Here is a 68,377-nt window from a genome sequence, read left to right as displayed (position 1 = left end):
GGTGTTAAGGTTGAGGGAGAAATGAGGGTTGGGTCAACTGTAGAAGGTTGTTGCAGGGAGGGTGGGGGGCACATGCCTGTTAAACGGAATGTCGCTCTGTTCAACAATTCTTGGGGTTGTGATCAGGAAACACAATCATGCATCCCAAACTCTCCCTTTCTTTTCTTTATAATTCATTCCCATTTAATTATTATTTACTCAATTACTATTATAATTTATTTATATCTATAATTCCTTAATTATATCCCAATCTCATCTACCCCCACTTTCAATTATGATACAAATTTATCTGCTAATTGCCATGAGAACATGTATGTAATCTTCATTTTTGTGCTACCTTGTCTCCACCCAAATGGAAATTAATTCTCACCCGTCCAATGTTATCATTCACTGATTAAAGTCGAATGTTATCACACCTATGATGATGGGGTCGAAACCTTATTAAAGCGTTTAGTTGTCCTGACTTACTTGTTGTCTTCTTTGTGATTAAATTTTGATTTTGATGATAATAGTTAAATACTTGGACTCTGGCCGAAGCACATGATATAGGATTGAACAATTTATTATACACAAGGGGTCCATGGAGTGCCACCCCTGCTTTTCTCATGTTTGTAATCAAATAAGAATTAATTGATTTTTAGATGTTTTGTTTTATTTAGGACGGAAGATTATATCTGTATTGTCACAATCGACCATTAAGAGGGCGATTAGATAGTCTTATAAGTTTCTTAAAATATTTTATTAAGTATTGACAGTTTATAAAAAGAAATATTTAATATTGAGTGAATTTTTAAAATGATGTGTTCACAAACTCTGGATGCTAGCTAGGATAGACATCTTGGATTCCTTTAGGAAAAATGAAGTAGTTTTAACTTATTTATAAAGTTGTAGTAAATTTTTTGGTTTTGTTTTGTTAATTATAAAATTAATCTTGTATTAAAGGTATGGTCTGTTTTACAATTTTACTAGTAACGAGACCTAATTTAATTAGTGAAGCTGAGTTATTATAAGAATGTAGATTTGAATCGCATGGCCGACTTTTATAATAATTAATATTTATTAGATATAAATATTTGATATTAATTTTTACTTTTTCCTAACTCATTTGCTCTCAACTTTTAGAATTGACAAAAGATATCATGCCAGCTACTCAGATTATTTTTTGAAGTATCTTTACATTATCAAAATTTCCGCAGAATTTCACAAATTGCTTCTCACTATATATTGTTTGTATTTCAAAATTCTGATGAAATGATCACCGAATATTTACAGTATCAAAATCAAGTCTAAGCGTACGGAAACCAGAGAAAATTTCAGAACATTTACGAGGGAATACAATAAAGACTGTAAATTTACACTAGAAAAAAGTTGATATTTCCCCCAAAATTACGATTTACTATGGTTTTAAAACTATGATTAATTAATATTATCTATTATGGTCAAAAAAAATTATTGCAAAAAAATTACTCTCGACCATTGTTGAGTGTTAATCAACATTTATTATAGTTGTAACCAGAACATTTGCCATTAATTTTGGCTACATATAACCTTTTTGGGATGGACTTTGTGATGAAATTTGGGACAGATGGTCAACCCTTTTTATATTTTAGATGGATTTTGAACAGAAAATCAACCGACTCAAAAAGTCGAATCGGAAAACATTACGTCTAATGTTTTCACTTTATTTGCAAAAACACCACTTAATAGTCGTTGTATAATCATGATTAATTTATATTTGTCACAATTTCGTATAAATTAACCATAACAAAAATCATATCTCTTTTAGTGTTGCATTCTATTTAATAAATCTAAAATTTTTCAGGAATGTAATGATCGTTTAATACATATAGCAACCAAGTGCAAACATCTACCTACGCGTCCATACCCACGTAGTTTATATTTATACTATTCAGTTTATATTAAGAGAAAAATCTCCAGAGTAACAAAACATTATTGGCATAATTGTGTATGGATTAAAATATTCTCAAATATATAAAATAAACCAGCCTTCATCCAATTGGCTTTGTCAATAATTTTTTATTTATACATATTTATAGTTATTATTTTATTAATTTTGATCAATTATTATATATATATATTTTTCTTAATTTATAGTATATATACAAAGTAGATCGAGTGTGCTCCAATAACTAGCTGGGTTGGGTGTGTAGTAAATATTTATGGAGGTCCAACAACTTAGACATGATGATATTTCCATTTTTAAGGAAGAATTTATATATATACATTGGTTGAGAAAAAGAGGTAGGAATTGATATAATGATGAAGTTGTATATATATAGAGGAGCATGAATAAATAGGGAAGTAGGCATGGGCTTCTTGATTTGGTCAGAGTGCATGGAATGACTTAAGCTTGGAATAAAAGCATCAAAAGTTGTATCTCTCTCTCTCTCTCTCTCATGATGGGGATATTTTTCTACCACCATACAATTCCTTCTTAAGATTCCCAAAAGTGGAATGAGATCATATATATGTATTGTTGTGAGTTCCACTCTTATAAATTTAAAATTTATCTATTTTATTCTAGTTTATTATTTTTGTTTGAATGTAGAGATTTTTTTTTATTTAAATTAGGTTTGATAAAATTGGACTAGTCATATATATATATGATACATCTCACTTTAAAAAATAACGACTAATAATTGTCATGCAATATAATATCCATCATAATTTTTTTATTTTTAATCATAATAATTAGCTTGTTTCGTTAATAAAAACGGGAGACATTGACATAGAAGTAGGTGCTGAATAAATATTACCCTCACCCGCAAACAAAATAAAAACCTGCATCATCATAGTCATCATCATCATCATACACATAAAGGGAACTAAGAAGCAAACTCGAGAGCACGTATGGGTGCGTATACGTAATCATCATGCATGGGATGCTTTGCTTTCATGTATGCATAGTGACGATGCCATCATCACTTTTGTTGTATGTATGCATTCAATTCAATTTAATTCAAATATGATGGCTGATGATGGCATTCTCAATTCAACTTTTTTTATTTAATTTATTTTTCAAAACATGCATGTGTTTGAATTTTATTCATATAAATAGGAGAAAGTGGTTCCTAGTCTTTTTACATGGTAGAAGATAAAAAAGGGAGGCTTCTTTAATGTGTCGTCATGATAGCATCATGAGTGCCATCATCATCATCAACACACATATATATACATATATATATATATATATATCTTCTCCATTTTTTACATCATAAAAAGGCCAACATAGTGCGATCCCAACACAAACTTTCTCTTCCTATGCATGTACTGTTATTCATCATGCCTTACTATTCTTTGTTTTTTATTCCTCTTTTTTCTGGTGGGGTGACCCCGTTGAGGGGGTGGGGGTGGGGGTGGGGGATAATTTTAATGCATAATATGGGAAGATTTCTCATTAGAAAAAAAAAATTAATATGTATTTGATTCAGTATAAATTGTTGGTTTTAAAAATTAAATTGATATCATATTATGTAATACAAGAAATCTTTCTAAAAGGAAAAGGAAAAAAAAGGAGAAATTATTTTTTTCAGTCCTTTAACTTTACATGTCATGACTTTTAGTCCTGTAAATATATATTTTTTATTAAGTCCTGTAATTTTAAAATTAATGAGAAATAGTCCGAATTAGAGTTTTCTACATTATTTTTCTGCGAGATTTTTGAAAATAAGTCGGAAATTGCCCACATGGCCGGCAATGTGTTGAATTTATGATCATTTATACACGTGTACAGCCACACGTGTATGACACATGGTCATTAATGCGGCTGACTGGCCATTATTTAAATATCAAAATTTTGAAAAAAATATATATAAAATCTTAATTTTATAATTTAAATTTAAAAATTAAATTACAATTACAATATAAAAAATAAATATATTTTAAAAATTATATTATTTACTATAAATAATAGTAATTATATTTCATATTATTTATAAATTAAAAAATAAATATTTTTTCTTAATTTTTTTAAATATCTTTTTAATTTTCGTTTAAAAACTTATTTTGTTATATATCGTCATCTACCATGTAAAGGACGACAATCGTGCCATCCTCACCTCTGGGCGACGGATTTATTTGTCTGGTGACCTCCACATGTCTATCGATGATGAACTTCATCGGGCTTCACCTAGATGGGGGGGTGGGGGGTCATCGTCACCCCTTGTGCGGTGGACGTTGGGGGAGTGGGGAGGAAGATTGGCGAGGGGTGGGGGCAAGGGCAGCAGGGTGGGGAGGGGTGAGGGAGGTGATTTTTTTTAAATAATAATTTTATTTTTATCTGTTGTAATGATACATGTAATATAATTTAAAATTGATTAATTTTTATTCCTTTTAAAATATGTCTAATATGTATTTCCAACTCATATCTAAAGCCACATAGGATTAAAAATCCTAAAAAATTATCCAATTCAACTGTCATGTCATCTTTCCAGCAAAAATTAAAATTTCGACAATCGAAGGACTATTTGTTATCATTTTTATAAATTACAGGACTAAATAAACAAAAGGCATACTTATAGGACTAAAACTAATAGGGATAAAATTAAAGAACGAGAAAAATAATTTTTTCAATAAGGTAACACAGTCTCCTGATGTACAAGAAAGTGAGTTTTGAGAAGATATCAACAATGAGGTCCTGAAAGGACAATAATAGTGGTTTGGCGACATCCAGAACGGGAAGCATGATAGAAAGGAGAGCAATGAACGAGGAGAGAGTGAAGGACTCAGGTAGCAGCCTAATCACTTTGTAAATCGACTCTACCTGTCCATGAAATATGAGAGCTTTCCTCTACTCTGATTCACCACCAAAATAGGTATGGGGAGAGAATCACTAGTTCCAAGCCATAAGGGGACGAACATCAGCCCTTTTTCTCCTCCGCCTCTATCCGTCTATCAAGTATGGAGTCATCGTCGCGTTAGTCAACCTGACCTTGTGCTCATTAAAAGTTCAGGGACCACAATGTCATTTTCTTTTCTTATTTTTTATTAGTTGAGAAAAATTTCATGCTTGTAAAAGTTTCCATAGGAGTAAATGCAGTTAACTCTTTTTGAGCATCACAAGCGACTCCGAATACTCTTTTTTTTTTTTTTTTTGGCCCTATATATGCTACATTTGTATGTCTCATGATACACTTGTTGATTTTTTTCTTGGCAAACTTAAAGTTAATGCAGTACGTACCTATCATATGCAATAAAAAAAAACCGAAACACGAGGAATATAGCATAGCTGAATTGAATTTTAGGTTGAAATGAATAATTTCAAAAGAGAGTGTAAGTTTTAAATATTAAGGAATTGATTAAAGAACACTATGTACGTAGGTGTTAGGGGATGGATTATAAGTAGCTTTGTAGTTATTAGGAGAGTATATATCGGGGAAGGAGTTAAGGGAACGAGGTGAAAATAAATAATTTGCATGCTGACATGTGCTCTAATCAATGCTTGTGACAGTGCCTGCATGTGAATCATCAGTACATCCAACACAAAAACTCATATTTAGACCAATTATGTGTCTGTTATATAATATTTTAATTGAAAAGATATAAATTATCTGTTTGTGATATGAATAATGTGTAAAATATTTTATTGTAAAATAAAAAATATCAAATTCTATCCTTGTGTGAAATGCACTCGCCCCCTTGTTCGAGTGGGCATGATTTTTTTATGGCTATATATTCTTCAGTAAAATCTAGAACCAGACAAGAGATATGGCAGCAACAAACCATAAGAGCAGTAATGATAGGTGCAAAACAAACCAGTGAAATGGTAGACAAAGATTATATATCTAAGATTTTGGGCCAAAATGATAGGTGTCATACATAATTCAGTGAGATTCTATTTAAAAAATATATTTTAATGAAAACAACCTCAACTAAACATCTATCATTACAATAATTTTTAGACTAAATTAGGCATTGAAGAGTTTTAGTTGGACTTATTAAGCAAGTTTACGATTTCACATTTAGGTCTAAATCCAAAATCATAGACCCGTAATGTATCTTCTAGTGGTTATCACAAGTACCAACTCAATTTAAATGATCTAAGATCGAATCTATATCAATCACAAATGTCTCTATGAACACAATAAATAGATCAATTTCACATATAAAATTGTAAGATCTCAGAGAAATTGTATCTTATGTCCCACAAGTTAGTTCCTGTTAATTTTGATCTCATTGTTTCTTAATTCACCACTTTGCGTTTCATATCTCCAAAATAATTAAAATCTCAGTCCAAAGCCTTAATTTCATTAAATTTTTAATTGAAGCAGCACATGCATGGCATAAGCTCCATTAAGTCTTTGAAGGGAATTGGAGTTGTTTCCATCAGAAATTCAATGGAATTAAAACTTGTAAGTAAAATTATAATTTCTTTTAAATTATGGAATGCGATGTGATAAGTTAAAAGATATTATGACCAAATTAAATCACAAAAAAGCTAACTCATATGGAATGTAAAATATAATTTTTTTTAGGGATAATTACACTCTCCTCCCCTGAGATTTGGTCTAATTACATGTAGACTCTCTGTGGTTTGATAAATTACATCCATCACCCTTGAGGTTTGTTTTATCTAATTAATAAGCCCATTATTAGTAAAAAAATTCACCGAATTTGCTGATATTATCAAAATAATTTTTAAAAAAATCTATATTTACCTCTAATTGGCTTATTACTACATATTGCAAATCAAATAATTTTTTTATGGTCAAATTACCCTCATACATCTTCACGTTTTAATGCATGTGTTGAGGTATATCTTCACAATTATACGGGTAGCTTAGTTAGAAAAAAAAATTTTGACCTGTAATAAGTTAGTAATAAGTCAATCAAGGGTAAATATCAATTTTCATTCAGTTTTTCTATTAATACCAATAAATTTGGTAAATATTGACAAATTGAGGGACTTATTTGTTAAACGAAAGCAAACCTTAGGGGTGTTAGATATATTTTTTAAAAGTCACAGAAAATTTACATATAATTACACCAAATTCCAAGTGAAGGGAGTGCAGTTATCCCTTTTTCTTAAGATCACCAATCTAATTAATGTCCATGCAACCAACCAATTCAACCCGATCAGGTTGTTCTCTGAGCACATGAGTTGACAGGCATGTACAATTTTATCATCAATGTAAATATAAAATTTTCTTTATCTTAATATCAAAGTATATATACGTCGGTGGGTCGGTCGGTCGACTAGCTCAGAAACAAGGAAGCTACTGAATTCCCGCCAAATTCCAAGCAACAGACATGCACAAACTATAAACATTCCATATGCACAGCTTCTTTTTCAAAAACCGACAACTCTTGAAGAGAAAGATAGATAAAGATGGAGATATCGATTTGTCGACATTAATTATTCTTGGTGGTGGGGATATACATATATATATATAGAGAGAGAGAGAGAGTAATTGAAATTTGAATATATATATATATATATGGATATATATACAGAAAAGTTGAAGGCTTTTGTAGTGTTATTGGACAGTATTTTGTCATGAGGGTCTGTTTGTAGATATATATGTTGTAGTGGGATCAAAATCATTCGGAAGTTGCAAGAAAAAGAGGTCCAACTTTCCATAAGTCCCCCACTCTTTTTGGGGTTGCACTTTTGCATTGCATGAACAAGAATGCCTCTCACGTCCAACCATTTCCATTTCCATTTCCAATTTACATTTAAAACTTTTTTCTTGGAGATCAGACCCCTCCCATCCCATTTCTGTCTGTGGCCCCCAAACCCTAACACCACCACTTTATCTCACTCAAATACCTGTCTCACATCATTTCAATATTTGGAAATGCCTTTCATATTCCATCTCTTTGATTGCTCTTTTTTTTTTTTTTATCTTTTCACCGCAACAAATATAATTTTTTACTATAATTAATTACTAAATTTAAAAAAAATTATGGTGAATATAAATTAATCACAACTCCGCAAGGCCATTAATCGTTGTTTTTATAAGTAAGATCAAAATATTTACCACGTTGTGGCCATAGCAAATATTAATTAACTGTGGTAAAATAAGTTCGACAGTGATTTTGTTTGACCTTGAGTATTGTAATAATTGATTTACTATAGTTTGTAACTTGCAGTCATTTATAGGGTAGCAAAACAAAAAAATAGTGTTTTTTGGATTTATGTTATTTATTACTAACCGTTGTAGCGCGTAGTTCCTATATATGAGTATATAACAAATATTTTTTTATATTTTAAAATATATTATAAATAACAGTAAAATACCGATATATTACATTATATAAAAGAAAAGAAAGTTAGCTATCTTATTAGTTGAATGACATTTTTTGCTTCACAAAAAATTCGTACAACGATGTCATTAACCTTCGTTTGTTAGTGGAGAGTTTCTCAGTATAGATTTTGATCCCATTATTTTAGCACTCATCAGATTTAATCTCATAAATCAGAAAAACTTACAATTTTAGTCCCAATCGCAAATTTGATTAAATGTATAATCGAGCATATGAAAAAAAATTGTTCTCTGCGTTAAATATCAACGGTGAATTACTTAACATAGTATGTACAGATCACGTGCTCCCTCCATTAGATACATAACGTAATTTGTGATTGGGACTAAAATGTGTAAGTTTTTTTGATTTATAGGATTAAATCTAGTGAGTGCTAAGAGAATGGGAGTGAAATAACGAAGAGGGTAAGTTGTGGAGCATAAAATTTTCTTTTGAATATATATATATATATATATATTTAATTATTTGGTACAAATGATCAGTTTGATCTTACTGAAGTAATTGTTTATGGACAGATAAGTGAGTCTACACTTGTTAAACTTATCAAAATATCTAATGTAATAATTCAGAAGTTTCATCAAACAATCTCATAATTACAACATCAATTAAGCGAAAAGATTCCATTATAGTTGTGGCTGTAAGTGATCTACTGGTTCAAATTAATTTCTTGAACTAGTCCAATCTTGGAATCATGTTAGAAAAAATAATTCATCTCTTAAAGTTTTAAAGTACCTAGATTAATTAGGGCAATATCGTACTACATAACGTCTATAGATATCTAATTAGTAATATGGGAAAATTGCATTTTTTTCGTTCAACTCAATACATTTTTAAACCTACTCATAAAATTCTTAGAAAAATAGTCTCATAATTATAAAAAATTCTCACTTTCAGTTCTCTACCAACTCCTGTTAAAAAATCAACAAAAAAACAACGTGCAAGTTATGTTGTCGTTTTCCTCCATTTTGAAAAGATAACAACCACACAGTTTGTACTTGTTTTGCCCCATTAATCTTCTACCAAAAGATCAACAAGAGGACTAAAGATAAGACTTTTCACAAATTATAGGACTATTTTCAAAATTTTGGTAACCTAAAATTATACTTAACTTAAATTATGGGACAAAAAAAGAACTTCCCTACTAATTTTAATAATGTTGTTTCACAAACCGTTGTCGACCATTCTAAAGAGTACACATGAACATGAGATTCACTAATCCAAATATATATATATATATATATAGTATGTTTACAAGTCATGTAATTAGATATAAAGTACACACAGAAACCCATGCGTGTGTGTGTTTATTTGTTTGATACATAGAGATAGAGGTAGGTAGTGTTGACCAGTTGGTGAAATTGGGAAAGACAAATGTGTAGGGTTCAGGTCATGCATTGCCGAAAGCGCAGGCACGCTTCTTTCACTGAAACTGAAATATATTGAAATATGCATTTCGAATTTAGAGATAAAAAGACTATATTAATAATAATATAAAATAAAAAATGGTATGGAAGGGAAGAGAATTGTTTGTACTTAAATTGTTGCATGTCACAAACCCCTAAATATTCCATTCTTTTCTATGCCTTTTATTATTTCTTCTTTCATTTGCTGACACATTTCATCATTACCACAAACCCACCCCCTTATTCCTGACACCACCCAATCACATTGCCCTACATATATATATATATATATATATATATATATATATTTAAAAATATTTTTTTTACTGTAATTAATTATTATAATTAGCAGAGAGTAAAAATCAAGTAGAATATAGATTAAGAATGGCTCCGCAACATGTATTAGCCATTATTTTAGGAAGTGAGACAAAACATGTATTAGCCATTAAAATTGTGATAAATGTCTTGACTATAAAAAAATATGACAAATATTAATTACCAGTAGTAAAAATTTAAATTTTGAATTGATTTTATTTAACCATAATTAATAATATTATGATTTTTAAGTTGTGGTTATTTTTTAAAAAATTAAGTTTTTTTATAATAATATATAATTTCACTCCTTAAATATAAAATTTTATTTTTTTTAATTTTTTTACGTTATTATTTTGTTCAAAGTACCAATATGAATCGAATAATTCATTCTTTAACCATTATTTTAGGCCAATGTTCCGATTAAAATACCATTTTCAATTTTTGTCTTAATAAAATTTAACAAAAGACAATATTGCTGATAAAATATTAAGTGTTAATTTTAAAATTATAAGTAAAGATATATACTAAGTGTAGTCGTTTTGATCTTATCACAATACAATTATCAATAAAGAAAATTATTATTATAAATAATTAGTTACACGTTTATAATAACATCATAGTTATCTCCAAGGTGCATAATTTGATTTTACCTCTTTTAACTAAACATTCAAATAACTCTTTTACTTCCTAATTAATAATTGTTTGCATTTATTAATCAATAGGAATTAGCAATTAAAGCTACTATTTTTTATTAAAGAAGTGGCACATTTAGGATAAATTTCACTTAAAATCGTACAACTTGCCGAAAATCAATTTTTAATTTGGGAATTCTTTTAGTTCCCCATAAAGAAATGTTGATGTAACCTTTTGAAAATTCAAATAGAATAATTTTATAGTTTGTCCACTTATATATATTCCACATAGACATGAAGTGTCCTATCTTTAATATTTACAAGTTCATGTCAGCATTTTTGGCTGAAAAATTCAAATCCCGAATCAAAAATCAATTTCCAGAGTGTTGCAAATTTCTAGTTAATTTTGTGCTCAACGTGAAATTTTTCATTAATTAGTGTCCTTAATTGCTAATTTCTGTTTTCACAGGACAAAATTTACAATTTCAACTTCCTAGATCCATATTATTAACCTACTTGAAAAATTGTGATTTTAATTCTGTAATTTAAGAAATATAATATTTTTGGTCCATTATTTCATGATTTAATCCTATAATTTTATAATTTAAAAAATTTTAGTCTTTTTTCGGGCAACTTAACAGAAAAATTGTATGTGAATTGCACATAATACAATTAAACTGCAATTTTATTCTATAAATTAATTCATACAGGACCAAAAATGTCATTTTTTCTAAGTTACAGGATTAAAAATACCAAATTCACTAAGTTATAGGACTAAGATTATAATTTGTTGGATCATGTGCAAATTACATACAATCTTTTGGCGAAATTGATCGAAAAAAGGTAAAAATTACCAAAAAAAAAATTAAAACTATAGAATTAAATTACAAACATGAATGCGTGTAAAATTAAAAATACCATCCCACAAGTTGTAGGACAATTTTGGTTTAACGTACCCTATTGCAAAGAAAAACAGTTAAAAATTTACCTGAAAATTGACTTGGGAAATCGTCTTTTTGCCTTTTACTCTTTCTTTTGAGTCCACTTGATTATTTCCCCATGCACAAACATAGTCCATGCATGCTCGAGGGTAGAATGGTCCCAAAAAGGTCTAGTGTGGAGTAACCTGGACTTTGAACTGCATGTCCATAACAAGACAAATTAACCAGATAAGGTTGCAAAAATTTAATTTGCATGCTCATGTTTTATATATTTTTTATACCCCATGTTTTATTCTCTATTTTGAATTACTACTTTTAGTATGAGTGAATTTCAACAAAATAAGCACATCAAATAAATTAATGCGGGCAGTAGAATACATTCCAACCTTATGTGTTTCTTGTACGACTTGAATTACGAATACAACAAACCATGAATGGATCGGACATCCTCTTTCTAGTGCATGATCCTTTGTTCGCAAGAGAAGACAACCAATATCTTTTTCAACGTCCACACTCTAAATTTCCGAAATTATCTGGTGATTCTCCCACTACGTAGTTTCATATTTTGAGGTGTAAGATCTTTGGTAGTTCCGACTAAAAGAAGGTATTAGTTCCCGTGGTATCTGAGTTTATTAATTCTCTATTTATAGTGGAGTCATAGAGATTTATAACCCACTTTAAACTCTTTTGTGACTCGATCATCTTATCAGTAAGATACACTTTGTCAAATTCCATCTCATCAGTTAATAAGATGACGAACTCAATCACATAATTATGCATAACTGTGAATATATAAACATTCAACATATACAATACAGGAAATAATCTCTTTTTTTTTAGTACGTATGTGGCGTCAAATCAGAATTTCTTCTTTTAGGTTAGGATGATAATAATTACATGTTTGCACCATCAATGTGTGTTTACTCTTCTTTTGTTGACAATCTTAGGAATTTCTTCAACCCTACACATACATGAAACGTAATGGGTCCCTTTGAAATTATGTAGGAAGACAAATAATTTCACTCATATTCAAAATAATATCATAAATCAAATTGTAATATAATGATTCCAACAAACATCATTTGCTATATAGTCATGCAAAATATAACTCATTATTAACACCAAACCTAAATCTCATGCAAGTCCCATTAATCTTAAAGCAAAACTCATAGAGGTCATGAATTTGGTCAAAGTTATGTTAATTTAATTGTTCAAGCTTCTTTCTTTTACACGTCGGATTAATAATATTTAGTGTAGATTACAATGGCAATTTCCTAAAATTTGTTTTAATTATAAATATTTCTCGTTGTTTGAAAAATTACAAATACTTTTTAGATCAATTGTCTAATAAACACAATCCTATAATGGGCTGTCACGAGGGTATTTGTTAGACGTTCATTAATTTTATGGGGTATTTATAATTTTTCAAACAATAATGAGATATTTATAATTATGACAAATTTCATGAGAGGCTATTGTAATTTAACTTATTAGTTATACCCAAATCAATATAGGTTTAAGTTAGGGTGTCCAAATAATACTTCTTCCTTTTAAATTCCCCTCCTAAAAGCAAAAATGTAATTTCAATTACTGCTTTTGAAAGTGATAATTAATGTAATGTGATATATATTGGACTCAAATTTATTATTTTTGTGTTTCTTTTTCTTATCATTCCGAAATGGGGTTCATGTTTTTTTCTTCAAAAATTATCCTCTCACTTCACGGAAATATATTATATGACTACCTCTCAATATACTACATGAAATATGTCTTTTTATTATTACTTTTAGAGTTAATTATATTTAAATTCTTAATAAAAGTTGAAATTTTACTTTTTCTCAAAAATTTTAAAATTACACTTGCACTTCCTTCAAAAATTCATCGTTCATAATATTTTTTTTTTAGAATTTGAATAAAAAAATACCAACACCAACAAAAAATACTATGTAGATTTTTAATTTTATATCTCATTTAATATTACGTATAATTTAAGATAAATTCAAATGAGTTCTCCTAAAATTTATCATAATTATAAATACTTTTTGTTATTTAAAAAATTATAATTATTCTTCTATATTTTAACGGTTATCTAACAAATACCTCCTTAATGAGCTGTCACTAAAAATGTGATTAATTTTATAAATAATGAAAGATATTATAATAATTGGATAAATCTTAAAAAAGCTCATCATAATTTATAATAATAATAATAAGAAAAAGAAAAAAAGAAAAGGAAAGAAAGAAACAAGGGTTGGCCCGTTACCTCGTGAAAAGGGAGTGAAAGAGTCATGCGGGGGAATATAAATAACGGCGTACAAACAAACAACCCCTAACACCCTTACCTCGAACTTCCCGACATAGCAGCGTTGGGGGCCATAAAATTCCACGCCTGCATGGACGTGCTGACTGCTGAGCTGGACTTTTATGTGGGCCCCAGACCACCTGACAACGCGTGCTAAAACCCCCCGCCCTTGTGGCCCCCATTAATGCTCTATCAAAATCCCCACGTACCAATTTAAATATATTCTCTTTCTTTTTCTTTTTTTCTTTTATATTCTAATTAATCATCATTACATTCTTTTACTAAATTATGATTAATTACCATAAATAATAATAATAATCTTAATTATCAACGCTTTAATCATAGTTTTTGCTGGACCTCTTCCCAATTATTATTTTAGTCTATCTTTTTACGTGGGTCGTACAGAATTTTTGGTGGCTGATTTAATTGAGAGCTAATTATTATTTTTATTATTATTTTACTTTTCTTTTGTTTCTTTATGGGGTTTGTATTGTGGGGTATGGGGAAATAGGTCGGTCTGGTAATTATTATTGTTGCCAAGTGATTTCACTCACTTTTTTAACTGCACAAAGGTGAAGAGATTGGGAAAAGGATGATAAAAAGGTCGGTCAATGTCTAATTTCTTTTTTTTTCATCCTTAATTTTCAGTAAATATTTTTGGTATTAACTTCATATATGTTGAATATATATTTAAATTAATTGGTGAGATTACATTTTGTTTTTGCTGTTACCCGTATTAAATCAATGTATATTTTATTTGAATATCTTATTTTTATTCCAAATTACTAGTGATCCCATATCAACTTTTTTGATGTATTATGAGAAACATATTATTAATTTATTAAGTTAAAAAAAATAAACTTATATATGTATCCATATATATAGATAGGACAACAGCGAACACGTTTTCAATGAGAGAGTATATGTAAATAAACATATCTTTACTCCGACCACAATTTGAAAATTGAAAATTGAGAACGAAAATAAAACCTAATATTTTAATTTTCAATAAAAACGCAAGAAATGAGGTTACCAACTCTAAGAGGTAATGGGTTAACGGGTGTGGCATAGGCTGAAATATGTACTTGTGATTTCAATTCACATATCTACATAATGCTTCAAAAGTAGTGATGGTGCCAAGTAAAAAGTCTGGATGAATCCATTAGTATTTCTTTCAATGTTTTCCAGTTACTCAGGTCATCCCATGTCTTTTCAGGAGCACGATTACCATGGGATCGCAGAACCAACGAGCGTTGGGGCTATGGTGGGTTGACAGAATGATTGTAACCAACGTCCAATTCTGTTCACCACATCGTTACAAAGAAGGAGAACAGTACCTCTGTGAAAGACTGATAGTCACATGCATATACATGGTGCTTTTGTTTCAATCAGCTCTACTTTTTACATTCATCTGCAGAATATCATTCCAACACTCTTTGTACAACAGCAAACATGAAAGGATTTAAGGGCCCAGCCTCACCCAGATTAAAAGGAGACCAACTATATCACTTTTCCAGATATCAATCTTTCAGGAATAAAGAAGTGGGCTACTGCCCGTTTCGTTTAGTCTTATATGTCTCCAGGCAAGCTCTGCAATAGAAGTGGAGAGATGGACCTGATTTGGTACCCCACAAGCTTCCTAGTGCAGGAACGATAGTACACTTGCCAGTGGAGGCTTGATAGTGTTTGCAAACTAAATTTCAAAAAGTACATCCTGTAAAGAATTTGATAGTGTGCTTTAACTAATCAATGCATCGAAGCTACAACCAGTAAGTGCCGACTGCTTCTGTTGCATCCATATGCTGAAGCAAAGCATAAGATCAATCTACAGTTAGAGCAGGACAATTGAGTGAATTTCTATAGTTTTTCACTGCATGTAAGAACTATTGAATTACCTCCATCCCTTGTTAGATCCAACAGAGTTGGATGCTTTCAGATCTTCCTCCACAAGATGATCAGGTATGCGCCGTGAACAGGAAATGACCTATGACAGAACAAGGGACGTTTATGAACAAAGCCTTTTGGGTAGGGAATTTGCACATGTAGAAGAATAAGAAAAGAGTAGAAGCTTGCTCACTAATTTCATTTTGATGAATTCTAATGTTATCTTAAGTGTTGCGAATGAAGCAAGAAGGTAAAGAGACCAGTTACTCCACACACATTGATTGTTAAATGGTTGGGACATGAGATACAGTAATGTTATTGGAGAATGCAATCCAAGGCAATCCTCTTGCAACACCCGAGGCACTTCTCAATGTGTCCAAGCCACGGGAGGCTTGATGCTGCAAGTTTCCTATCTTCTCAGATAACCCTATATTCGAGAGTCAATCATAATTAATAAATGATACAGCTTTGAACGATAACACAAACTATGAATAGATGCTACACAATGACAAATGCGAAGAGCACAAAAGATATTATCTACTGACTACCGGAAGCTTGGAAGAAAATATAAACCTTCTAGAGGAAAAAGGGTCTAATTCAAGCGATATTTTAATGCATATTATCCCAGACCTTATAGATCATAGACAAATGATCAGTTTGTTACTATATTTGTCATAGATTATAAAAGCAATCTACATATTGAATTTGATTATCTGGGCTCAAAGATATTACTCAGAGAACACTATCTCCTTAACCTGCTCAGAGTGTGTTTGCTACTGATACTGGGATATCAAGAAATGTTCTACCAGTCAATCTCAAGTTCTTTTTTTTTTTTTTCCTTTCTTCCTTTCCCCAATTTTTTTCCCTCAATCAACTTTCTCAAATATGAACATAAAAAATAGAAAATCCTAATCATAGTCTTACACGGAAGAGACAATATTTTTACATTGTCAACACTCAACAATGATGATGATTCCTCCAAACTTCAGTTAACATTTCAAAATATTGAAAATGGTTAAACTCGTCATCTCTAATGGCCAACAAGACCAGGCCTGTCTAAACCCAAAGTTCCCCTTCACCCCTTGCTGTCACTAGTAAAAGAAGATCAGAAAGAAAGAAAGAAAAAAAGCAGCAGCAACCTATTCCCTGAACTTATGTTGCAATGATGATCTAAAATCTTTAGTTTAGCTCCTAAATGGACACACCAAAAATTCTACAGTGCCGCTATTCCCTGAACTTCAACTGCGATATCTGTGGTTTAGCTCTTCAACGGCACACCAACAAGTTAATATCGGTAGAGTATTAAACAAACAAAATTAATCTACCTTAGTTTTATCCATCTTCAGTTAAATAAATAATGGAAAACAATTTCTTCTGCCAGTGAAAACTGACAATTTTAAATTTCACACATGAAGGACATCTTCATTTAACATACTTTATAAAAAAAATTGTATTGACTTATGTTCAGATTAGCATCCTATTATGGTATTGATGGTCTAGCTAAAGAATTTCTAGTTGGTCTTTCAAATCTCTTCTGCAGCATGATTATAACAATAAACCATATTGTAAGATAAGCCATTGCTTTCCTTGGAACAAAGATGCATCAGATATTAAATATGTTAATGTTGTACACTGGCAAGATATCAAATCATACGACGCCACAAAATGCACGAAACTCAAACCAAACAGAAAACTATGAAGCAACGGAACAGTAGGATGGAGGCAGGTTAGAGGGAAGATGAAATTTTGCTAGGTCAAGGAAACACAATCATGTTCCGTCCACTAAATCCTATATATTTCCTAATACTTGATAAGGTGTTTCTTCGTGAGTCAACAAGTGAAAATTGATCAACCGAATAAAAGTATCAGTAGTAATCAACATTGATAGCCGGATCAGTCTCCCTGTGAAGTAAAATCCATTATAAGCTTCAGGAATCTTGGTTTTTACTTTGAGTAGAAGCACTTTAACATTTCAACTCTTGATGATTAATATCATTATACACCAAAAGGAGTGAGTGGTTTGGCATTTAATTAGAGCGCATGAGATGTGATGGTAAACTAGTCAATTATACATAATACTTATATTGCAATGAAGATTAAGAGATAAGGACAGGCTACCTGTGAAGCACTATCACAGTATAATTAGAGTCTTCGTTTAAAGTTTTCCATTTTGCCCCATAATTAGTCATAAAACCAGCAATCCAAATTAGGAAAACAATAAGCTTGACATAATAGAAAAATGTTTTCCCGTGCACATATTTAACAATATCTTCAGCTATAAGAAGGCATAGGAGCTGAGCCTATGTCTCGTTTTGTTTTCATTCACAACTTTCAGTTTTTAATGAGAAACTTGAGCTTTCAATTTGTATAGCTTCTCTTGCAAAAATGAAAATACGTTTGGATTATTTATGATATTTATTTAACATTGTTAGTGATGTTGAATCAAACACAGTTTTTTATTTGAATGAAATTGATAGTTTTATTCTTATTGTTAGTGATGTGATGTCAATGCATTAACAAAAAAGTATATTATTAATATATTAAGTTGTAGATTGAAAAAATTGTATATGTATATATATACGTATAAAAATGTTATCATTGAGATGAGAATATTGGTAAGCAAGCATTTCCAATGAAAATACGTATAAACAAACATGTGTTTAATTGCATTGTTGCTGTTTTAAAAACTGAAACCAAACAAGAGCTGAGAATGTTAAAGTTAACAATCATTTGTTGCTCGAAAACAAAAAAGATTCTCCAAAATGGTTGATATATTTGAATGGAAAAGGTCTTCAACAACTACAGCCTTCAAGTTCAGGTGCATTGGAAAATGAAACTACTTGCAATTGTTTGCACATTTGAAAAAGGTTTTGCAACCAAAGCAGAAACTGGATTCTTCACCCAGATCTACTTCATTTATTTTAGAAGATACTATGGCAAACAGATCAAAATAAGAGATGAAGATCAACTAGATATAAGTTTAAATTTTATTAGTGTGTTTGTGCATATTGGTACTCGAGCAAATTTTTTAAACCCTTCTGTTGAAAAAGAAACAAATAAGCAAGGAAGTGAAAAAGTGTAGGTCTCAAGGGGTAAAAAGCAGATGAAGAGTAAAGCAAAAGAAAGAGAATTCTGGTGTCCCCTTCACAGTTTGTCATTTTGGAAAAGAAAATTGTTTACCATTTCAATCAAAAGCAGACCAATTAAGTTCTGCTATATTTTGTTTTCACCAAAGGGCTCTCTATTAGGCTTCTTGATCTATTGAGCAAGTTTTCTTCCTTTTCTTTTTGTTAAATATTTCTTTCCATTATATCATTAGAGCACCTTTATACCTCCTTCCATGATCTCTCAACCTATCATAGAGTCACCCTAAGTCCAAATAGAAAACAAAGGCATACCTAACAACTGGCCTCATATATTGGACACAGATCAAGGAGGAAAGTTGTTTTCTGAATATTCACCTTTTGCATGTCCTGAACACCACTCGTCCCAAGTCATATAGCATAAAGAAATGATGGAACAATTAGTTTCATTAAATAAAACTTTGATATACTTATTACTTTTTATGTTAATATCTAAGGGTAAAATGGTAATTACATAAATAAATAATAGAAAACATAAATAAAAACATCAATTTGGTATCAAAGTGATATTAATGATGAAATTCGAGTATCAATTGAGTCATTTGTAATTACTCAAGTATCAAAGTTACATTAATAACAAAACTCGGGTACCAAAATAAATTTTACCAAAACTTTAAGTTTGGAAAAGGCTAACTTCATAACATAGAAATGTTTTGATCACATTAAGATTATACTGGGGGCTCTGAAATGGATGGATCATTGGTTTCCCTGCATGGGACTAAATCAGCATAACAAAATTCACAAGACATCTATTAAATCAATGACTCGATTTAGAATATGTCATCCAAAGTTTCAGTTCTAGCAGGCTTTCAATTTTTACGGCCATATCTGTAATTTTCCACCGTGATGAAACTAGATATGATGTGACAGAGAGGCACTCCTACATATTTCCCAGGATTAAGCACTTGTGTTTGCAAGGCCTGCACATTTATGGATATGAGAGTTTTCGAAGAAGTCAGACACGTTCATAGACCCATTGTGGTGTCAAACAAATTTTAAATGAAGGCTGAAAACTTTGGAAGATTAACACAACATTAAACTATAGCATGTTAATAAAACTACATAGCAGACAAGAAAGAAGAACTAACAGAAAAGAGATATATGAACTACAAGGACATTACACCTTGTATACTTGGTACGTGATGTTGTTAACTAAGATAACCAACCTGTTGTAGGGGGTGGATCCTCTTTTTGAAATGACTCGTCCAATCACTGTTACTGCTGAAACTTCTGTCCACTGAGGAAAAAAAGGAGTAATTTGAAACCTTCCACATGGATTAACCATACAAGACCATAGGTATTACAAGTAATATCATTTACTGAATAGTAGTGTTAATCTTCAACAATCCAATCAATCTCCCCCAAAATACGTATCAAGTAATATTGCTGCAAGCATAAGAACTTCAGCTGTCAAGTTGAATCAGAAATTATAATGCCAATGAAAATTTAAAATGGATACACATTAGAATGAAACCTGTTCTTTTTACCTGCAGAAGACCATTCAACAGGAAGTTTTTGAAAGTAGCTTGCCAACAAAGGGACAATGGAGTTCAAAAATGGCAATTGTGTTGAAGAACTCTGCACAACTTGTTAAGGTATCACCAGTAATCATTGCAAGAGCAAACACCATCTTCGAAGTGATGAAACCGGTTTATATCTCTAATAACAATTTCTCTCCGTACCAACTTTGATACAACCTTAATTGCAACATGACAGTCGGCACATACACGGAGATTTTTAATTATGAGGATGGGGCTTCCAATAGGCATTCTAAGAAGAGCAAAAGCTAAAGCTATTCTTTCACTGTGTAGCCACAAGAGACGTGCCTTTTCATCCTCTTCCACATCAAGCAAAACAGCATCATGATTAGGAGCATAACCTAACATTCTGCTTCTGAAGTTCAACCATTCCAGCATCCCATGAATTAATTTGTTATCTGGGTGTGAATCGTCTCCAACAGCAAAATAGTGCACCATTCCCTGGTTTTCAATCCAACTAAGTCCTGGTTCCTTCTTTACTCGTTTCTTCCGCATGCTTTTCCTAACAAATGCAACATTATCCCAATTTTTTGCGGTTGCATATATGTTTGATAATAGCACATAAGTTGATTCATCTTGAGGTTCCATTTCAAGCACATGCTCAGCAGCAAATCTTCCAAGCTCAATGTTTTTGTGCGCAACGCAAGCCCCAAGTAAAGCACGCCATACCATAACACTAGGCTCATCTGGAATTTCGTCTATCATCTTTACAGCCCTGTCAAGATGACCTAATCTCCCCAGAAGTGACACCATACAAGTATAGTGCTCCATGCAAGGTTCAATACCATAGTCCTCTTGCATGGTAGTGAAATAAGATTGCCCTTGGTCTAATGATCCTGTGTTGCTGCATGCTGAAAGCACAGCAACAAATGTCAGTTGATTAGGTGTGATTTCAGTTTCCCGCATACTCTCAAAGATTTTCAGAGCCTCAGCACCAAGACCATGCATTGAGTATGCTGAGATCATCGAGTTCCAGGAAACAACATCTCGCTCATTCATTGTCTCAAAAACCAAACGAGCATCCCTAATTCGTCCACACTTCGCATACATATCAATTAGAGCATTGCTGACAGCATCATCTCCATCATACAGAGTTTTGATAGTCATTGTATGTATCTGAATGCCAGCCTCCAAAGCTGCCAAACTGGCAGAAGCACGAAGCAAGCTGGAGTATGTTACCTCAGTTGCTTGCACTTGCTCCTCACACATATTTATGAACAGTAAGAAGGCCTTCTCTGCATCTCCTATTTGAACATGCCCAACTATCATTGTATTCCATGACACCTCATTTTTGTTTTTTGATTCCACAAACAAATTCATTGAAGCCTCCATCTTTCCACATTTAGCATACACATCCATGAGGGCATTCAAAACATATATATTCAGATCAAGACCAACCTTGAGCACATGGCAGTGGATCTGCATTCCCAATACCAGGCACCCTATTGTAGCACAAGCTTGAAGGACACTAGCCAAAGTGAATTGGTTAGGACATACCCATGCTTTCCTCATTTGGAGAAACATATCCAGGGCCTCCTCACAATAGTCACTCTGTGAGTACCGAGCAATCATGAAACTCCATGGGACAACATCATCTTTAGGTACCTCCTCAAAAACTTGCCTAGCATCCTCAATGTCCCCCGACCTAGTGTACAGGTCAAGCAATGAAACACCCACATAGGGATCCATCTCATAACAAGTCTTTAAGTCCAAGACAAGCCTTAATGACACTTGCAAAAGTAAAATTATTTGGCAGTAGAGCTTCCATCCTCATCAGATTAAAGAGATCTAATGCCTCCTCAAAACAATCATTCTCAGCATAACAAGCCACCATCCCAGTCCAACAAACCATATCCTTTTCAACAATCCCCTTGAACACTTCCTTAGCGGCATTCACAAACCCACAAACTGAATAAGCATCAATAAGAGCTGTCCCAACAAAGGCATTAGTATCATGGCCAAGCTTATGAATATAAGCATGAATGCACCATCCCAATTCTACCCAATCCATGCTTACAAGCAACTTCAAAATCGTGGTGAAGACAAATGGATTAAGCTCATGACCCTCCTTACGCAACCTGAAAAACAAGTCAACTGCTTTATCATATTCTTCTAATAGTGCAAAGCCCTGAAGCATAGTAGCAAAGGAAACAACATTTCTGTCAGGCATTTCATCAAACAACGTAACTCCATCTGACAAAAGCCCCGTTTTCAAGTACAAATTTAACAAAATGTTGCGAGCAAATAAGTCTAAACAGTTTCCTCTCTTCAGGGCGTGGCAGTGAAGGATTTTTCCTTTCGCAGGCTCGTTACTTTTTATGCATTGCTGGAGCATCCCGGCATATAAATGAGAATCGAACTCTGCATCCAAGGACGGGAATATCTCCTTGCTCATGGGCTCGTCTCGACATACTTGAGCACCCAACGATGAGAAACAATGCTGTAAAAATGAAAATATATAAGGTGGCCGATGCTCTGCGAAGTATCTCCATTGGTGCAGTACTTTGTAGCATTTGAATAAGATCATGCGGAGAGTTGTAACGAGAGAGACGATTTGAAGGTCTCTTAGAATAAATTTCGACGTGTGAAAATAACTCCTTCGCTAGTTCCAGTAATCTATGATGAATACAATGGCTACAAAGTCAATTTGAGAACATCATTTGAGCTAATGAAAACTAAGGCAGGAAACCACTAACCTTTATCAGTTCAGGTTTACGCCCATTCAGGAGAAGCAACATCAACAATGCTCCAGGAAAAGATCCAACAACTATCAGAACAGCTGAAGCCAAAATCCGGTTTACAGAAAGCAGGGACTACCAAAGTGGTAAAGCATTCAAGAAAGTAATATAGGAGGGACAGAAAAATTATTAAAATAATTATTTACAATACAAGTCAGATGTGTTAGGAAAAAATGTGTTTTATTTTGATTAATCATGGATTTCTCCCATTTATTTAATTCATATAAGATAACTAGAGTCCGCAAGTTTAAGACGTTATAAGCAATTCAGTAAATACTATCATTCATACTTCTCATTGTTTGCATGTTTAAACTGTAACAAAGGGAATATCATATAAAGAAAAATAAGGGGGAGACTCAATTCCTTCATAAGCAGTTTAAATTCCAAAGTCCATCAATAGGAACATGCAAAGGTGTCTTCACAATTACTGAAGCTATAGATGAAGTTACCTAGTGAAGCTTAATCTAGTGTCAGGCTGTCAGCACTAACTAGCAACTTACAATCTCAATGTTACACCTCCATAACTGACGTACGAGGAGGCAAGGGATGAGGTTCAGTCCATTTGAGGCATATCACAGAATACGACAATTGCCACACCACAGGCATATGAAATCAATGCCATTGTTAATAACTACATTTTGGTCATACGAGAAATGTCTTACTCACATCACTTTGTCCAGAAATCTTACATCAGATAAGTGATGATAACTTCACCAGTAATTTTATCTCAATGATAACTAACCACTTAATCTCATGTCAACTTAAAAATCATGAATTGCAGTATCTCTAGCATCTCATTTGTCTGGTAAACAGTAATAACATTAGTCATTCTAGAGCACCTATGTTCTTAGGAGCTTATGGGGAACTGAAGCACCATTCTCGGATTGCTTTTAAGCTGAACAATAAACAAAGTTATCGAACCTAATGTGAACTTTATCACAAGTTTATCAGGAAAGTCCACAAAGCCATCTATAGGGTCATAATGGTCAAGTATCAGCACAACAATTCAAAGTGAGTTGCATCATGCATGAAATGTAAGATGGACATATCTCGCATGATGTAATAGTAGAGAAGTACAAGAAATTGTCAAGAAGCACGGTCAACTCTGTGCATCCAGGTTATTGTGGCGTTGACATATGTCTATTCGAAGATTTCAATCATCATATTTTTCTCCTTAACTGGAAAATTGATATATTTTATGTCCGTATAAGTTTAAAATCCCTCCCTTTAAGAACATTGTAGTTGTCACCAGCTTGTTCTACTCCATGGTGACTGGTCATTGACAATCTCTAGAAAGTTATTTCGCAAACTAACGGGACAGTTTATCAGAAAGTTCTTACACAAACAGGATATAAAAGAAACAGCAAGCGCACCACCACATGGGTTCCATTACAGAGGTGGCTTAAACCTTACTGTTTGTTGTTTGCAGACAAGGTGGATATCAGAATATTTTCCATTTTATCCACTATCAGAGAGAAGCACATAATACCAACCACTATCAGGTCCTACTAAGGCGAATGATGCAGGAGAATTCCAGCCATTTTCAGTTCTAATAAAGCTCTATAGTAGGAGAACTCCAATTTCCAACCATGTGAACCCTCCTTTCTTTTCGAAATAGAAACACGGGAATCGCTGAACTATCTCTTTGATTGAAAGAGTATGATTCATATCATAGATTATTCGAAATTCAGAGGTTTTTATTTAAATAGTTCAAAACGTGTTAGAGAACAATTTATGTCTCATATCTTAATTTTAGATAATAATGAAATATGTTATATTTATGTATGTTATCAAATATCTATCCAAAAATAAGTTTAGTTAACAATTTAGTTGTTTGATAATTTTATTTTGTAAATAATTATTTAATACAATCCATTTAAATTTTATTGTTATATTTTATAATATCAATCTGTAACTCTTATATTTTTGTAAATACTAGTTCGAACAATTAACTTATAATATTTTATACTTATGAGTGTATATTTGGACCAAGATATATTACATGTAATATTTTTTACTTTACTACTTGCAAAATAATGTTGAAATTTGGTGATTCTCATGAATTAATCTAATGAAAAAAACAAAAATTATGGTTAAAAAAATTTATTTTATTGGCATTACATTATATATATATATATAATAAGATCATCACTGCTTAGTTTAAACTTTGTTCTTAGAATTGAAAGATATAAAATTTAAATTGCCATCATTATATTTTAAAAATGTATTTTCATGACCATTCACATTAATTTTACTTTTAGAAAATTTCTTATGTTTATCTATTTTATTAAAATTAATATATTATACAATTCAACTATTATAAAAAATTATTTTGGACAAATATATTTCGAAACGCATACTATAGATATTATTGAATTCTTTTAAGAATTTATCAAATATTTTTTAATTTGGTATATATATATAACTATATAAAATTATGTGTAAGTATTTAGAGAATTTGATGTATATTTTCTATACTTTCACTAATTATGTTACTATTAAACTAATATTAGGTATATAGCAAAAATATTATTAAGTCACATATTCGAAAAGGAAAATGTATTTTATAGTTTAATAATAAACTATTATAGTTAAATAAAAATAAAATTGGTATTGATATTATATTTACTACTAAAAAAATATAAAATTCAAGGACTAGAAATAGCCATTTCATTAACAAATATTAATTATATATTTATATTAATATGCGAATTGCATGAATGTATATATAAATTATTTTTATTCAAAAGTTTAGGCAATAATTCGTCATTGTTTTGTTATTTTAAAAAGATTATCTTTATTTGAAATTAAACTAATATATACTATTTATAAAAGCGTGTAAAAATGTTTAAAACAAAATATATCAAGAAATAACAACTTATTTGATTCTAATGGTATACATGCCCATTTTAGTCATTTTACCAATTAAAGACCTTATTATGCCAAACAACCTATCATCTTATAAGATGTTTACACATCTTATAAGCTTTAATACTTTATTTTATCCAAACGCTTTAGGAGCTTATTTTTAAAATAAGATCCAACATCTTATAAGCTCCTAAAACATCTTATAAGATGTAGGAGCTTATAAGATATTTTAAAAAAGCTTAGCCAAACACCCTCTAAGTTAAGTTTGAACAAGTTTTCATGAACAAGTCCAAGCATCATCAAGTAGATTTTTGTTACGTTTATGAGTTTATTGTAATTTATTTTATTATTTTTAGTTATATTGATGTATTAATCGAATCGATGTATTATTTAATTTATTGAGATTTTAATGTAATCATATAACAAAAGAAAGGTTGGTAACATGAGGAAATACTTTGACTTACAACATCAAGCGTTAAAATGAATATTAAGCAATACAACAGTGCTGAGAAGAAAATTAAACTATACACCCATCATTCTCCAAAAAATAGGCTCGGGCTCGAGCTCACGGACGAGCTCGCTAGCTGAATGAGCTCGTGCTCGACTATGAGCTCGCGAACGAGTGGAAGAGGCTCATAAGGATCCATTGGTTTCTATAATCAGAGAGGAAAGAACAAAAGATCATCTTTAAATTAAAAGGGTTGTGTAAAAAACATAGATAATCACAAAGTAACAAAATCCAGCCAAAGTCCAAGCACAACCAAACAAAGTCAATAAACATTCAATCGGGCATTTCATCAAGCACCTTGAAAGCAAAACTTACTCAAAGAATTTCTTCTACAAACAGTAAAATAAATGAACCAAAAACAAAAATCACCTGTTAATGGTGGTGTCGGAGCGCATGTGTGCCGTGTGCTGGATTCGTGGACGCGAGGCTAGAGTTGTGGAGTTCTGCAAATTTTTTCTTCACTCCGCGCGACAGAGAGAGTGAGAGAGAGAAAGAGTTCACTTCCCAATAGTGAATGGGCAATTCTCAACTTCTCACATTACGTATTTACTACCTTTTAGCTTTTCTTTTTGTATTTCTAATTTTAATTTTAATGATGACTTGATTGATTTATTTATTTAATAAATATAGAGATAACTAATATATTTATTTATATACATTAAATAAATATAGGATTAAAAAAATTAATAACAAATGTAGTTTGTTGTAGTGAATATTAAATATAACAATAAAATTCATATATATTATATTAAATATTTATTTACAAACAATTATTAAGATGTATTAAATTATTGATTAAGTTTGTTTTTAAATAATACAAATCAAAATGCTGTATTTTAATATCATATGAAAGTAAAATATGATATATTGACTAACAGTTCTAATTAATGGTGAATATTAAATACAATATTTTGTTTTAGTGGATATTGAAATTATAACGATAAAATTCATATGCATTATATTAAATATTTATTTATAAAAAATATCAATATATTAAATTATTGATTAAGCTTGTTTTAGATAATATAAACTAACATACCATATTTTATTATCATCTAAAACTAAAATATGAGATATGGACTAATAATTCTAATATATAATAATTAAATGTTTTTTATTGCGATGGATTGAAATTGTAATGATAAAATTCATATGCATTATATTAAATATTTATATACAAAAAAAGTTATCAAAATATATTAAATTATTGATTAAGCTTGTTTTTATATAGTATAAATCCAAATACTATGTCTTAATATCATCTAAAATTAATATATGATATATTGATTAACAATTATAATATATGGTGAATTAAGAAATAAATGCATTTTATTTGTAGTGGATACTGAAACTATAACGATAAAACTCAAATGTATTATATTAAATATATATTTATATAAAAATTATAAAAATATACTAAATCGTTGATTAAGACTGGTTTTTTAGATAATATAAACTAAAATACCATATTTAATATCTTCTAAAACTAAAATATGAGATATTAACTAATAATTCTAATTTATCGTGAATTTTAAATATTTTATTTACAAAAAAAATATCAAAACTTATTAAATTGTTGCTTAAGCTTGTTTTTAAATAATATAAATAAAAAATCATATTTTATTATTATGAAAAATTAGAATAAGTGAGATGTTGATTAATAATTCTAATATATGTTGAATTTTGAATATAAACTTAATATAATATTAAATATATACTTAAATAATATTTAAAAAGAAAAAAAAAATGAGCTCGCAAGTCAACTTGGCTCATTTTACACTTCTACTCAAAGCATTGAAATTAGACATTTGGACTCAACACATTTGGGCCTTGTTTACATTCATAAATTGGACTATATATTTGGCCCAATTAGGCATATTAATAGGTTAGGTCTTATTCTACTCAAGCACAAATTTAAAAAAAATCCAAACAAATTAACTTAGATTCAGACCCTACTCAATCTATTAAACCCCACTCTAGATCCGGCCTAACCTAGTATTTAGATCCTATTAGATCCAGACCGAGACCCAATTTTTTTTTGGATACATTTTTTTTGCAAATACTATAAAATTTCTTTTTTTTTTTATTTTCAATTTTTACCCATAATTATCAATAAATTCAAAATTATTGAGATCAATTTACAAATAGCTTATTTTTTTAATAATTTTTTTTACATAATATAAAATTTATTATACCGTTTACAAGATAATCTTATGAAAATATTACATAGTAAATAATGTTATGATGTCTTAAATTTTTTGAATTTGTTCGCTTAAAGTTAAATCGATTAATAAATAATAATCAAATTGAATAGTGAAGAAAAATAATATATTTTTTGGGTCTAAATTGGGTATATTAACCCATTAATATTAATGGGTAGAGACCCGACCCAAACCCAATTTATATTTTTCTAATGGGTTTGGGTCTAATAATATTCCATATGAATTTGCGTCTTAAATTAATCGGGTAGGTCTTATCCTACCCATTGACATCCCTAATGAGGTAATTAATTTTTAATAAAATAACTACAGCCTATGTATTCATAGTTTTATTTAATTATATAAGTACAAAGTATAGATAAAGTTCAAAACAAACCTTATTTTTATACCTCGTTTGATTCGATGAGGGAAAAAAGAAAGTAAAAATGTGTGGGTTTTTCTTTAAAAGAAAAAATACTATAATTGAAAGGAAAATACATCTCAAATATTTGTGGCCCTTATTTGATACGAGAAAAATAAATTTAGAAGAAATGACTAATTTTCATAATTTTATTGATTAACTATTTCTCTTCATTTTGTACTAAATAATAAAAAATAATATTATATTAAAATTATTTTAATTTACTAAAAAATTAAAATACGCATCAATCAAGAACAATGATATTTATTAGAGATAAATACACTTTGCTAAGGGACAATTAGCAACGTGCTTTCAAGTTTTGTGGTATGGTCCATTTCTTTATGTAAAGGGTCAACCAAACCTAATTATTTTCCACCTACTCGTTTACCAGCAATTATTTTAGGTCACCACCCTCCAATAGGGTATGCTACATTTGGCTTCCTTTTGATTGGTGGACTCGCCATACACTACACGTAATAACTATTATATAACCCTACATTTTTATCCGTGTAAATTATGTTGACATCGTTTGAAATTAACTCAAAATGCAAAAATACTTTTCATTTTTTGTAGAATTAAAGGTATATTTTCTGAGAAGTATTAGTGTAATATTTTTCAAGAGGTATTAGTGCATATTTTGTCTCTAAATAGGAATGTAGTTGTAATTACAACTATAACCTTAAGGGATGTAGCTGTAATTTTGAACCATAGATTTGAAAATAATTGTTAGTCACGATAAATTCATACATATTAAAGTTTTGATAGATATCGGGGCTGAGTTGGAACGATCCAAAATATATTTTTCGAATCCAAAGCCATTCGCAGTTTAAAATTGGAATGGGGTTATTGATCTTGATACGATTTTTAGGAAATTATCCCACATCAATATGGATATTTTTCTATTTTTTTTTGTAGTTTTTGATTTATTGTATTTTAATTCATGTATATTTTGATACGAAAATTATTAACAGGAATATTGTTATTGATCTATTTTATAGAAACAACCAAAAGCAAAAGTTACTAGACGACCACCTCGTTTATAGATTTAAGTTGTTAGAGTGAAATAATTTAATATTAATATCTTATTTCGTCCCCTTACATCCAAATCCAACAATTTTCTCTTTGTATTTTTTAAGTTGTATTTTTAAAGTTGTATTTTTAAAGATACAACAATTTTCTCTTTGTATTTTTTAAAATGTTTCATAGGGACATAATTTGTTCATTTACAATATTACGACGAGGTAAATTGCATTAGACCTTTTCTATTATAAATATAGGAGGAAATGAGATTAGAAGCTAAGACCTCTTGTTTGACATGATTTTGATACTATATAAAATGGTATATCGTTTAAAAATTTAAATTATTAAAAAATACTTAATATTAATAATTTAACAAGAGACTCCGCGGGCGTAATGTCACCCAAAAATCAATTTTGCACTATATGAACTGTAGACAATTAATTGAAAATACAAATAAAGCTGGCTAAATAAATAATAATAATTATAAAAAATTCAGAAAGATTCCTCAATATCAACATGACTAAAATGTGCCTGCAAAGCTCGGGAAACTAACCCGAAAGTGCGACGACAGAAGGACGACCATTACCCAAAATCAAAACTAAAAACGTGCTTTATGCCGGCCCTACCAACTACAGAAGAATTCTACTATCTTGGGAAACTTCTGTATAAACAAAGAAAACAATTATGCAGAGATTGACGTCTAAAACGCGCTTTCTTGCGCTAAATTTGTAGGTGAGGAGTGAGTGAGGGCACGCCGTAGTCAGCCTGCACATAAATTCAAACCGCGTCATATTTGCAGCGGTTGCAACTTAGGAATACCTACATTCTACGCTAGACAACGAAATTATGTAATAATAAGACTATTTAAATTCAATAACGAGAATGTGAATTCAAGTCCCACGAATATGAGTGTATTGTCTATTTTTCATAGTAGTGTTTAATTTTTTTTTGTTTATTCTCAATAGGTTGGTTAATTTATCAACATGATATTAAAATTTTTAAGTTTGTAAGAAGCTGGTCATCACAAATTAAGGCATTTTTAGTGGATAAGTTGAACATTTTTACAAATTTTGCCGCTTTACCAGGAAAGTTGGGTAATCTCAGCAAATAAATTGGTAATATATCAATTTTTTTAAAAAAAATCAAACTACACTCGTATGGCTCTACCTCAACTCTTTTCTACTTAATTTCTAAACGCTTTTAATTTTTATATTTTAATCACTTATTCACTTTTCAAAAAAAGTATAAATTTTTGAAACACCAAAAGAGAATGTTTTATATACATTTACGGTATTTAATTCTCTTTAAAGTAATTATAATTGGTATTAATATTATTATACCACTATTTTAAGGGTGTAATTGTATTTTAATTTTCCATATGAAAACAGATACAAAAATAAAAGAAATGCCGAAAACAAATTATAAGGAATAAATATTAAGTTAGGATACAAATAGTGCAAGGGGAGGTCCCAAATAATTAATGTTGGTCGGGTGGCCACCTTAATTATTTATCAATACTAACTTGTGCATGTGCTTGTTTCTGACTTTAGCATGAATTTATAATTATAGTACATGAAATTATGAACAGTTATGGCACAATAAATAAATAAATAAAAACATATATAGACTTTCAATTAATTGATTTTCTATGTTCACGAATATTTATGCACGTGACACAACTAGCTCTCTTGTAAGAGATAAGGCAAAATTTGATTTCTTATTTCAAATTATACATACTATATGAAAAATATGCAAGCAACCCTCTTGTGATATCACAAATGAGCAAATTTTTCATTTATGAAAAAACAAATAGTGATTTACCTCCTTATATTTTTTAAAATACTAAATTGATATAATTTTTTCATAGGGGGATAATGCGTTCATTTTCAACATCACAGGGGAATAAATTGTTATTCGCCGCATATTGTATTATCTATACTAATTTTAATCCAAATTTGCAAGTATGATTCAGCATGTCAAAATTCACAATCAAATTAAAAGATTATTGCAAGTATCGTTTCATCTTCTCTAACAAAAATGGAATTAATTTTAAAATCTAATTATATTATTTAGTTATATAATCAATAATGAAATTATGAATCTAAACGCTATAACCACTTTTCAAACAATTAATTATTTCATAATTCATTATACAACAGCGGAGCTAAACTTAAATCTTAACATATATATCTCCTGATATGAGCAAAACCAAACTAAAATTGAAAAAAATAAAAATAAAAGAATAGAAAATAAATTCAACATTTGCATGAATTAATTAAAGGCACGTAGGATTCCGTACACCATACATATTATGCTGAACTCAGCTGACGTCTCTTCCACGACTACATACATGTAGAAAAAACAATTAAAAAGAATTACTAATTCAGTCATTTATACACACATAATAAAATAATTGCGTAAAATTAAAAGCGATCTGTTAATATATTAAAAATAAATTGAAAATTTCTTAATTTTTTTTAAAAAATTATAAGCTCTTAAAATTATATTTTTTGAAAATTTATCATATATCTTTTAACATCTTATAAATTCTCAAATGTCTTATAAAATATTTAGAAAAATATATAAGCTCGTCTAAATGAAATTAATACTTTCACTCAAACATAAATTTAATTTTCCAAAAATGAGAGTTCCTAAAACTTCACAACTTTCAGCAGTAAGGCGTCCGTACAATTCTTGAAAAGAAAAAGTTAAATTATTTTGATATATTTCCATTATAATAAAAACTCAAAACTAAATTTTTATTTACAAGATCATACAAATTTTATTTCATCCACCTTTCCTTTCGCTTCTCCAAGAACCTCTGCAAAGACTTCCTCCTTGTTATGGGTAAATCTGCATAGGTTCGTCAACAAAATTCTTTTAGTAAAGGGAAAAATATATATTATAAGTTAATAAAAATTAAAAATAATGGTAAATTAATATTATATACTATGGACAAATAAAAATGATGTAAAAATTTAAGTTTTTTTTACCACGGTTAATTAATATTAGCTATGATTTTACTTATGCCTAAAATATTGCCATAGTTTTTACTTATAACTAATGCTTTGACGTCCGACTAATAGTTATTGTGCAATTATGATTAATTAATATATATTCATTATAATTTTTTATTTTTAACTATGATAATTAATCATAAAAAAAATTATAATTCATTAGTTAAAAATTTAGTCAGTGTTCATTAATTATACATTTTATCATCATTATTTTTTACGTAATAAAGTAAAAAAAATTAAATTAATATATATGTATGGAGTTTTTTTGAGGGCTTAGTGAATATAACCAACCTCCATTAAAAGATTCCAAGAGATTTTCTTGGTCATATGAATTGGAAGCCGAGTGGTCAGGCAGCTTTGGGACCATTTCCTCCTCAGCCACTCTCAGAATGTCCTGTGCCTACACCATTCGCAACCGCCTAATCAGTCCCTACCTCTAATATTTATATTTGTCGTGTGATTAATGTATATTAACAATAATTTATTAATAATACAAGATATATATTGTTCGAGCCCATTATTTTTTATTTGAAAAAAAAATTTTATTAAAAAAAATCAAACTCATAAAAGGGAAAAGAAACCTTATGTGGAGGCACGTCGAAAACAGCAACCATTCCATTGTAGAAAATGGTCATGGGAGCAGTCTCATCACTATTTTTCTCATACCCACAGCTCAGCCTGCAAAAGACAAAGCTAAAACCTTAAGAAACTGCCAATGATTGAATCAAGAAAACGTGTTTTAGCTTTCATAATTACAGACCTAAGCGTAGGATCACAAATTGCAGGCGTCTGATCAGTTTGCTTGGGAGTCGAAGGAACAGAAACTGACGACTTCTTCCCACCACCGATCACACTCTTCACCAACTCAGGATCCATCTTCGATATAACACCCTGTATATCTATATATATGTATATATATATCAATACATAGAACTAATATTAAAAAAAAAACAGAAAAAAAAAGAAAAACACATATATACCACGAAAGCTTCTTCTGCGATCAAAAATGGGAGGCTTCTCCTTGCGGAAGAAATCGAGTTCAAGTCCTGCTGATTTCTGCTGCATACCCATTTTGGGTTCTTGGAATTGGAAGAAAACAGCCTGCCTACCTGCCTGCAGGGCTTCTTTATATATATATATATATATATATGTCTGTGTGTGAGTAATGGGGGGGAGGGGCTGGGGTTGGGTAAGAGAGAATATTGATTTGAGTAGATATGAAATCCGCCGATCTATCCACAAACAAATAAATGCACGAGGAAAATGGGAGAACAGGTAATACTACTTTATGCTGGACTCAGCATTACTTTTATAATAATTGACCGTTATAGTACGTTGTCTATGTGTATATAATAAATAATTATTTATATTTTATTATAATAAAAATAAAATATATAAATTAACTTATCATATTATAATAAAATAAATAAATAAAAATAAATTAATTTAGTGATATTATTGGCAAAAAAATTGGTATCGATTTTTTACAAATTGTCGTTTATGAGTGAAATTTTTATATTAATATAAATAAATAGTGTAGATATAATTGTGAGTGAACTTTTCATATTAGTATAAATAGATATATAGTATAGATTGAGATATAGTAAAAGGAATTTGAGTAGGGGCGGTTGTAAATATATAAAGATATTTTTGGTAATTTAAAAAATTGGTATCACGGAATAAATAATCACTATTTATTAATAAAAATTTAGTCTTTTATATATATATATATAGTATAGATATATATTGGTAAATACAATGCCTATGTTTGATGTAATTAACCAATACTCAATTCCTTTGAAAAATTAACGAAATTTATTCTAGTAAGTTGATCGAATGTAAATGTCAATTTTAATTTTATTTTTTTATTAATATTAGTAAAGTTTATAAATTTTACTAGACGAAAACAAACTTTAAATATATTAAAAGTACGATCTTCTAAATTATAAAAAGTTTATATGTGATTACATGGGATTTTCAGAAAAACACTGTGTAATTATTCTGTTATAATAATTTGGATAATTACATTGTCATCCTTTGAAGTTGTTGCGGCTGTACGTGCAAAATAAATTTAATCATTAATAAAAATTTATAAAATTTATTATAATAAGTCAATCGAACCTAAATATAAATTTTTATTTTTGATATAAGTAAATCCATAATTTTTTAAATAAAAATTCAAATTACATAAAATTTATGTATAATTACATAAAATATCATCAAAACACAATAAGAGACTTGGTTGGAACCGGTCGTAGCAAAAATATCTGAAAAATTAGTGCATTTCTAATACGTTTGTTATTTATTTAGATAAAAGAGCCCACGTGTTCATTAGTGTTTGAGAAAAAGTAAAAGCTATTTAACAGAAAGAAATAAATAATATAAAAGTCAATAAAGTTAATTTCTAAGCAAAAATAATAATAATAATAATAATAATAATAATAATAAGAAAATAATCACGTACTATCAACTTTCACAGACTTGTAGTGATTGGAATCAACTAGACCTGCACGTAATTATCGATATGGGTAGCATTGGGGATAGAGTTTTATCTATTAATTGCTTATTTACAAAGTTTATATTCAATAGGATTTTATCTTCACATCTAATGTAATTTGTCCTTTGTAATATTGCAAATAAATAGATTATCTCTTTATAAAGAAAATAGTAATTTAAATTTTTGTGTTAATTCAAATGAACCAATTTACTCTCTATTTAGAGAGATAAGTTGCTTCATTTTAAAAAATATAAGAGATAAATTTTTATTTTTTTAATAAAAGATTAATTTGCTCGTTTGCAATATCGTAAAGAGTTTACTTGTATTTTTTTCTTTTATTTTCTAAGTAGGTTTGTTAAGATTCTCGAGCTTATAAATATACGGGATATTTATGTTCAGCACTGAATAAAATTCTTTCTTTGCAAATTCGTAGTCTTAATTATTTTCTACATCAATTAATATCAAATTTCGATTAATTTCACTTTTACAACAGCTCGACGATTTTCTAGAGGAGGGTTCTCTTTTTCCCTCTCTCTTCAATTATTCATCCTTTTTCTCTCAATTTCTTTAAAAAAACAGAAATAATTAAAGAGAAACATATATTGTTGGAACACTCAAAACTGAATATTTAAAAAAAGGAATATTAATTTTAATTCTAGTTTACTCTAATCTATAATTTTAAAAGGAAAAATAATTGTAATTAGGAGTAGTCCAAAAAAAAGTATTGATTTGTTGGTGGAGGCACCCCACATATATATTAAATAAAACTTTCACGTGGGCTTGATTTGAGTACTTAATTGACACTTGTTGCGTGTCACATTTGTACTTTAAGGTAGGGAGTCCAACAACATCTCTATTTTTCTAGAATTCAGTGGTGTCCGGGTCTTGGAGTAATTGATGATTTGTTGATCACATTAGAATAAGTATGATTTTTTGCTATTATTAATTATTATGATTAAAAATAAAAGATTATGAAGAATGATAATTAATTATGATTATGCAATAATGAAAAATAAGCAAGTAAAAGTGAACAGAAGCCATCAACGGAAGCTCAATTCTCTGTACTCTGTAATTTCGTATATGAAGGAAGAAGATGATGAACAGTTTAAATACAAATGGATTAACATAACTGCTGCCTAACTAACTAACTGACTCATCCATGACATGGCCCAATACAAGAAGGAATAAATGAGGCATTACACATGTCAGCATTTTACTAATGAACATAGATAAAGGCGACTCTCAGGAATGCGATTTCATCCTGTGTCCAATAACTCATCTTCATCGTCTTCATGGTGATTAGCTTTAAAGTCTTCAGATTGCAACTGAGTTTCAAGGCATTGCAGATGATCCAGCGGTTGTATTTCATCAAATAATCATTAATCATTGTTTTCATAAGTGGAGTTAAAATATTACCTATAGTTAAAAACTAACGCTGATGTTTTTGTCATAGGTAAAATTATGGTAAATCTGATTAATTGTGGTTAAAATTTTAACTTTTTTTTTTTATTTTATTTGACCGTGATAGATAATTTTGATTTACTATGATGTTCAAGTTGGACTGATTTACACTTTAGGGAATAATACAAAATTTTTGTAGTGTTATTTAATGATTCTTTTTGCATTTACTGAAAAAAATAATTTTGTATTAAATAAACTTAAATTTTTTCTATACAATAAATGAAATGAAAAGTCAATTATGTTACTTTATAGGGTGGTCCAACTGAACTGCACGGTATTATAAGTGCAAATTTAATTTTAAAATACATTAAACTTTGATTTCTTTACTATGTGGTGCTCTTGATATTTGTAATATTCAAATATTGTTAATATACGTGTTTCATATGATGTGTTATCGAGTTAAAAATATATGTATTAAGACAAGTAGATATTGGCTTTTTTATAGGGATATTCGGTTCTGATATTGAGAAATGTGTAAAGATGAAGCAATATAATTTTTAGTTAAAAAATAAAATTTATTCATATGCCGGCTTAATAAATGACTAAGATGAAATTACGACGGAAGATGTATTATATCAAGTGTTTCATACCGTGTGTGCTTATGATCTTTTCAGGTAATGAAAAAATAGAACTTTTATTTTCCATTGTGTGAAGATCCAAAGGGAAAAATTCTTGCTCGAATTTGGTTCGATCAAACTAGGTCGATTACAGAACAAGTGTATCACACTTGCTCTGTGATGATCACTTTTCCTAAACTGTACACCAATTATATGACAAGTGTATTACACTTACCATATGATTTGTTCAGATTTAACCAAACTGGATCTGTGCAAGAATTTCCCGACATGGCTAGGAAACAGCTGAAGTGAAGTTTGAGAGATGCCACTTAGTGGTTATGGCATAATTATGAATACATGACATTAGCCCAAATAAAGTATGCTGTTCAAAGGGTAAGAGCTACGTTTGGGTGCAGTGAAAGTATTTTAAGGTATAGTGAGATATATAGTCCTCAATTCCTTGTTTAGAATGGGTTATGTATCCATAACCGATATGTGATCTTAATTAGCTCTCGTCATATGCTCGTCACTCACACGATTCATTGACTTGTATGAAATTAGTGGTATATATTGGTCCGTCACACGGAAAGAAATACAACTCTCAGTGTTAGAAAAATGGGTTAATCGGTTGCCCATGAGGGTTGACCCAATACCACTCATTTGAATTACCTCTGAAATAAGGGTGTCAATGGATAGGGTAAGATCCTATCTAAATCTATAGATTAACACTCAAATTCAATGAATATTATTAGATCCACATTCAGACTCATTAAAAAAATATAAATTGGGTCTGAATTGAGTTTCTATCTATCAATACCCATGGATCTATGTACCCAATTTGAATTTGAAAAATAAATATATTTTTCTTTGCTATTCAATTGAATTATTATTTATCAATCGATCTAACTTCAAGTGAACAAATCAAAAAACTTAAGATATCATAACATTATTCGTAATATTTTCATAAAATTATTTTGTAAACGGTATAACAAATGATATATAATTTTAAAAAAATTATAAAAAAAAGAGTTATTTGTAAATTGATCTTGATAATTCTGAATTTATTGATAAATTATGAAACAAAATAGAATATAAAAAAAAGATATTTGATTTGATCAATACAATTCGAAAAAAAAATGATTTGGAACAAAAAAAAAAAAAAAGAAGAAAATCAGGTCTGGGTTTGACCAAATCCAAATATTGGGTCCGATTGGGTCTAGAGACCCATGGATCTTGAGTGGAGTTCAATGAATTTGGTAGATTTTTTTCTGATTTGATTTGAGTAAAATAAGACACTACCCATTGACATGTCTGATGGGAGTAGTTTTGGAAAAGTGACCCCCAACTCTCCTTCACCACTACACATGCATGCATACTTAATTTCAGCAATATGCGAGAGAGATATAATCAGCAAAAAGAGTGTGAGGATAGTGTTGAAGCCGCAAGAACATGATTGTAGAAGCCCAAAAATAACTAGATCGACGCATTTGGATTCTGGAAACCAATTCTGTTTTTTGGTTATTAGATTCTAACTCATTTCCAGCATATAATAAGTGGATAAAATGATTAGTGATTCAACCTTAACGATTATGCTTTTCCTTTGTATACTAGTGTTAGTTATATATGTCCCTTATGTACACTATCTATTAAAGGAGGGATTTTTAGGGTTCGTTTAATTTAATGAGAGGAAAGGAAAAGTGAAAAAAGGTGGGAACGTAAAAAGGCGAGCGGAGATGAGAAGAAAGAACAATTCTTTTAAGTTGTTGGGTACATTTGAAAATGAAGTAAATTTTAAATACTTTCTTTTATTTGGATGAGTTTATATATTTATAAAACTATTTCAAAATTTATAAAATATCGAATAGTATTTGATAAACTTTTAGGAAAAGTTGAACTTATCAAATTTTATTTTATTTAAACACTTTAAAAAATTAATTTTAAATAAAATATTACGTTTTCAAGTTGCAAAAACATCTTTTAAAACTATATAAGCTTAATTTTAAATAAACTTAATTTATGAACGCCCCTCCACACATTTTTATAATTAATGGGCAACTCATCAACATATTTCACGTTTTCAACTCCTCAATCATAAAAGTCTAGTCAAACAAAATGGCACACAACTAAGTACTCATATATCACAATCATCACTCTACACATTTTTTTCATCACACATATGAAATCCATTTTAATAGCTTTTACTTTATTAATAAAAATCAATTTGTAAATTAGAGTGCATTAGAAATATTAAAAAGTGGAAAGAAGATCAAAGTTTGAGTGTTTGAAAAAATATTTTGAAATTTATAATTTTATTCAATAAGTTATATATAATATGGGATTCGTAGGATTTTATACATAATTGAGACTAATTGATAATTATTAAATTTAATTATAAATAAATTTTAGATTGAAATTAAAATATATTAAAATTTGAATGGAGTAGATTTAAAAAACATGTAATGACTATTTAAAAATAAATTAAATTAAAATAATATATAAAGAGAGAGAATGAGAATTTGACATGTGGCTTATCATCCAACCACCGCACCGACATAGAGGATGAGAATTTGACACGTGTACCATCACCTCCACCACCTCACCGATATATATATATATATATATATATATATATTAGTCTATTGTTAGTTTAACAATTGAAGTTTGAATTTTGTACACACATTTGGAGGTAACTAAAGAGGTATGAAATTTTTTATTTTTAATTATTATTAATTTTTATAATTATATTATTTGATTAGTCTATCTATTAAATGTAATTTATACATCAGATATAATATTCAAATCAAAAATTTTATGAGTTTGACTATTTAAATTGATGGTTAATAAATATCACATTTAATTTAAGAATATTATAATTGGTTAGTTAAATTATTAAATTTATTAAATTTAATCATTACTATTATTAGTTTATTCAATTTTATCGGGCCTATTAACCAAATGTTTAATTACATGTATTGGTGTTTATTAAATTCTATAGTAGGGAGAAATTGATAAAAAATTTATAGAAATATTAAAAAATTATATATATTTGAGAAATATTTTGCTTACGAAAAGGAAATGAGATTTTTTACAATAATTTAGTTTAGGGATGTTATTTGGAGAACGGTAGTTATAAAAATATGAGGGGTTTGATAAAATAAATTTGTCAGTTAGTTAATAAATTAAATATATGACTAAGAAAGTTTAGTTATTTAGAAGAAAACTGAATGGAGGTATGAATTTCAATAAATGAAATATTAAAAGACTGGCAAAAATGTGCGAATATTATTTAGTATCTTATCTAATATTTATGATATTTTTAATATATATTGTTTATACGTATAATACTTTATTATAGGACGTGATGATAAAGTAGAGGATTGAGCACAACTCTATGTTGTTTTAAGATTTGAGGTAAGTATAGTTAATTGGATATATATATATATATATATGGATATTGTATATTGGTTGTTTATATATTTGATCGTCAATTTTGACTATTTGTTTGGATTATCTTGATATCTGTGAAATTATTACTATGAGCTTTTATGTGGTGGTGTAGTATAAAAATCAGATGAATGATTATGTGATCGTATAATTAATTATTGAATAAAATCGAATGAAAATTTTATTGACGAGAAAATAATTACTAAATGAAATTGAATGATGAAATTAACAATGTCAATGTTGCGATTTTAAAATAAAAATGCCTTACCTTATTGTGGAGCATACTACAATGGCTTATGATGATGATTAACGACGAGTTGTGTGTTGTCGTTGATCAATGGGGATAATGTGATATATTCTATGACCTGTGTGCTGTGTAATTTGATTGATGATGAAATATCATATGAGCTGTCTGGTATCACTGATGTCAGAATATCATACGAGTTGTGTGATGTGTGATGTCGAGAGAAAAAAAAAAAAAGACATTGTGATTGAGGTGATGATAGCCGGCAAGACCAAGTGATGCACTCCAATTTGGTTAAATAGGGCCCCAAAGAAATAAACTATAACGTCAGATATTATGTCGTGGGATGATATATGATTGTGGGCATGTGTTATTTCTTACATCTATTGTTATTAAATAACGAATATTGATTGTTTGGTAAGATTGCATTATACTTGACTTGTTGCATGTATGCAGACTGGTTAGCTATACTTATTAAGTAGGCAACTCATTTTTTGCCACGTACTTTTTCAGGAGATATGTCACATTGACTAGCCACTTTGAGTTTTGAGCTGTGCAATTATTCTTATTTGGGAGTTCTAGCTATGTGCATAGTAAGTATATTGGTCTTTTGTCGGGTTTGTATTTAAAAATTTGTGTAGCTGGATATTTATTCTCTCCCTTTTAGGTTGTATACATGAGTACATCCGTTGAAGTAAATAGACTTTTGGTGTGTCCATTATCTCTTATAATATTTATATATATATTGATAAAAGTAGAATTTATTTTACTGGTAAAATAAAACTTTCTTATAAAAATGATAACAATTAAGAAAAAAAATAATAATTAGTGGTAATTAAGTACATTGCTGTAAGGGGTGCTATATATAGAAAACTGATTATAACTCTTGACTCAAACTAGCTTCATTTAAACAGTTAAAAATAAAAATAAATTACTCTTTTCACTTTATTCTCATTAATTAGCTGATTCATTCTTAATTATTAATTTCCAATATTTTTATGTGATTTTTTTTTATTTTTGCATTGTTTTTGCGTGAGAAATGAAATGTGTTTGGGTTAACATATTCTGAGATATATTTTCTTATAAAAAACGTGATAGAATGAAATGTTTTTCGAATTAAGATGTTTTGTGATTAAATTTAAAATAGAATTAAATGCATTTTGCACCCTAAAATATACCATCCTCGTCAATTATCACCTAAACTAAAGAAACTTTCAATTACTCCTCCATTTTGTAATAATTCTTTAAATTAAACAAAAATAGAAAAAAAATACCCTTAACTATTAATAATATGATATATTTATTTTAATGCTCTCTATAGTTGAATATATCAATTAATTTGACTTCACCTTTTATTCATTTATGATATTAATAAACTAATATTGGATTAGTCGTATATCGATAAAATTAATATTAGTACTTTTAAATTAAAATAAATTTATAAAGTTGTATTTGTGCATCACACGAGATATAATTTTAATAACAAAAATATTATATGTGGTCGTCGAGTCTATTATTTTGGCACCCAAATATCAAGTGAGGTAATTTGGAAGTTAATGGTGTCTTCATTTTTTTTTTTTTTTTTATTGTCTTTCTATATAGTAATTCTATTTCACTTCTTGACCTAACCTTGTGTCGAGCACGTTAGACCTATCAATTAGTGTGCAATACCTAGATCCAAATCCAAACTCATTTTGATAGCTATGACCCATATCCATACTTAATATTTTTTACATTAAATCCAAACTTGAACACATATCTATCGTAATAATTTTTTGGGATTTGGGTAGAGCCTATACCCTAAAATACTTGTGGTAAAATTTTAATATGCAAAAATGCATTTTTATTCGTTAATTTAAAATTAGTGAATTTATAAACTTTTGTTAATTATCAATACGATTATTTATACACTCAAATTTAAAATAATTATTTTGTGCTTAATTAATTTATACAAATCTAGTATTAATTTATAAACATTGTAGTTGAATAAACTTTTCAAATTGATTGATATCTTTAATAATAGAGGGTATTAATGTGAATACATCAAATTATTAATCGTCACGAGTATTTTTGTTAATTTTTATTTAATTTAAAGAATTATCCAAAAATAGGAATAAATGAAAGGTTATTTAATTTAGAGGGATAATTAATGAGGATAACATATTTAGGGGGTGCAAAACGTACTTAATAGCATATCATTGCATACTAACTATACATCATCACCCAAAAAGAAATACATAGCATTTATTAGTAACATGTCCATAAGTCCAAGGCAATAAATATAGTTATGAGCTTTGAAAACAAAGCAAAAAGGAGTAGTTGAAATGGGGTGAACAATCAATTCATACATATAGGCGTGTACGGTATTTCGTTAGTCTTTATCCGATTAAATGAAATAGACCCATCTTTAAAAATATTATTGGGTAAATTAAATAGTTTCTTAAATAAAAAGAGGGAAAAAAGAAAAAAATAACATGATTGTCGGAATTTTTCAAAAAGAAGGGCCGATGCGACCTCCCATGTTGGAAATAATGAATTTCTTTTTTAAAAGTTTCATAGGTTGCGTCTCTTTTTTATCTTGAGAATTTTTTTGTATATTTTTAGATGAGGCTAAAATGCAATTAATCCGTATTATCGTGACATAGAGTGGTAATGTTTTTCGATATTATGAGTTGTACAATTTTACGTCAACCGTTTGATCTAAAAAAATCAAATTGTCATCATCAATCGGTATATACCCGAGCTTAAGTATGGTCAGGATTGAGCCAACGCAACCTAAATATAAAAGGAGCGAATTCTTATATTTTTTTGTCACTGATAGAAAAATCAGGAAGCTTTATATAAATTTCAAGACTTTGAGGTAGTCCCACATCAGAAAAAATATATATATAAAATAATGATAGTTAAAGTCAATTATTGGTTTTATGAATAATTCATGTAAACCTGTTGTTTGTCTTAAAGATTTTGGTCCAAAAAAGTTGATGTCTAATTTGTAGAGTTGAACGGGTCAACTTGTTCCTCCCTCTATGGCTGTTCTAATTTCCAAGTTCAAAATAACACGCAATTACTACCTTCATGCACTAAGATATATGGGATGTTTGGCTGATATTTAAGAAATTTATAAACACTAATAAATTGTTTGCAATTTTTTTAAAAAAACTTATAAAATTGTAATTTTTTTTTGAAAAAAATTTTTTCACCCATTTTTTTAAAAATATTTTATAAAGCTTTATAAATTAATATTTCATAAAACCAAAATATCCTCATTTTTCTTGTCTATATTCCAGTTCTTTATTTTTATTTTTTTAATGAAGAGTAAACTATACCTATATTTTTTAAGATTCGGCATAATTATAAATACATTTTATTTTTTGAAAAATTATAAATACCCATGTCAAATAAAATATACTTGTGTAGCTCCCAGACAGTGGAGTGGAAATTATTACTTTACTCTTGTTGGTTTTACTTTATAGAGCATATTAGTCCATAAAAGTGTTTATTGACAATTTTTCTAAAATTTATTGATAATTTTTTGTCAAGATTATTAGTAAATTTGTTGCTTAAATTTATTTTTTCTGATTTATTATCTTTTAAAAGTTTGAAGAAAAACAGAAAAAATGAATGCAGTGGATTACAACTTGAAAAAGACTACAAAATGGAAAAAAAAAATAGCAATTTTTTCCACTTTAAATGAAATTTCCCTTAGGTTTAACGGAAAACTTAACTAAAGGACCAAAAGTGTCAAAAAGTTAAAGTTTGAGGACCAAAACTACAACCTTAAATTGTTTGAGGATCAAAATCCCATTAGTGACTATATTTGAGGACCAAAGTCGCATTAGTGACTATATTTCGAGAACCAAAAATACACCTTTTCTGTTAATATTCGAGTTGCATGAATAAACATATATATTACTTTGATGCAAAAGTTTAGGTAATAATCCCTCTTTTTTTTTTTTTTCATTTTTGTAAAAAATATTATCCAATTAAAATTTTATTTATAGTTAAACTAATGTGTAATATTTATAAAAGTATTTTATAAAGTTTAGATGCTAAATATATCAAGAAATAGCTACTTACTTTATCTTAATACTAGCATGTCTTATTTGAACACTTTATCGAAATAAAGAGTTTACTATGCCAACCACCATAACATTTTATAACATATGAAAACATCTTATTTTATTCAAACGCTTTAGGAGTTAATTTTTTTGAAAATAATTTTTTTAAATTGATCCCAAAAGATTGTGTTTAGAATCACTTTAATCTCTTAAGTTCATTTCTTGACGTTAGCATTTCTAAACTTCAGTTTTTGTCTTAAATTGGTTCTCTGACTATTTCTCGACAAAAATGTTGTTAAATTTTGACTTTTTAGAGGATAAAATGATTAATTTAAATTTTTTTTACTTTAATCCTCAAGTTTGTAAAACTATGAATAGTAACTTTTTGGGTGGAAAAGTCTTGACCTACTGAGAAAAGTGAGAAGTTTGGAGAATGATGTACATAAAGGTGTGGAACTTTTCTTTTTTAATGTTAGCTTGTGCAGTTATGTTTGTGGTGTGGAAGATGTAATAAAAGTGCTGAAAATACACATGGACTACTATGTGACTAGCTATTCTAGCAACTAATACGTGTGATGTAATGAAATGAATCTATTTCAGCTTAAACATCCCCCCGCCCCCTGCCGATATCTGAGTTTTCCCCTTAAGTAGCTCAATAGTATGTAAAATTATGATTGGAGAAGAATTTTCATAAAGTTATGATTCTGGTATGAAAACACAACTTTGAAAGTGAAACACGGTTTGGACATGATCTGGTCTGATCGTGCATTATAATTGTACGTATAAAAACACGAACAACATGGCCTGGTGAGTAACTTCTAGTATGAATGCAAGATGTATTCATCTAAAAAGTATGTCCGAGTAATATAACCAAATTTTGTCTATTTTTTTTTTTTTAAAATTGCACAACGAAAAAGCTACCCCTACACATTAAGCCATATACCAGTCACATGACTATTTTTGGGTCATATGTTTGCCAAAAAAAGGTTGAAGGGATCAATTTGAGATAAAAAAAAAAAAAAATTGAGGATGCTAACATAAAAAAATAAGCTGTAATAATTAAAGTGATTATAAATGCGAACTTAATTGATTAACTATGATATTTATTTTTTAAAAAATAAAATTTAATATCTTATAACTTTGTAAAATATTTTAAATATATTAAGATTAAATACCCTAATACAAAAAACTGCTCGTTTTCAGAAGAGCGGGTAGAGATGAGACAGAGAGTATTGAGTACGCTGTCTGCCACTGCCTGCCGAAGACTTTTATATTTGGGAATTTTCAAATTTACACGTGATTCAATAGTTTAGCTCACTACTCTGTTTCCTGTGGAAATTTTGGGTCACCATCTTTTCATTTCTACTTTTTATAGTATAGAACACGAATTTGTGCGGGTCAAGAACACAGATATTGAGATCCATCCACATGAAATCAACTTATCTCTTAAAAGGATAAGATAAAGTTTGGTGACGTAATGATATTAAATTTTATAAAAGGCCGACATAATTATTTATTATTATTATTATTCAGAGAACGATATAATTATCATTAATATAAGTTCAAAAAATATGTTCGGTACCTCAACCAAACAAGGTGGAAGTGGTAAAATTGGGCCTATTCCACGTTCGGGTTAAATTGGACCTATTCCAAATATAATTAGAACGAATTGTGATTCCGTTTTCTAGAAGTAAAAGCGATCAACTATTATTAATTGAAATAAATAGATTATAATTATAATTATTCATGTCGATATTAATATTTAATAAATACTATTATAATAATCATATTTTGCTTAACAATACCTACTATTATAGTAGACAAATCCCATAAACTTGGCGATATTCGAATCCATGACCTCTAAAATCGTGGGTTCAAGAGGCTCCATTTCCCACTCAATTAGATTCAAATTCACCTAATTGGTCTCGTTGGTGAAATTCGAATCCATGACCTCTAAAATCGTGGGTTCAAGAGGCTCCATTTCCCACTCAATTAGATTCAAATTCACCTAATTGGTCTCGTCCAATGCTATTTAAAAAAAATGCACATGTTAAAAATTTGGGTAGAGAAGCGTTGAATGCTTAAATCTTTAATTCAAAGATTTAATCCTTAGATTTCTTACTAAATTATATCTTTTAGTTTAATTTATTTGTGCAACTAATCCACTTTAATTAATTAAAAGTTTTCAAACTGTTATATTTGCATATTGGATTTTCGTACTTTGGACTCATATTATCGTGTTATTGAAGAAAATTAAAATAATTGGTGGGATCAATATATAAAAAATAAAATAAAATTCAAATATAATCACAAAATAAAATTGAAAAACTTTATTGACTATTAAAATTATCATTAATTATATATATATATATATTAAACGACAAGATTTTTTTTTTTTTTTTACATTTGTTAGAAGTAGGGGAGGCGGATTAAATGTTCAAACTTGATAATTTTAAACCAAACTTTTAAGAAAAACACTATGATTATCTCAAATAAAATTTATAAGCACATAAAATACAAGAACAAGCCCATGTTCAAAAACTTACAGGCCCAAAGTTTAGACATAAAATAAATTGTAGTTAAATTTCAAAATTAACCTCATTCTTTCCGATCCTATCGCCATGCCTACCCTCAATTACTACCTGTGCCCTTGTTCCCACCGCCCCATTGCAGCCTATGACCTCGCCCCACTTGTGTCCAGTCTATTTCCTTCCTCCGCCATTGTTCATCATAAAAATATGTATGTATAAATACATAAATACATTCTAGTAACTAATTTGAATTTATACATGTTTGATAATTTTTTAATTTGAATTTATGAACTAGTAACTAATTTTTATTAATATATTAATTAAATAATTTAATATTTTAATTATTTAAGAGGTGTAATTTTATAAACAGATTCAATAAAAAAATTGATAAAATAATTTAAATTTAAATTAAAAAGTAATATAAATAATAAAAAAATATACGGAGTTATATTATTCATCCCCATAAATATCACTTTGACACCTTCTCTGTAGCATCCCCTAACTACACTATGACTACATATCCCCTAAATATCACACTCGAAATAAACCCTATTTATACATGTCACTATGCACGTAATCTAGTTCCTGTTCAATATATACACACACACACACACGTATTCTCATTATCACCACAAGTACAATTGTCACCTCATTGACAAGACCATATATATATATGCACATATAAAACACTATAAAATAAAGTTTTTATAATTAGTTTGCACGTCACCCACATTTTATTACTTTATACACCCCAAGAATGTGATTTTCATTTTTACTACTGACTGAAGAGAAAACTGCATATTGACCCGACTTGATTGAAATGAAAGTTTTGAACTTAGCCCTCGGTGGGTAAAGATCCGTATATGAAAAATATTAGTAGATGAATGAACCTGTAACTCAGTAAGCAAATAAGCGGCCCTATCTACATACATAATCAAATGTAGTCCAGACAAGATAAAATGAGCAACTCATTCTTTCCGGATACACCCGAACTAACCATCGTAGTATACGTACATTCACTAAATATGCTTCATACCCTCTTTTAATTAAATTAAAAGCAATAATGATAAAAACAAATAATTGGATATATTGTGACACCTCCTTTTTTTCAAAAAACCCACCAAAGCACGATTACGAGTTAACTAATCAACTCCCAAAATAACGTCAAATTCGTTAAGGTTTGTCCAACTAAATCTGCATATATTGTGACACCTTCCACTGCTATTGGACAAGTTCTCGCAATTGTATTAACGTATGTAACCCCATCGTAGGCATAGATACACATAAGTCATACCCCAAGGGTTCTATACTAGCATATTTTCATGTTGCAAACACATATGATACAAATGACAAATAGATTCTGGGTCACTTAATAAAAATGCGATACTCCTAAACAAAAGCTTACTTTGTATTAACAAACATAATTCTAGTGGTCATGTAAATCCAAAATCACTTTTTAGCATGATTTTGAGACGATTATCTAAAATATACTTAGCTTTTGAGTTATTCAAACACAATATTTTGCATTTCTTTTTTTTTTTTTTGTAAAAATTAATGTTTAAAAGTTTTAGCCTATGGCAATTTTATAGAATCAATTATTTTAAAATTAATTTTTATAAAAAATTTGAAAATAAAAGTAATTATTCCATAATCATCAACTACTTCTATTTTTGTTTGCCTACATACTAGGATCTGAGTCCAAAACCTCTAAAAAAATCTTCAAACCCAAATGGCTGGATTGTCCCCTAGAGGCCTATAATCATCAATTATTCAAAAAGCTATGCCAAATCAATTCATATATATATATATATGTATGTATAGTGTTTAAACCGTAATTACATAATGGTCACCCCATCCATTGAGTTTTTTTTTTAAAAAATTAAAAAAGTGATAATTATTATTATTGAAATAAATCGATTATAATTATTTATATTGAATATCATTATTTTATAAAAATAATTATAATAATTATACCCTGATCAACAAAATAAAATAAATTAAATTTAAATAATATCTACTATTACAATAGACGACACCTATTATGTAGTAAAACTGTGCATCAAGCATATAGTAGCATTCAAATGCATGACCTCTAAAGTCATGAGACCTCAAGTTCACCAACTGAATTGGGCCTTATTGACTTCTCCACTGAATGTTATTTAGTTCTTATTTTTAATGATATGTTTTCAAATAAAACAAAATAATTACATAATTATATTAATTCAATCAATATACTATTATTTAATCAATACATGATACAATCAAAATTAATAAAATAAATTATAATAAGTATCTATAAATCAAGTATAATCCAAACCCATAAATTTTAAAATTATAAATAATATCTCAATTATTAACCGTTAAGACATGGTTGGTGGAACTCAGTCTAGAATACCAGCTTGCGGCACCTGTGTGCGGTCGGGCGAAAATACAATATCCATCTGGAAAGTTCGGGTGTTTGCTGATGAAGCCAATTTGACTAAACCCGAATTAGAAAATCACAAATAGAGAAGTGGGTATACTTTAATTCGTCGTCAATCCAACCTGAGGGACGCGGTTAAGGTTCTTCTTCCAGAACAAAGTATTCTCATCTCTTACTAAAATACGTATCCATACTCTTCAATCTTCAATCATCCATTCTCAAATCGGTTTTCTGGATAGAGGGATTCAATTCTCTCACAACTGAATCCGGGTCCCTTCTTGTTCTTGATCATGGCAAGCCCCAATGAAAATCACAAACCAGCAGCTAAAGATTCAGATGCCCCTGGAGGTCCGGAAGAAGAAACGAAGAAATGGGGCACTCATATAATGGGCTCGCCGGCAGCACCGACGGTTCACCCTGACAATCAGCAGGCGGCGCTTTGGCAGGCTGAAGGCCCGGCCCAATTTTACCATAACCAGCAGCCTTACCTGGTGTATTCTCCTGTGGAGAAGCCCCCAGACAACCCATTTGAATATGTGGTTAACACGTTCAATTCATGGAGTCATCGGGCCGAAGAAATGGCCCGAAATATCTGGCACAATTGTAAGTTCTTGATATTTGTACCTTTTGTTTAGCTGATTGAATTTCCTCATATATTTGGTGTTACGTAGAGCTAATAAGTAGTCACGAAACTGCTAAATCTTTGAATATTTTCAAGAATGAAGGCAAATAGGAAAATTGTTTCTTGGAGTACTTAATTCATTACTTGTTCAGCTTGAGTTGAAATAACAAGAGCATAATTAGGTGAAATTTATGAGTTCATTTGTATAAACATGACAATTTTTTTAAGAAAGATTTACTCTGTGGGTAGGAGCAAAAGAAGAACTATTTTGGAGTTACTCTGATTTAATAATTCATTTGGACTAATGGATTTGAATATGCAAGAGAGACTTGGAGAAAGTGATTTCAAATCCAACTTAGAGGGGTTTGGCTAAGCTTTTTCAAAACATTTTATAAGATGTTTTACGAGCTTATAAGATGTTGGATCTTATTCTAAAATACGCTCCTGAACTGTTTGGATAAAATAAGATGTTGAAACTTATAAGATATGGAAACATCTTATAATATGTTAGAATCAAATAAATTATTATTTCTTGACATTTTTTTCTTTAAAAATTTTTAAAACGCTTTTATAAATAGTACATATTCATTTAATTTCAAATAAAAATTTAATAGATAATTTTTTTATAATTAAAAAATTAACGAATTATTATCTAAATTTTGATAAAAAATAATATATATGTACATTCATGCTAGTCGAATATTAATATAGATACATAATTTATATTTTTTAAATTAATGAGAAACAAATTAAAGGAAAGTGAAGAAATTTTATAACAAGTCAAAACTTTCAATTCATATGTGACCATTTAAATATTTTTTTTTAAAAATTGATAGTATACAATTATATTATAAATTTCAATGAACATATCAAATATCAATATCTAATAATAATTTATAATGAACTAACATGTACTATTATTATTGCGATTAAAAATTCACAATTCAATTTTAGAAAGAATCATGGTGAAATTGATTGCACAACTGTTTATCTCATGATTTGTTTGGAAAAATGCGGTATTTTGTAATACTTTACAAGCTTTTCATTTTATATTTATCAAATGAATCTTTAATATAACTTGATTACTCCATAAACAATGAATAAAACAAATTTAATTGTATTATATTATATTACAAGTTGTCTTAAAAATATTGTCATCTTATTATCATTATCTGAATTTTAAATTGTGTAAATATTAAATATAAAAAAATGGGTATAATTGATCCAAGACCCGTTTTCAACCCATTAATTCAAACTCATATTAAACCTAATCTATATTGTACCAACCTTTTGGACCCGACCCAAAACCGACCCCCCGCCCATTTGCCACCCCTATAAAAAACCTACTTTTAGTCCTTCCATCATAATTTATTTGAATTGTGATAGGAAAAGGCACAAGCTCACATGGCCATTAGCTCTCTGGCCACTTTTAGCCACGTACTTTAGTCCCATTAGTTGCAGGATTTTCGTTAATGGTCCCACAAGTACAAAAAGTTCTCACTTCTAGTTTTTCCATCAGATTCTGTTAGTATCCTAGATAACGGCCACGTGCTTTTGCTGGTAAAATACTAAGGAAATCTAACTAAAGGACTAAAAATGAGAATTCTTTAGCTTATGGGACCATTATTGAGGATCTTGTTACCAATGGAACAAAAAGTGTACTAACGCTAAGATACCTGACAAAAAATGCAATTTCCTCGTATAATGAATTTATTGTCATCGATTTGGAATCCTTATCTTTAAATCCGTTGATCCGAACACGACATAATATTACTGAAATTTGTGTATTTTGTCGTATATGTTGCATTCTCCTTTATTTATTTTCTAGAACTAGGGAAACATGAGCAAGATCATCTGGTCATGACTAATTACGGTGTGAACCACCCTTTGCAGTAAAAACTGGACCATCTGTGTCTGGAGCGGCATGGGGAAAGGTTAATTTGACAGCAAAGGCAATAACAGAAGGAGGATTTGAGTCCCTTTTTAGGCAGATTTTCCCAACTGAACCAAATGAGAAGCTGAAGAAGACTTTTGCCTGTTACCTTTCCACAACAACTGGTCCTGTTGCTGGAACCCTCTATCTCTCGACTGCGCGCGTGGCTTTCTGCAGCGATCGCCCCCTATCTTTCAGAGCTCCGTCTGGCCAGGAGGCATGGAGTTACTACAAGGTAGCACATTAAATTTCCATCCAACGATAATTTAGAGCTATTGGCTTCTTGGTATCATTAAAATCGCTTGCTGCAGCTTTACTGTGAATAACAAGTATATGAATAAATTGATCTAGAATTTTAGGATATATGATGCAACGACTGAAGTGAACGGCTACTGTTTTGCTGTTTGCGTGAGTCTTACAAGTAAACAATGTATCGATACGAATGGTGACCCAATAGTTTGGTGGGTCATTTATGCGGAAGCAAAAGATTATGAAAGCACGAATTGTTAGATGCCTTTGTGGAAGAAATGATCGATACTGAAGAAATTCATCATGATATGCCTGATCTGTGCATAATATCATGAAAAAAGGATAACTTTTTTGAGTTTTACTTAGTTTTTGCAATATCTCTAGCAAAACATCTATAGATTATCAAGTTTAGATATTTTTATCCCGCAAAAATTAAGGAACTTATATGTTCAGACTCGACGTGGGTTGAACAGGTGACCATACCTTTGGGGAACATAGGGAATGTGAATCCTGTGATCATGAGAGAAAATCCACCTGAGAAGTATATCCATATTGTGACCATAGACGGTCACGAATTCTGGTTCATGGGCTTTGTGAATTTTGAGAAAGCTTCGCATCATCTCTTGGATAGCGTTTCGGATTTCAGAGCGACTGGGAATGTGGCACAGCCCGTCGTTAGCTAAGAAGTGACTGCATATGATTTGTCCATTCGCTAGGCAGTCATTATACATGTTCGTTTGTATGATGCATGTAAAAGAGTTCATTTGTGCTTGGGGTTACCATCATCTGTTGTAGATAAAGGGTATATGGCTTCTGTGTATTGTTGTGCGGCTAAGTAGCAGTTTCAATATGATTTGGTACTATTATGTGATACTCTGTTCTAAAATATGTCATGTAAATTCTATTGTCTATATTGTATCCTTTATCTATTTTTCTGGTCCAATTTTACTATACTGAAGGAATTCAAACATTTGAAACTTTTACCAGGGGTATATTGCATTAAAAAAACCACTAAATCTATAGTAATTATGTTTAATTTAGTAGAATTCAAATAGAACAAGCATGATTGTTAAGAACTCGGACGTGTGAAGTTCAAACTCATGAATAGGGCAACTCACTCCCAGAAGACTCCAAAATGACATTCTGAACTTTAACTCAACCAATTGATTTATATGAGCAAATAGTCCGGCCCAAATTTGCCTCTGAACTCCATGTAATAACATATTGAATCTTTGTCTCGATATACAAGTAGGGGTGGCAAATAGGTGGGTTATGTCGGGTTTGAGTTGGAAATAGGTTCAGATAAATTTGGTTTTAAATGGATTGGATTTTTATGTTTTTTTTTTTTTTTTTTTTTTTTACACTAGAAAACCAAAATATTTATACAATGTGAGAAAAAAATTCGGCAGCATTTTTCCCATAAACAAATGAAACTTAACTTGTTACCAACCCATTATCAATTCTACGATTACAAATTTACGTGACACATACAATGAAAATACATTAAGTAAACAATCCAACCACATTTTTTGAATAGCAATTTACCCTAACGTGATTTTACAAATGAGTAAAGTATCCCCTTATAAAAGTAAGATAACAATTTATTTCTTCTGTACTTTTTAAAATGAAATAATTTGCCTCCCTGTTAAGGAGGTAAATTGCTTCATACTAAAAAATATATGGAGGTAAATTGCTGTATTTTAGAAAATATTGTAAAGTAAATTACTATTTCTTTTTCATAAAGGGATAATTTTCTTATTTACAATATCACAAGGAGTTGCTTACATTTTTTCCAATAAATAACGCATCATAACACATTTGCAACAAGTATTCCAGATTAATATAAAGTGCCCAAAAAAGCTGCTCAATAAGAAAAATAAGTCATACATCCATAATTAAGTTATATAATATACCGTCAACGAGCAAACAAACTAATAAGAAAATCTAGTATAAGAACCATGAATGCCAACAACATCTGCCCAGCACCACAAGAACATGCCCAATGCAACAGAACATCCATTTTATTTTCAAATATACCAACCAAACCCTAGTAGTGAATCACGAGTTTACATGCACAAATGGGTACAAAAACGCACTTACAATGTACACATGGACATTTAAAATAATGATAAATTACATTTACATCTGTGAGATTAGGTCAAAATGCACAAAGACCCCCATATATTTTGTAAGATTACAAATTTGTCTCTAAGCTTATAGTTATAATTACAAATATACCCCATTACACAAACACCTTCCAAATAGTATTACACTAACACCCCTTAAAAGGATGTCATCGTGTTTTTGCGAAAAGAAAAACATTACACTAACACACTTCAGTGGGTGTAGCTGTAATTCAACAAAATATAAGAAGTGTGTGCATTTTTGCCTACTATAGGGAATGCCAATGTAATTTAACCTTAAGCTAATTTATTCACCTGATCATATCGTGGTGATTATGGGTTTGCCTAACAATCCTTCTGCTTTAGATGATTGTTTTTGTTTGGGTCATTCAGCTAAAGAGCCTCAGTCAGGTGATGAACTTGTGGAAGAGGTTGTATCCCAAAATGAGGATGATGAGCCCGAGAGTGACGGTGAATAGATCCTGTCGAGAGTGAGGTAAGGAGGTATATGTTTCTGAGGAGTTAGAGCTGCTACGCATGGTCATGGCATTGAATGCTTACGATGACGAGCGTAATAAGGGATGGGTTGTTCCCTAATGTCGTGTGGTGATGTCGGAATATGCAACAGTGCACTTACTCGTGATCATGGGGCTTCCCGTGACACTAAATGGTTTTCATGCATTATGGAATGCACGACAAGTGGCTGAGTTGTATTCTTCCACTTACGATGGGAGGTATTTTACTTTTATCCTCATGTGGGTATAAATTTCTAGAAGGGTTCACTTTTTCTCGGGGCTCATGGAAGTAGAATTTTTTCTATGTTAGGGATGATGGCTAGGATTTAGCTTTAGAGTGAAGTAGTTTGCCCATTTTGGTTCCCCACTATAGAAAGTTGGGTAGCCTTTATGAGGCTTTTGTGTCAGTAGGATTATTTAATAGTTCGATTGACATTTCGCGATAGTTTTCATTTAGTATTGAATTTATATTGTTTTCGACATTACTTAAACTTTTTAGATGTTAGCTTAGCTTCCTCGCGTATGTATGGATTTCTTACTTATTCATCTCTTATTTCAAGTAAGAAGATTGACATCTGGATGATGTCAGTGGTGAAGGAGCCGTGAACGAGCAGAAACGTTGTGAATAGGAATTAGCTCCATAGTGGGCAAAGGGCGAGTGCGGCTCACGCATGACCATTATTCGACTCGGGGTGACCGTTTCACTTCTTCCGTTGATGTTCTTGAGTCCTGGCCCCAGGGGTACGCTCTGGGTTTTCTCCTTCAGATAAGAGATCACAAAATGTGTTCTGAGGTGATTTCTACAAATTTCCCTTTAGGACGTAGTTTCCTCCTTGCCGGGTTAGGCATTTAAGATAGAGTTGTGAGAAACCGCGGTTATAGAACTCTCTATCAATCATCACAAAATGAGCTGCTTTGACTCTCGACGCCCTTGCTTCATTCTGATTTTCAGGTGATATCCCATTTGTTAGGAATTTGACAATGCTTTCAACTCGAAGGCGTTGTGTACGTGCACATAACTTTCTTTTGCTCCTCTGTTGCGGCTTTATTCGAGGAGAGGAAAAGTGGTCCTTCTATTTTGAATTGTCACCTTGGTCCCTAGTGGCATTTTCTATTCGTGATACTTTTATGAAAGATAATTCCTTGAATTTCTCAAGTAATTTTTTTGCTAGAGTTGATACTTATTATTTCCCCTGGTGCTTTGTATGACCCTTCGGCTTGATTAACAACCAGCTGCGAATCACTATATATTCTCGCCCCCGTCACCAAGGCTAGTTTTCCTTCAGCTAAGAAAGCTTTGTACTTTGCCTTATTGTTTGACGTGGGGAACTCTATCTTCATGGCATATGCTAATTTATCTCCATGGGGCTTTCGAAGACTATTCCAGCTCCACTACCCACTAATGTAAACGTGAAAGAATCGGGATGACCTAGGACTTAGCAAGAACACAAGTATGAAAATAAGCATATTTAAATACTAAATTGAAAGAGAACTAGTCTCTTAATCACGGACATTCGGCACTCAACAAACATAAAAGAAACTTGAAATAAAACTTATTATCCGTAAACATACAAGCTCTAGGTGGGCGTGGAGATGTTCACTCATTGAAGGCCATCGCGACGAAAAAAAATCAGCTAGCACTTATGTTTTAATAGTTGGTCGAGCAATATTTGATATCAAATTCACGTAACTGCACCGCACTTTCACCAGCCTTCCTAAGAAATCTGGACCGGATAGAACTTATTATAGGTGATTTGACAAAACCACCACCTAGCACAATTAGAAGTAAGACTTCAATTTTCTCGCCACAAGCACGAATGATAGCACTAATTTTTCAATTTGGGAGTATCTAAATTCCACCCTTGTAATATTTTGCTAACATAGTCATTGACCGATATTACTTATCTTCTGTGGTGTCAAAACTGAACTAACAACATTTTGTGATACAACCAAGTAGGGTCAGAGGACGTCTCCCGTCTGTGATGGCATTGTTAACTAAAGCAAGTAGGGCTTCTTGCATGAGTTGTATCATTGCTTCTTAAGGAGACGTCATACCGGGTGGTTCCTCTTGAGGTGGGGGTAGGGCTTGCCCATGAGGTAGGACTCTTTCACGAGGTGGTGGATTGGGGGGGGGGGGGGGGTTCGATTCCATTCTCATGTGCTTCGTGGGCTACATCCACCACTTGAATGTTGCAAACTCGAGACTTGGTTTGCATCTTTAACGCTGGGGCAATTTTTGTTTATAATCGACATCAATAATGTGGTTGTGGTTGTGATTTGAGTAGAGCCATGAAAAGAAAAAATTATCTCGACATATATAATACTTGCAAAGCGTTGTTTTATAGAGAGAGATTTTTTTGTGGATAAGAGTGTATGAGTTGTCATGTTAAATGAATAGTGAATTGCATTAAAAAAATAATATTTTGAGTATTTATAATGGAGTTGGAAATATTAAAATGCCATAAAGTGTATATATTAAGTGTATTAAGTATAAAAATTATCTTTATACTGTTATAGTAATTTAATATTACGAGTATATATCACTTTATATATATATAAATACCTTTATATATATATATATTATATCACTTTGTCACCCTTTTCTTCATCAAACCATGAGTAGGGTACGTGCCTTAGCCAGCAATAGAGGCCAAGTTTCTACTCATACATGGGTCAGTTAAAGCCGATCGATCGATGATCATCGCAAGAATCTGAATCTGATCCATTGAAAAAAAAAAAAAAAAGGTTAGGAGATAGGTGAGAAAAGGTCAGAGATGTGGAGACTGTGTAGTCGAGGTTAGAAACGCAAAGTGTTGGAAAAAAGATGCAAAGTGTGAGATGGAAACAAGAGCATGAATAAAAAGCAATAAGACAGCAGGTAGAGATTCCCTCCTCCTCAGAAAGAAACTCCAACGATATGATGAAAAGGATAAAAGATGGAGGAATAGCAACAGAAATATTGCTTCGAACATCGCAACAGATGGCCCCCCGTGCCCTCTCTCAATCCTGCATACCCACTATTCATTTATCCCTTGTATGTATGTATGTATGTATGTATGTATGTATTGAGTCAAGTGAGTGTACTGTGTGTCTATATATAACGTCAATAATTGTTGACGATGCTCCACTTCCAGTTAGATGGAGGTGGGAGTTTGATTTTTCCTCTGGATGTAAGTGTTGTATTGATGAGTAATTTCTATGTTTTTGGAGGCATGTCCTAACCCGTCAGCTGGTATAGAAGGACCAACAATTTTAAGGCCTAATTACGCTAACCTAAACATATAATGTTTGCATGAAGAACCATTTTCTTTGACCAAACTGATTGAGAGAGAGAGAGATATGGTGATGGAGTGAGACAATGTGTGTACCAATGGGGATAGAGAAAGGTCCATCTCATGTTCCCTGTTTGGCTCTCTCTTATCTCTCTCTGCTGTCTGCACAGTTTTTTGTAGGCCTTTCTGCCCAAGATTCCTTTTTTCCTGCCATGCAATTTGAAGCAAAAGGTTCCTTTGTTTTCTTCAGCTATATTCATCTCTCATATTTCTTTCTCAACCCCACCCCCCACTGGACCATTGTTTTTTCCCCTCTTTGCATATATCTCATCTCTCTTTCTGTTTATTTCTTGTCCTCATTCTCATATCTTTTAAGCAGGAAACGGGCTTTTCTGCATGTTCACAAACTCAACATTTTATATATAACCATAAATTACATCAATATCTTCTCAAGTTAAAAGGTCCAACTACACAAATATTTTCTGTTATTTGCGAAATTATAAATATTACACCTTTGAGGGATTATCATTATAATTTACTTAAAGGGTCTACAAATTATAACATTTTGCTCGTAAAAAAGAGATTTATTTATAATTTTGCACAATATAAACAATATTTGTGTAATTAAAACTAAATTATGGGGTCGATAAAATATTTATCATATTTATAATCTCACTTAAAGAATTAAGTTGTTGAGATCGAATCCCGACACAGCATTTCAAAATGTACATATTACATATGTTGTAACAATTAAAGACATAGAACAGCATTAACTAACCGTAACAATCAATAAACAGTAATAATTTTACTTGCAAATAACCATTTCTTTTGATCAATTACTCATTATGTAAATAATATTTTATAAATATACATTTCAAGCCCATCAATGTATTTTATCAACTTTAATCAATCATTCATTATATATTTTTCTATTTTATTTACTTAAATAAATATAACAAAAAAATTCAAAATTACAAAAACGAATCGAGTCATGTGGTCCATTAATTCGCTATATAGTATATTAAAAACATTAGAAAAATAATTCAACTTCAAAACACAAGGCTAGAGTTAAATTTCAGTTAATAATTCTCAAAAACCTTAAATGTTTCCCTCAATCACAACAAATCAAACATATGAAATAATTATCCTCCAAGAAAAAATATGTACTTCTTGTCCCTCTCTCTCTCTCTTTTATATATCACTCTTTCTCATACCAAACACGCGCGGAGAAATTAAGCAACGCACATTGTCTGTAAGCCTTTTGTGATAATTTTAAGAAGTGGTAATTATAAAATTATTGGCTGGCTGCTAGCTAATTAATTTTAAGATAAAGTCAAAATTCCTATTATTTCGGTCGGGAAATCCCACAAAATCATCATGATTAATATTCGGATGCATGCATAATGCCTCCAGCTACGGTGCTTTCAGAATATATTTTCAAGTTGACAATCATTTTGTTTAGGAAAGTTAGACCAATTCCTCCCGAAAAATAAGGCTCACTCTAGTTGAAATTGGATCCGATCATATCTGAATTAATTATATATACTATAATAAAATATAATATTAATAACAAGATTGAATTGAAAATTTTAAAATTGTTAATTGCTCAAAGTATATGTTAAATGACATATTGTTGCAGAATATAACTTATTAGTGATAGAGAATTATGTATAAAGCATTAAGTGGAGATAATTAGTGATGCATCTATAATGATAATTTAATGACAAAACAAATATAATGATAATTAATAATTGCCGTTGCTTATTTTTTTAATGACAACTTTATGCACAAGTGTTTGTTATTAATTCTTACTAATAATAATTTTTATAAAAAAATTATTATTGTTAAAATTATAAAATTCATTATTGTGATAAAATAAAAAAAAAAATTGTCACTAAATACACATATAATTAGTGATAAGATTAAAAATTGTCACATGATTTTTCTTGTCGATTATCCTCTCTACTTTTTTTTAAGTGATAATAAATATAGTGTACTTATTATGTGATTGATCTACCGTTCAAAAGAAAAGTAAAGAATCTTCACATAAAATAAAAATCAAATGTCCTGGATTGAAAAAATTCCCAAAATAATGCGTTAAGAAAACATTAGCGTTGAGCCCACATTTTTATTTTATTTTCTTTAGAAGATAATTATAAAATCTGAGATGATAAATGTCATTATCAAGGGGATTGACCTTTTCCAGGTCTGGGATCAAGAAAAACTTATTAACAATCATATGTAGCTTAGGCCATTAATTAAAATGTATTAATTGATAAAATGGACACTTAACTAATACTCCACAATATACAAATTTTTAAATATATTGCACGTCAAATAGTACCAGGTTGTGAGAAAATGTTCCATAGGTATTATATATATATATATATTATAATAATTGCAGTATGATTTTGACTTTTGAGGAATGCAACTTTGTGGAAAGGATGTTTTGCCCTCACATAAACAATTAAATTGCACGATCATATGTTGTACTGCCCTTCTTCTATTAATTAATTAGGTACATTATACTGACAATTTTGAAGGTTAGGTTTAATTATATAAATATTTTATCTTCTTTAGGTGATGTTATAGGTAAACTCCCGAGCAGATATTAGTATAATGTATTTTAAGGGATTTTTGTGTTAATTTTTGCTACTAAATAGAAAAATATTTATAATTACAACTACAACATGAAGACATGGACTTGTAGTTTTGCGTAAAATAGAGAGTGTTTGTATAATTGATCTTCTTCGTCTCAGATAGTGTCAATTTAATTTAATTTAATTACACCTAATTAATTTTGCATATTTAATAATAGTAGAGTATTTATATGCATCACACTTAGTCCAGCTGTATTGTTACATTACTATACTTAAATTATCATTATTTCAAAGCATCAAAACATGCAAATTAATTAACTATATAAAAGAAAGGCGCGTGCGTTCGAATTGAATGTTAACTTTTAAGGCATTCGATATTAAAGCATTAGTTCCCTTTGTATTTCTTAGTTTAGGCTCTTCCATTTTAAGTATGAACTTTGCAATAATAACAAGTTCATAGCTTTTGTATGCACAATCTGTCTTGTTTTTTCTTTCAAAAGTGTATGTGGCTACAGCTCCGATTGTCATTACGAGTCGGGACATACTCCTAAAATCACAAAATATTCTGCATATGCATATGAATGTCTTTTTTTCCCTAAAAAAATTTGGTGGCTTCAACTCCGGTACCTCAAGAACATGAAAATTTCGTGTGTATGCATACATATACATATTCCTTCATTAGAAGGACGTTGCCAAAGCATGTCACAAACAAAACGAAAAATAGAATCGAGGGCATCTATAGAGCAAAATTGTAGAATTATACACCAAGTTAAGAACAAAATTGTACAGAACGACCTTGGGCTAGTAATGTTACCCGTATGAACTTTCGTTCACTGAATCACATATGATATGGTTATCAAATATTGATTCAACGATTCACAATTCTGTGGACAAACTCATATGGGCAGTTTCAAAATTTTCAACTTTATGTATGATTTATATTAGAATTTCATGGAATATATGAAAGTAAAAAAGAAATTGTAAAATCTAACAAAATAAACTACAGAGTCAAAAATCATAACCCATATCAGTTTATCATAAATAGAGCAATTTAAATGCATGAAAAGCAATTGAAACGAAAATACATAAATAAAATGCAGGAAGAAATATTAAAGAAATGGAAGCAAAAATATAAACAAAAATACTGCATCAAAAAAAAAAGAATTAGCACAAGAATGATGATTCCTTTTGTCTCATATCAGAAACTCCACAAGCCCACATCAACATCCAATACTAATAAACAACTCCACCAAAAAAGAAAAAAGAAAAAAGCAGAATTTTATCGGGTTTTTTCAAAAAAAAATTACAAAAAAAAGAAAAAAGAAAAATTCCCCAAAACAAAAAGATTCAGGAGGAGCCATTTTCGGATCGATCAAAGTGCAGGAGTTGACCACAACATTTGGGGCAAATTTCGAGCTGTTTGGGCACCATGTAGTACATCAAGCAGCTCTTGCATCCAGCCACCACCAGCACATTACTCGAATTATTGCTGTTGTTTTCCTCATTTTCATGCTTTTCTTGATAATAACAGTTTTCTTGATTATTGTTACTATTGTTGTTATTACCACTCCATTGCTCTCTTGACGACGAAGGAGACGATTCCGACGACGACCCTTCACTGTCATACGAGCTGCTGTCCTCCTCTGAGTAGTATCCGCCGCCGTACTCCGCCGTGGCCCGCGGATCCTCCTTTGCTTTCATGCCTGTCCTCCAATTTATGTAGTATATTTCACCCGTCTGTTGCGGTAGAATCAACAAACAAAATTTATCACCATTAAAACCCAAAATGAAACTGAAAAATAATGTTAAAAATCACCTTACCTTCTCACGAAATTGCATAAAATTTTGGGGGAACACAATAACATTTTCTATACTTTTTTTCCAATTTTTGATGAGGAAAAGGTGTTTAATATGAGGAGATAAATGAAGAAAGGGGCACAATAAATAAGCGCCATTAAAGAAGAGAAACATTTGGGGGACAAGAAACAAAAAGAACAAAAAGAGGGGCTAAGTAATGCGAGATCTGTTAAGGTTTTTAGAGCATTAAATGTGCAGAAAAAGCTCGCGAAAGACCACAAGTACACGATAATAATGATAGCGATCTCAAGAAATTTTCTCGTTTTTGTCTCTTTTAGGAGGGCCAGTTCCTGAGATTGCTTTCATGTTTTTTCTTACCTTTAAATCGAGGCATTGCTCCCAATGGAAAGGGAGTGAGGCCTGCGAATTGAGTTCCAGGGAGGGGGCTTCGGCCGCCAGATTCTGCGGTGAATCTGGGCCGGGGGCGGCGGTGCTGCTGCTACTACTGCTACTGCTGCTGTGTTGGTGGTTCAAGGAGCAGTTCTGAAGGGATCTCTCTAAGGACGCGGTGATTGTGGCCATATTTGGAGTTGCCATTTCTGCCGACTCCCCCTCCCACCAACAGCGCCAAAATGGAGGATTGGAATCAGACGAACGGGGAGGAGGAAATGGGGTGAGAGAGAGAGAGAGAGAGAGAGAGGAGAGAGAAGAAGAAGTTGGATTTGTGCTGTTGGAGAATAAACCCAAAAGGACGAATTTGTGGCTTTAAGAGCTGAAAATTGTGTGTTAGCGTGATATAATTAATTGGAGAGTAGGCGTCGGAGTAGGAGGAGTGCGCGTGGGATTGGATATCTTCAAAAGAATCAACAACCAGGTAGGGCACCAATGGGGACAACACCGTGCTAAGGCGCATTTTGCATTTCTTCTGTGTCTTACACCCACACCAACTATATTATAGATTTATACCAAATTTATTATAATTATAAAATTATCTTTTTATTATTTAAAAAATTATAATATTTTTTTTTTAAATTAATGATCGGATTATAGATATCTTTTATGACAATCAATTATAGAAGTTATTTATTAGAAAATCGTTAATTTCACATGTATTTATATTTATGATAAACCTCATTTGAGTTCTTTGTAATTTATCTTTATTATTATTATGTGAAAAGATAAAAAAAGAATTTGTGTAATTAATAACTAATTTGACGTGCACACGCACAACGTGATTGAGTTATCTCTATAAATTATTGTTCGTTGTGGTTGGAACTATATAATTTTGTGCTGAAATGGCATTTAATTTGAGACTTATAAGCAACACAAGTCCTTCATTTGATAATTAAGTGGAATCGGATGCAGCACTATCAAGCATCATTAGCTCAGTAGAGGTGAGGCTCAGGGAAGGGCACATGCCCTACTCCTTGCTCCTGCAGACTGAGTCAAGTCGTATATAACGAGATTAATGTCTCGTAATAAGAGGTATTAACCTCTCTAACTTTATCGAGTGATATAAATGTCTATTTTCAATCATTTTTGGATGTATGTTAGCATCATCAGCCCTCCAAACGAAATGCTGGGAAGGACAGATGATTTTGTCCTCTTAAGCAACACTAAATGATGCAACATTCAGTGGCAATTTATAAGTTTCAAAACTCTCTCTTTCTAACGAATCATCTTTTTATAATAAAATTATAAAAATTAAAAAATTAGAGCGTACGGTAAGTTACTCACGCACTGCATCAATGAAATTTTAGTATAGGTACATTCTCTTTCTTATGTTTAAATCATAACTACTTTCTATTAAGGCAAACTCAATAGTCAATCTTAACATAGTGTAGTAGCCTAGAACTTGTTCACCAACCCGCCCCATCATTTGGTCTAATCTTTAGTAGTTTATAATTGGAGTTCCAAACAACTAAAATTTCACAAAAAGTAGGAGATTGAAGACTTGGCATTTTACCTTTTGCAAAGTCTAATTCCGGAAAATGAAGTCAATGTGAAACGGCATTTATCAATGCATTCTTTTCCATTTTAAATGTCTATTATGATAACGTGCTTTTCAGATGATCATAATATTTAGGAGTAGCCATTATATAAAATTATTAGTAAATAATTCAAAAAAAATTATAAAATCACAATAATAATTTAATATATGTACGCACTGAAATTTCAATTTAAATTCTAAAATTTAATTTATTTTGGGAACACGACTTAATACCTAAAATGATTCATACGAATTTATCTCTAGTCTTTAAATTAATTAGTATTCCGCGCGAATAATGTGCCTTCTGACACTGAGAATATTTGAAATAATCATCTAAATATGAAAGTTAAAGTATATTTCGATTCTTGAAATCATCTGCTCATTCAATGTACAGCTTTCAATGTTGTTATTCCCTCGCTAGATAGTTCAGTTGAATTTTTATCGACATATAAATGTGTTTGTGGGAGTTTAATTATTAGCTTTCGGACAAAAATAATCGTTTAGTGTCGAACTTCGTTATCAAAAATCGTAGTGGGGGTGTGCTTGCCAAAAATGGACTGCAAGGGCTTTGTTTAACTGTCTCTAGCTTTATTTATTTTGGAAGTAGATGTTTTAGGTGTTGGTGGTCTACCTAAACTCACTTAACCAGCACAACCCATGACAATAGAAGAAATGTGGGGAATGAACATTTTGCATTTCAGCCCTCCATTTTTAATTTATTTCATTTTCTTTTTTTACTTTATACCACTATTTCAGAACCCAAAAATAACTCTTAAGATTTTCAATTTAGTCCGGCTAATTTTAGTTTTAGTAAATTGAGTTTCTAAATTTTAACATAAAAGTTATCGAGCGGAAGTCCTTTTTTTAGCATTTTATCGATTCAATTAATATATTAATGTACTAAAAATCAATAAGCAATGATTATAGTAACTCTTGACTTAATAAATATATCGATGTGACTGTAAATAATTACAAATAATACATATAAAATGAGACAAATCCCCACGCATCCAGTACCTAGGGGGCATCAGTGAAATGAAAGACACACATGTATTTTACTGACTACACATTTGTACTCGAGGAATCATTTAAATTTGACATCATTGTAGTGTTGAATGTTGTAATTGTAAACGTTAAAATATCAAATCAAGTATTTTAATTTTTTACCAGATCAATTATAACTCGTTGAAATTTTATTGTAAAGAGACAAATAGAAAAAGTTATAAATTATTATTTATTTATAGAAATGATCAATGACAATATTTAATACATTATAATATTAAAAGTTAAATTTATTTTTAAACGTATATTAAAAATGCAACAAATAGAAAACAATACAAAAACAAATAAAAACACAAACATGATTGGATCCAAAACTTTTGAAAAATTACAATTTACCCCCTTGAAACTAACATTAATCGACACAAAACTCTTTTGACAAAATAATAATAATAATATAAACAAAAGAGAAATTACACGTAAACCCTCTGTGGTTTGAGACATTACATCTAGCATTCCTAAAGTTTGCTTTCGTCTAACAAATAAGTCTTACATTGGTTAAAATTATCTGCATTGCTAATATTAATAAAAAAATTAAATATAAATTAATATTTAATCTTAATTGACTTATTACTGGCTTATTGCAGGTTGAATAATTTTTTTCGAACTAAACTACTCTTATAACGATGGAGATATGCCTCTTCATATGCATTATTGTGTGAAGACATATGTGGGGTAATTTGATCATAAAAAAATTATTTGATATGCAATAAGTCAGTAATAAGTCAATCGGAAAAAATATAATTTTTTTGTTAAAATAAGCAAATTCGATAAATTTTGACTAATGGAGAGACTTATTTATCAGATGAAAACAAACCTTAGGAGTGTTAAATATAATTTCTCAAACCATAAAAATTTATGTATAATTACGCCAAACCTCCTAAAAAGAAAGTGTAATTATCCCTAATAATACTGTGGATACCCTAAACTTTAATTAGGAAAAAAAAAAAAGAAATCCTTTAATTTTGAGGGTATAGGAGTGGAGGCTTCACGAGATGGTGGGGTGTGTAGTATTTTTTGTTTCTGGGTTATCGCAAAAGGACGAGGACACAGTTCGTAATTTTCCGAATGTGGAATCTATTCTGAACTCTTTTACTGAAATTTCTGACACCAAAGACCTATCTCTTTCTCCTTCTTTCTCACAGATTTCTCCAACTTCCCTCCCCCCACCCCCCCTACCCCACCCATTCAATTATTCCCAATATTACTCTTTTCCCATTTTTATATTTCTTTTATTTGTTATTATTAGCTGCAACCAACGTCGTTTGTACGCACATATAATAAATATTTTTTATATTATAAATAAAAAATAAAATATGATTAATATATCACATTTAAAAAAATAATAATAATTTAATATAATAGTATCACAAACATCCTTTATGAGTGAAAAAATACTTTCTTTTTTTTTTATTAGTATAAATGCAACATCCGAACATACAAAATAATGTCGACATTCTTACATCAATTGTAGATGATAAAATTTGTGCGATATATCAGTCCTAAGACCCCTTGTTTTTTTGGTTAAGTGTTTTTTTAAAAATAAACTCTTGAAATTGCAATCAGAACAGACAGTATCTTACACTATGCATTATAGGGTCCAATCGCATTATATACTATGTCAAAAAAGTTGCTTATTTTTTCTAGCATTTAGTATGGTTATAGTATTTTTAACTATTGAAGAAAATTAGATTGACTATCAACAATGCATTTCTTTAAATATATTGAAGTAATTATGGATATGATGAGTTGTAAATTATGCCCTAAAAAATTACCATTCAATCTTTGGTCT

At 30.2% G+C, this 68,377-nt stretch overlaps 4 protein-coding genes across 6 annotated transcripts; 1 reads left to right on the top strand and 3 right to left on the bottom strand.

Moving 5' to 3' along the window:
* Window positions 14,945–27,084, bottom strand: LOC105168468 (putative pentatricopeptide repeat-containing protein At5g13230, mitochondrial). Its single transcript, XM_020696331.1, is given in 8 exon segments — window positions 14,945–15,678; window positions 15,772–15,860; window positions 16,037–16,187; window positions 20,070–20,289; window positions 20,391–22,149; window positions 22,151–23,057; window positions 23,138–23,254; window positions 26,925–27,084. Coding segments are annotated over 2 exon segments (2,466 nt in total). The 5' UTR covers window positions 22,969–23,057; window positions 23,138–23,254; window positions 26,925–27,084; the 3' UTR covers window positions 14,945–15,678; window positions 15,772–15,860; window positions 16,037–16,187; window positions 20,070–20,289; window positions 20,391–20,501.
* Window positions 30,670–34,403, bottom strand: LOC105168467 (protein TIFY 9). Of its 3 annotated transcripts, XM_011088561.2 has the most exons (7): window positions 34,192–34,403; window positions 33,972–34,110; window positions 33,793–33,889; window positions 33,503–33,611; window positions 32,990–33,047; window positions 32,501–32,536; window positions 30,670–30,959 (listed from the first exon to the last, which is right to left on the bottom strand). In XM_011088561.2, the coding sequence occupies exons 1-6, from the start codon at window positions 34,280–34,282 to the stop codon at window positions 32,515–32,517; spliced, it is 516 nt and encodes a 171-aa protein (XP_011086863.1). In that variant the 5' UTR covers window positions 34,283–34,403; the 3' UTR covers window positions 30,670–30,959; window positions 32,501–32,514. The 3 variants fall into 3 exon arrangements, with proteins under 3 accessions (XP_011086863.1, XP_011086865.1, XP_011086862.1); XM_011088563.2 differs by lacking the exon at window positions 30,670–30,959 and having other exon boundaries at window positions 32,291–32,536; window positions 32,972–33,047; window positions 34,192–34,402; XM_011088560.2 differs by lacking the exon at window positions 30,670–30,959 and having other exon boundaries at window positions 32,445–32,536; window positions 34,192–34,402.
* On the top strand, window positions 50,473–54,158 carry LOC105168466 (GEM-like protein 5). The gene is made up of 3 exons (XM_011088559.2): window positions 50,473–51,028; window positions 52,941–53,215; window positions 53,703–54,158. Exons 1-3 carry the CDS (start codon window positions 50,716–50,718, stop codon window positions 53,910–53,912), a joined length of 798 nt encoding a protein of 265 aa, XP_011086861.1. The 5' UTR covers window positions 50,473–50,715; the 3' UTR covers window positions 53,913–54,158.
* On the bottom strand, window positions 63,041–64,312 carry LOC105168465 (uncharacterized protein DDB_G0287625). The gene is made up of 2 exons (XM_011088558.2): window positions 63,915–64,312; window positions 63,041–63,476 (listed from the first exon to the last, which is right to left on the bottom strand). Exons 1-2 carry the CDS (start codon window positions 64,131–64,133, stop codon window positions 63,087–63,089), a joined length of 609 nt encoding a protein of 202 aa, XP_011086860.1. The 5' UTR covers window positions 64,134–64,312; the 3' UTR covers window positions 63,041–63,086.

The sequence above is a fragment of the Sesamum indicum genome, linkage group LG8, assembly GCF_000512975.1.
Source record: "Sesamum indicum cultivar Zhongzhi No. 13 linkage group LG8, S_indicum_v1.0, whole genome shotgun sequence".
Taxonomy (NCBI): Eukaryota; Viridiplantae; Streptophyta; class Magnoliopsida; order Lamiales; family Pedaliaceae; genus Sesamum; species Sesamum indicum.
The sequence above is the reverse complement of the archived record's forward strand: the minus strand, read 5'-3'. Positions and strand labels throughout refer to the sequence as shown.

Bases quoted from the DNA above. Each gene is read 5' to 3' on its own strand.
- LOC105168465 (XM_011088558.2), bottom strand. From the start codon at position 64,133: ATGGCAACTCCAAATATGGCCACAATCACCGCGTCCTTAGAGAGATCC. The intron at 63,477-63,914 runs GTAAGAAAAAAC...CTACCGCAACAG, and splicing joins AGCAATGCCTCGATTTAAAG to ACGGGTGAAATATACTACAT.
- LOC105168467 (XM_011088561.2), bottom strand. From the start codon at position 34,282: ATGGGTATGCAGCAGAAATCAGCAGGACTTGAACTCGATTTCTTCCGC. The intron at 33,048-33,502 runs GTTGGTTATATT...GAACCTATGCAG, and splicing joins CTTGGAATCTTTTAATGGAG to ATTTACCCATAACAAGGAGG. The intron at 32,537-32,989 runs GTGGATGAAATA...ACATGTATGTAG, and splicing joins TTGGAGAAGCGAAAGGAAAG to TCGTGGAAGAGACGTCAGCT.
- LOC105168466 (XM_011088559.2), top strand. From the start codon at position 50,716: ATGGCAAGCCCCAATGAAAATCACAAACCAGCAGCTAAAGATTCAGAT. The intron at 51,029-52,940 runs GTAAGTTCTTGA...CACCCTTTGCAG, and splicing joins CCGAAATATCTGGCACAATT to TAAAAACTGGACCATCTGTG. The intron at 53,216-53,702 runs GTAGCACATTAA...TGGGTTGAACAG, and splicing joins AGGCATGGAGTTACTACAAG to GTGACCATACCTTTGGGGAA.